The following is a 69,607-nucleotide window of genomic DNA, read 5'->3' on the forward strand; positions in this document are numbered from 1 at the left end:
GCAACTGTTCTATTGGGAGTTGGTGCTGGAAGCAGCAGAATGAGCAGCAGGAATATTCAATAGGCATTCAGTGCTGGAAGCAGCGAAAGGAGCAAAGCGAATCATCACTGGGGTCTCATCACTGGAAGCAGGAAAAGGAGCAGAGCTATTCTTCAACGGGGAATCGTGGCTAGAAGTAGGAAAGGGAGCAGAGCGGGCCTTAGAAGGGGACTCGGGGCTGGAAGCAGCAAAAGGAGCAAAGCGACTCTTCAATGGGGACATGGGGCTGGAAGCAGCAAAAGGAGCAGAGCTACTCTTCAGTGTTGACTGGGGGCTGGAAGCAGCAAAAGGAGCAAAGCAACTCTTCATTGGAGACTCGGGACTGAAAGCAGCAAAAGGAGCAGAGCTACTCTTCAGTGGGGTCTAGGGGCTGGACTCAGCAAAAGGAGCAGAGCGACTCTTCAATGGAGACATGGGGCTGGAAGCAGCAAAACGAGCAGCGCAACTCTTCAATGTGGAGAAGGGGCTGGAAGCAGCAAAAGGAGCGGACCGAATCTTCAATGGGGACTTGGGGCTGGATGCAGCAAAAGGAGCAGACCGACTCTTCAATGGGTATTAGGGGCTGGAAGCAGCAAAAGGAGCAAAGCGACTCTTCAATGGAGACTGGGTCTGTAAGCAGCGAAAGGAGAAGAGTGACTCTTCAATTGGGATTAGGGGCTGGAAGCAGGATAAGGAGCAGAGCGAATGTTCAGTTGAGACACGGGGCTGAAAGCAGCAAAAGGAGCAGAGCAAATCTTCAGTCGAGACACGGGGCTGAAAGCAGCAAAAGGGGCAAAGCGACTCTTCAAAGGGAATTCGGGTCTTTAGCAGCTAAAGGTGCAGAGCGTGTCTTCAATTGGGACTTGGAGCTTGAAGCAGCAAAAAGAGCAGAGAGACTCTTCAATAGGAACTCGGGGCTTGAAGCAGCAAAAGCAGCAGAGCAACTGTTCTATTGGGAGTTGGTGCTGGAAGCAGCAGAATGAGCAGCAGGAATATTCAATAGGCATTCAGTGCTGGAAGCAGCGAAAGGAGCAAAGCGAATCATCACTGGGGTCTCATCACTGGAAGCAGGAAAAGGAGCAGAGCTATTCTTCAACGGGGAATCGTGGCTAGAAGTAGGAAAGGGAGCAGAGCGGGCCTTAGAAGGGGACTCGGGGCTGGAAGCAGCAAAAGGAGCAAAGCGACTCTTCAATGGGGACATGGGGCTGGAAGCAGCAAAAGGAGCAGAGCTACTCTTCAGTGTTGACTGGGGGCTGGAAGCAGCAAAAGGAGCAAAGCAACTCTTCATTGGAGACTCGGGACTGAAAGCAGCAAAAGGAGCAGAGCTACTCTTCAGTGGGGTCTAGGGGCTGGACTCAGCAAAAGGAGCAGAGCGACTCTTCAATGGAGACACGGGGCTGGAAGCAGCAAAACGAGCAGCGCAACTCTTCAATGTGGAGAAGGGGCTGGAAGCAGCAAAAGGAGCGGACCGAATCTTCAATGGGGACTTGGGGCTGGATGCAGCAAAAGGAGCAGACCGACTCTTCAATGGGTATTAGGGGCTGGAAGCAGCAAAAGGAGCAAAGCGACTCTTCAATGGAGACTGGGTCTGTAAGCAGCGAAAGGAGAAGAGTGACTCTTCAATTGGGATTAGGGGCTGGAAGCAGGATAAGGAGCAGAGCGAATGTTCAGTTGAGACACGGGGCTGAAAGCAGCAAAAGGAGCAGAGCAAATCTTCAGTCGAGACACGGGGCTGAAAGCAGCAAAAGGGGCAAAGCGACTCTTCAATGGGAATTCGGGTCTTTAGCAGCTAAAGGTGCAGAGCGTGTCTTCAATTGGGACTTGGAGCTTGAAGCAGCAAAAAGAGCAGAGAGACTCTTCAATAGGAACTCGGGGCTTGAAGCAGCAAAAGCAGCAGAGCGACTGTTCTATTGGGAGTTGGTGCTGGAAGGTGCAGAATGAGCAGCGGGAATATTCAATAGGCATTCAGTGCTGGAAGCAGCGAAAGGAGCAAAGAGAATCATCACTGGGGTCTCATCACTGGAAGCAGGAAAAGGAGCAGAGCAGGTCTTATATGGAACTCGGGGCTGGAAGCAGCAAAAGGAGCAGAGCTATTCTTCAACGGGGAATCGTGGCTAGAAGTAAAAAAGGGAGCAGAGCGGGCCTTAGAAGGGGACTCGGGGCTGGAAGCAGCAAAAGGAGCAAAGCGACTCTTCAAAGGGGACATTGGGCTGGAAGCAGCAAAAGGAGCAGAGCTACTCTTCATTGTTGACTGGGGGCTGGAAGCAGCAAAAGGAGCAAAGCAACTCTTCATTGGAGACTGGGGACTGAAAGCAGCAAAAGGAGCAGAGCTACTCTTCAGTGGGGTCTAGGGGCTGGATTCAGCAAAAGGAGCAGAGCGACTCTTCAATGGAGACACGGGGCTGGAAGCAGCAAAACGAGCAGCGCAACTCTTCAATGTGGAGAAGGGGCTGGAAGCAGCAAAAGGAGCGGACCGAATCTTCAATGGGGACTTGGGGCTGGATGCAGCAAAAGGAGCAGACCGACTCTTCAATGGGTATTAGGGGCTGGAAGCAGCAAAAGGAGCAAAGCGACTCTTCAATGGAGACTGGGTCTGTAAGCAGCGAAAGGAGAAGAGTGACTCTTCAATTGGGATTAGGGGCTGGAAGCAGGATAAGGAGCAGAGCGAATGTTCAGTTGAGACACGGGGCTGAAAGCAGCAAAAGGAGCAGAGCAAATCTTCAGTCGAGACACGGGGCTGAAAGCAGCAAAAGGGGCAAAGCGACTCTTCAATGGGAATTCGGGTCTTTAGCAGCTAAAGGTGCAGAGCGTGTCTTCAATTGGGACTTGGAGCTTGAAGCAGCAAAAAGAGCAGAGAGACTCTTCAATAGGAACTCGGGGCTTGAAGCAGCAAAAGCAGCAGAGCAACTGTTCTATTGGGAGTTGGTGCTGGAAGCAGCAGAATGAGCAGCAGGAATATTCAATAGGCATTCAGTGCTGGAAGCAGCGAAAGGAGCAAAGCGAATGATCACTGGGGTCTCATCACTGGAAGCAGGAAAAGGAGCAGAGCTATTCTTCAACGGGGAATCGTGGCTAGAAGTAGGAAAGGGAGCAGAGCGGGCCTTAAAAGGGGACTCGGGGCTGGAAGCAGCAAAAGGAGCAAAGCGACTCTTCAATGGGGACACGGGGCTGGAAGCAGCAAAAGGAGCAGAGCTACTCTTCAGTGGGGACTGGGGGCTGGCAGCAGCAAAAGGAGCAGAGCTAGTCTTTAATGGGGACGCGGGGCTGGAAATAGGAAAAGGAGCAGAACGGGTCTTCAATGGGGACTCGGGGCTGGAAGCAGCAAAAGGAGCAGAACTATTCTTCAACGGGGAATTGTGGCCGGTAGTAGGAAAAGGACCAGTGCGGGTCTTCATTGGGCATGGGGGCTAGAAGCAGCAAAAGGAGTCGTGCGACTGTTCAATGGAGATACGGAGCTGGAAGAAGCTAAAGGAGCAGAACTGCTCTTCAATGGGGAGTCGGGGCTGGAAGCAGCAAAACGCAAAGTGTTAATCTTCAATGGAGACATGGGGCTGGAAGCAGCAAAAGGTACAGAGCGGCTCTTCAATGGGGACTCGCGGCTGGAAGCAGCAAAGGGAGCAAATCGAGTTTTCTGTTGTCAGTCGGGGATGGAAACAGCAAAAGGCGCAGAGTGACTCTTCAATGGGAACTCGGAGCTGGAAGCAGCAAAAGGAGCAGAGGGACTCTTCAATATGGACTCGTGTCTGTAAGCAGCGAAAGGAGCAGACTGATTCTTCAAAGGCGATGCGGGACTAAAAGCAGCAAAAGGCGCACAGCGACTCTTCAATGGGGACTCGGGGCTGGAAGTAGGATAAGTAGCAGAGCGAGTCTTCATTGGGGAAACGGGATAGGAAGCAGCCAAATGAGCAGAGTGACTCTTCATTTGGGACGCGGGGCTGGAAGTAGGAAAAGGAGAAGAGTGGGTCTTCAATGGGGACTCAGGGCTAGAAGCACCAAAAGGAGCAGAACTATTCTTCAACGGGGACTCGTGGCCAGAAGTAGGAAAAGGATCAGTGCTGGTGTTCACTGGGGACCGTGGCAAGAAGCAGCAAAACGAGCCGTGCGACTGTTCAATGGGGACACGGGGCTGGGAGCAGCAAAAGGAGCAGAGCTGCTCTTCACCCGGGACTCATAACTGGAAGTAGGAAAAGGAGCGGAGCGGACCTTCAATGGGGCGCAGGGCTGGAAGAAGCAAAAGGAAAAGAGAAACTCTACAACGGGGAGTCGGGGATGGAAACAGCAAAACGCACAGAATTATTCTTCAATGGGGACACGGGGCTGGAAGCAGCAAAAGGTGCAGAGCGACTCTTCAATGGGGACACGTGGCTGGAAGCAGCAACGGGAGCAAATCGACTCTTCTGTGGGCAGTTGGGGCTGGAAACCGCAAAAGGAGCAGAGCGATTCTTTAAAGTGGACTCGTGCCTGTTAGCAGCAAAGCGAGCTTGCCACTGTTCAATATGGACTTGGGGCTGGAAGCAGCAAAAGCAGCAGAGGGTCTCTTCAATATGGAACCGGGGTTGGAAGCAGCAAAAGTAGCAAAGCGGCTCTCCAATGGGGACTCGGGACGGCCAGCAGTAAAAGGAGCAGAGCGAGTGTTCAATGGGGACTCGGATCTGGAAGAAGCAAAAGGAGCAGCGCGACTCTTCAATGTGGAGAAGATGCTGGAAGCAGCAAAAGGAGCGGAGCGAATCTTCAGTGGTGACTGGGGCTGGAAGCAACAAAAGCAGCAGACCGACTCTTCAATGGGTATTACGGGCTGGAAGCAGCAAAAGGAGCAAAGCCACTGTTCAATTGGTATTAGGGGCTGGAAGAAGCAAAAGGAGCAGAGCGAATCTTCAATTGAGACACGGGGCTGAAAGCAGCAAAAGGAGCAGCGCTACTCTTCAGTGGAGACACGGGGCTGAAAGCAGCTAAAGATGCAGAGTGTGTCTTCAATGGGGACTTGGAGCTTGAAGCAGCAAAAAGAGCAGAGAGACTGTTCAATAGGAACTCGGGGCTAGAAGCAGCAAAAGGAGAGGAGCGAATCTTCAATGGGGACTTGGGGCTGGAAGAAGCAAAAGCAGCAGACCGACTCTTCAATTGGTATTACGGGCTGGAAGCAGCAAAAGGAGCAAAGCGACACTTCAATGGCAACTCGGGGCTGGAAGCAGCAATAGCAGCAGGCCGACTGTTCACTTGGTATCAGCGGCTGGAAGCAGCAAAAGGAGCAGAGCGAATTTTCAGTTGAGGCACGGGGCTGAAAGCAGCAAAAGGGGCAAAGCAACGCTTCAATGGGAATTCGGGTCTTTAAGCAGCAAAAGGTGCAGAGCGTGTCTTCAAAGGGAACTTCGAGCTTGAAGCAGCAAAAGGAGCAGAGCTATGCTTCAATAGGGACTCTGGGCTGGAAGGAGCAGAAGGAGCAGAGCAGCTCTTCAATGTGGACTCGGGGATGGAAGCCGCAAAAGGAGCAGAGCGAATCTTCAAAGGGTATTACGGGCTGGAAGCAGCAAAAGGAGCAGAGAAACTCTCCAATATGGATGGGGGACTGAAAGCAGCAAAAGGAGCAGAGCGACTCTTCAATGGGAACTCATGTCTGGAAGCAGCAAAAGGAGCAGTGCGACTGTTGAATGGGAACTCAGGACTGGGAGCAACAAAAGGAGCAGAGCGACTGTTCATTTGGGAGTCGGGGCTGGAAGCAGGAAAAGGAGCAGAGCGACTGTTCAATGTGGAGAAGGGGTTGGACGCAGGAAAAGGAGCAAAGCGACTCTTCAATGTGGTGAAGGGGTTGGAAGCAGCGAAAGGAGCAAAGCGACTCTTCAATGGGGACACGGGTCTGTAAGCAGCGAAAGGAGCAGAGTGACCCTTCAATGGGGATCCGGGACTAAAAGCAGCAAAAGGAGCACAGCGACTCTTCAATGGGGGCTCGGGGCTGGAATTAGGAAAAGTAGCAGAGCGAGTCTTCAATTGGGACTAGGGGCTGGAAGTAGGAAAAGAAGCAGAGCGGGACTTCAGAGTGGTCTAGGGGCTGGAAGCAGCAAAAGGAGCAGAGCGACTCTTCAACGGGGACTCGTGGCCCGAAGTAGGAAAAGGAGCAGTGCGGGTCTTCAAAGGGGACTGGGGCTAGAAGCAGCAAAAGGAGCCGTGTGACTGTTCAATGGGGACACGGGGCTGGGAGCAGCAAAAGGAGCAGAGCTGCTCTTCAACGGGGACTCGTGGCTGGAAGTAGGAAAAGGAGCGGAGCGGGCCTTCAATAGGGCGCAGGGCTGGAAGAAGCAAAAGGAGCAGAGAAACACTTCAATGGGGACTCAGGTCTGTAAGCAGCAAAACAAGTAAGATTGAGTCTTCAATGGGGAATTGGAGCTTGAAGCAGCAAAAAGAGCGGACCGAATCTTCAATGGGGACTTGGGGCTGGATGCAGCAAAAGGAGCAGACCGACTCTTCAATGGGTATTAGGGGCTGGAAGCAGCAAAAGGAGCAAAGCGACTCTTCAATGGGGATTGGGTCTGTAAGCAGTGAAAGGAGAAGAGTGACTCTTCAATTGGGATTAGGGGCTGGAAGCAGGAAAAGGAGCTGAGCGAATCTTCAATTGAGACACGGGGCTGAAAGCAGCAAAAGGAGCAGAGCAACTCTTCAGTCGAGACACGGGGCTGAAAGCAGCAAAAGGGGCAAAGCGACTCTTCAATGGGAATTCGGGTCTTTAGCAGCTAAAGGTGCAGAGCGTGTCTTCAATTGGGACTTGGAGCTTGAAGCAGCAAAAAGAGCAGAGAGACTCTTCAATAGGAACTCGGGGCTTGAAGCAGCAAAAGCAGGAGAGCGACTGTTCTATTGGGAGTTGGGGCAGGAAGCAGCAGAATGAGCAGCGGGACTATTCAATAGGCATTCAGTGCTGGAAGCAGCGAAAGGAGCAAAGCGAATCATCACTGGGGTCTCATCACTGGAAGCAGGAAAAGGAGCAGAGCAGGTCTTCAATGGGGACTTGGGGCTGGAAGTAGGAAAGGGAGCAGAGCGGGCCTTAAAAGGGGACTCGGGGCTGGAAGCAGCAAAAGGAGCAAAGCGACTCTTCAATGGGGACACGGGGCTGGAAGCAGCAAAAGGAGCAGAGCTACTCTTCAATGGGGACTCGGGGCTGGAAGTAGGAAATGTAGCAGAGCGAGTCTTCATTGGGGAAACGGGACAGGAAGCAGCCAAATGAGCAGAGCAACTCTTCAATTGGGACGCGGGGCTGGAAATAGGAAAAGGAGCAGAGCGCGTCTTCAATGGGGACTCGGGGCTGGAAGCAGCAAAAGGAGCAGAACTATTGTTCAACGGGGAATCGTGGCCGGTAATAGGAAAAGGACCAATGCGAGTCTTCATTGGAGATGGGGGCTAGAAGCAGCAAAAGGAGTCGTGCGGCTGTTCAATGGGGATACGGAGCTGGAAGAAGCAAAAGGAGCAGAGCTGCTCTTCAATGGGGAGTCGGGGCTGGAAGCAGCAAAACGCAAAGTGTTAATCTTCAATAGGGACACGGGGCTGGAAGGAGCAAAAGGTACAGAGCGACTCTTCAATGGGGACTCGCGGCTGGAAGCAGCAAAGGGAGCAAATCGAGTTTTCTGTTGTCAGTCGGGGATGGAAACAGCAAAAGGGGCAGACCGAATCTTCAATGGGAACTCGGAGCTGGAAGCCGCAAAAGGGGCAGAGGGACTCTTCAATATGGACTCGTGTCTGTAAGCAGCGAAAGGAGCAGACTGATTCTTCAAAGGCGATGCGGGACTAAAAGCAGCAAAAGGCGCACAGCGACTCTTCAATGGGGACTCGGGGCTGGAAGTAGGATAAGTAGCAGGCGAGTCTTCATTGGGTAAACGGGACAGGAAGCAGCCAAATGAGCAGAGTGACTCTTCATTTGGAACGCGGGGCTGGAAATAGGAAAAGGAGCAGAGCGGGTCTTCAATGGTGTCTCGGGGCTAGAAGCAGCAAAAGGAGCAGAACTATTCTTCAACGGGGACTCTTGGCCAGAAGTATGAAAAGGATCTCTGCTGGTCTTCACTGGGGACCGTGGCAAGAAGCAGCAAAACGAGCCGTGCGACTGTTCAATGGGGACACGGGGCTGGGAGCAGCAAAAGGAGCAGAGCTGCTCTTCACCCGGGACTCATAGCTGGAAGTAGGAAAAGGAGCGGTGCGGACCTTCAATGGGGCGCAGGGCTGAAAGAAGCAAAAGGAAAAGAGAAACTCTACAACGGGGAGTCGGGGCTGGAAACAGCAAAACGCACAGAATTATTCTTCAATGTGGACTTGGAGCTTGAAGCAGCAAAAAGAGCAGAGAGACTCTTCAATAGGAACTCGGGGCTAGAAGCAGCAAAAGGAGTGGAGCGAATCTTCAATGGGGACTTGGGGCTGGAAGAAGCAAAAGCAGCAGACCGACTCTTCAATGGGTATTACGGGCTGGAAGCAGCAAAAGGAGCAAAGCAACTCTTCAATGGCGACTCGGGGCTGGAAGCAGCAATAGCAGCAGAGCGACTGTTCACTTGGTATTAGCGGCTGGAAGCAGCAAAAGGAGCAGAGCGAATTTTCAGTTGAGGCACGGGGCTGAAAGCAGCAAAAGGGGCAAAGCAACGCTTCAATGGGAATTCGGGTCTTTAAGCAGCAAAAGGTGCAGAGCGTGTGTTCAAAGGGAACTTCGAGCTTGAAGCAGCAAAAGGAGCAGAGCTATGCTTCAATAGAGACTGTGGGTTGGAAGTAGCAGAAGGAGCAGTGCAATGTGGACTCGGGGATGGAAGCCGCAAAAGGAGCAGAGCGAATCTTCAAAGGGTATTACGGGCTGGAAGCAGCAAAAGGAGCAGAAAAACTCTCCAATATGGATGGGGGACTGAAAGCAGCAAAAGGAGCAGAGCGACTCTTCAATGGGAACCCGTGTCTGGAAGCAGCAAAAGGAGCAGTGCGACTGTTGAATGGGAACTCAGGACTGGGGGCAACAAAAGGAGCAGAGCGACTGTTCATTTGGGAGTCGGGGCTGGAAGCAGGAAAAGGAGCAGAGCGACTGTTCAATGTGGAGAAGGTTTTGGATGCAGCAAAAGGAGCAAAGCGACTCTTCAATGTGGTGAAGAGGTTGGAAGCAGCAAAAGGAGCAGAGCGACTATTCAATGGAGATACGGGGCTGGAAGCAGCAAAAGGAGCAGCGCGACTCTTCAATGTGGAGAAGGGGCTGGAAGCAGCAAAAGGAGCGGAGCGAATCTTCAATGGGGTCTTGGGGCTGGAAGCAGCAAAAGGGGCAAAGCGACTCTTCAATGGGAATTCGGGTCTTTAAGCAGCTAAAGGTGCAGAGCGTGACTTCAGTGGGGACTTGGAGCTTGAAGCAGCTAAAAGAGCAGAGAGAATCTTCAATAGGAACTCGGGGCTAGAAGCAGCAAAAGCAGCAGAGCGACTATTCTATTGGGAGTTGGTGCTGGAAGCAGCAGAATGAGCAGCACGACTATTCAATAGGCATTCAGTGCTGGAAGCAGCGAAAGGAGCAAAGCCACTCATCACTGAGGTCTCATCACTGGAAGTTGGAAAAGGAGCAGAGCAGGTCTTCAATGGGGACTCGGGGCTGGAAGCAGCAAAAGGAGCAGAGCTATTCTTCAACGGGGACTCGTGGCTAGAAGTAGGAAAAGGAGCCGAGCAGGGCTTTAATGGGGACTCGGGGCTAGAGCAGCAAAAGGAGCAGCACGACTCTTCAATTTGGAGAAGGGGCTGGAAGCACAAAAAGGTGCGGAGCGAATCCTCTATGGGGACTTGGGGCTGGAAGCAGCTCTAGCAGCAGACCGACTCTTCAATGGGTTTTAAGGACTGGAAGGAGCAAAAGGAGCAAAGCGACTCTTCAATTGGGACACGGGGCTAGAAGCAGCAAAAGGAGCCGTGCGATTGTTCAATGGGGACTCGGGGCTGGGAGCAGCAAAAGGAGCAAAGCGACTCTTCAATGGGGACTCGGGGTTGAATTCAGCAAAAGGAGCAGAGCGACTCTTCAATGGAGACACAGGGTTGGAAGCAGAAAATGGAGCAAAGCGACTCTTCAATTGGGACACGGGTCTGTAAGCAGCAAAAGGAGCAGAGCGACTCTTCAACGGGGAATCGTGGCCGGAAGTAGGAAAAGGAACAGTGCTGGTCTTCATTGAGGACGCGGGCTAGAGGAGGCAAAAGGAGCTGTGCGACTGTTCAATGGGGACACGGGGCTTGGAGCAGCAAAAGGAGCAGAGCTGCTCTTCTATGGGGACTCGTGGCCTGAATTAGGAAAAGGAGTGGAGCGGACCTTCAATGGGGACGCGGGGCTGGAAGTAGGAAAAGGAGTGTAGCGGACCTTCAATGGGGTGCAGGGCTGGAAGAAGCAAAAGGAACAGAGAAAATCTTCAAAGGGGACTTGGGGATGGAAGCAGCAAAAGGTGCAGAGTGATTCTTCAACGGGGACTCGCGGCTGGAAGCAGCAATAGGTGCAGAGCGACTCTTCCATGGGGACTCGTGGCTGGAAGCAGCAAAGGGAGCAAATTGACTCTTCTTTGGTCAGTCGGAGCTGGAAACAGCAAAAGGAGGATAGCGACTCTTCAATGGGAACTCAGAGCTGGTAGAAGCAAATGGAGCAGAGCGACTCTTCAATGTGGAATCGTGCCTGTAAGCAGCAAAGCGAGCTTGCCACTGTTCAATATGGACTAGTGGCTGGAAGCAGCAAACTGAGCAGAGCGACACTTCAATGGGGACTCGGGGCTGCAAGCAGCAAAAGGAGCTTAGCGACTCCTCAATCCGGACTCCAGGCTGGCAGCAGCAAAAGAAGCAGAGCGGCTGTTCAATAGGAACTTGGGTCTGGAAGCGCAAAAGGAGCAGAGCGACTCTTCAATGGGGACATGTGGCTGAAAGTAGGAAAAGGAGCAGAGCGACTCTTCAATGGGGACTCGGGTCTGGAAGCAGCAAAAGGAGCAGAGCGACTCTTCAATGGGGACTCAGGTCTGGAAGCAGCAAAAGGAGCAGAGTGACTCTTCAATGGGTATTCTGTGCTGCAAGCAGAAAAAGGAGCAAAGCTAATCTTCAATGGGGAATCGGGTCTGTAAGCAGCGAAAGGAGCAGACTGACTCTTCAAAGGGGATGCGTGACTAAAAGCAGCAAAAGGCACACAGCGACTCTTCAATGGGGACTCGGGGATGGAACTGGAAAAGTAGTAGAGCGAGTCTTCATTGGGGAAACGGGACAGGAAGCAGCCAAATATGCAGAGCGACTTTTCAATTGGGACGCGGGGCTGGAAAAATGAAAAGGAGCAGAGCGGGTCTTCAGTGGGGACGCGGGTCTGGAAGCAGCAAATGGAGCAGAGCGATTCTTCAACGGGGACTCGCGGCTGGAAGTAGCAAAGGGAGCAAATCGACTCTTCTGTGGGCACTCGGGGCTGGAAACAGCAAAAGGAGCAGAGCGACTCTTCAATGATAACTCGGAGCTGGTAGCAGCAAAAGGAGCAGAGCGACTCTTCAATGTGGACTCTTGCCTGTAAGCAGCAAAGCGAGCTTGCCACTGTTCAATATGGACTCGGGACTGGAAGCAGCAAAAGGAGCAGATGGACTCTTCAATAGGGACTTGGGGCTGGAAGCAGCAAAAGGAGCAGAGGGTCTCTTCAATATGTACTCGGGTCTGGAAGCAGAAAAAGGAACAGAGCGAGTCTTCATTGGCGACTCGGTGCTGGAAGCAGCAAAACGTGCAGAGCGACTCTTCAATGTGGAGAAGGGGCTGGAAGCAGCAAAAGGAGCAGAGCAAATCTTCAATGGGGACTTGGGGCAGGAAGCAGCAAAAGCAGCAGACCGACTCTTCAATGGGGACTCGGGACTGGAAGCAGCAATAGCAGCAGAGCAACTGTTCAATTGGTATTAGGGGATGGAAGCAGCAAAAGGAGCAGAGCGAATCTTCAATTGAGACACGGGGCTGAAAGGAGCAAAAGTAGCAGAGCAACTCTTCAGTGGAGAGACGGGGCTGGAAGCAGCAAAAGGGGCAAAGTGACTCTTCAATGGGAATTCGGGTCTTTAAGCAGCTAAAGGTGCAGAGCGTGTCTTCAATGGGGACTTGGAGCTTGAAGCAGCAAAAAGAACAGAGAGACTCTTCAATAGGAACTCGGGGCTAGAAGCAGCAAAAGCAGCAGAGCGAGTCTTCATTGGGGACAGGGGGCAGGAATCAGCAAAAAGAAAAAACGATTCATCAATTAGGGACTCGGGGTTGGAAGCAACAAAAGGAGCAGAGCGACTCTTAAATGCGGACAAGGGGCTGGAATCAGCAAACAGAGAAAACGATTCTTCAATTAGGGACTCGGGGCAGGAAGCAGCAAATGGAGCAGAGCTATCCTTCAATAGGAACTCTGGGCTGGAAGCAGCAGAAGGAGCAGAGCAGCTCTTCAATGTGGACTCGGGGATGGAACCGCAAAAGGGGCAGACCGAATCTTCAAAGGGTATTATGGGCTGCAAGCAGCAAAAGGAGCAGAGCGACTCTTCAATGTGGAGAAGGGGTTGGAAGCAGCAAAAGGAGCAAAGCGACTCTTCAATGGGGACTCAGGTCTGTAAGCAGCGAAAGTAGCAGAGTGACTCTTCAATGGGGATGCGGGACTAAAAGCGGCAAAAGGAGCACAGCGACTCTTCAATGGGGGCTTGGGGTTGGAAGTAGTAAAAGTAGCAGAGCGAGTCTTCAATTGGGACGCGGGGCTGGAAGTAGGAAGAGAAGCAGAGCGGGTCTTCAGTGGGGACTAGGGGCTGGAAGCATCAAAAGGAGCAGAGCGATTCTTCAACGGGGACTCGTGGCCCGAAGTAGGAAAAGGAGAAGTGCAAGTCTTCAATGGGGACGGGGGATAGAAGCAGCAAAAGGAGCCGTGCGATTGTTCAATGGGGACTCGGGGCTGGGAGCAGCAAAAGGAGCAAAGCGACTCTTCAATGGGGACACGGTGCTGGAAGCAGCAAAAGGAGCAGAGCGACTCTTCAATGGAGACACAGGGTTGGAAGCAGAAAATGGAGCAAAGCGACTCTTCAATGGGGACACGGGTCTGTAAGCAGCAAAAGGAGCAGACCGAATCTTCAATGGGAGCTCGGGATTGGAACAGCAAAAGGACCAGAGCGACTCTTCAGTGGGAACTCAGGACAGGAAGCAGCAAAAGGAGCAGAACGACTGTTCAATTGGGAGTCGGAAATGGAAGCAGCAAAAGGAGCAGAGCGACTCTTCAATCCGGACTCCGGGCAGGAATCAGCAAAAGCAGCAGAGCGGCTCTTCAATAGGAACTCGGGCCTGGAAGCAGCAAAAGGAGCAGCGCGGCTCTTCAATAGGAACTCGGGTCTGGAAGCAGCAAAAGGAGCTGAGCGACTCTTCAATAGGGACTCGGGCCTAGAAACAGCCAAAGGAGCAGAGCGACTGTTCAATCGGGAGTCGGGTCTGGAAGCAGCAGAAGGAGCAGAGCGACTCTTCAGTGGGGACTCGGGTCTGGAAGCAGAAAAAGGAGCAGAGCGACTCTTCAAAGCGTATTATGGGCTGGAAGCAGAAAAAGGAGCAGAGAAACTCTCCAATATGGACGCGGGACTGAAAGCAAAAAAAGGAGCAGAGTGACTCTTCAATGGTGACTCGGGGCTGGAAGTTGGAAAAGTAGCAGAGCGAGTCTTCATTGAGGAAACGGGACGGGAAGCAGCCAATTGAGCAGAGCGACTCTTCAATTGGGACACGGGGCTGGAAATAGGAAAAGGAGCAGAGGGTGCCTTCAATGGGGAATCGTGGCTGGAAGCAGCAAAAGGACCAGTGCGGGTCTTCATTGGGGACGGGGGCTAGAAGCAGCAAAAGGAGCCTTGCGACTGTTCAATGGGGAGTCGGGGCTGGAAGCAGCAAATCGCACAGAGTTAATCTTCAATGGGGACACGGGGCTGGAAGCAGCAAAAGGTGCAGAGCGAATCTTCAACGTGGACTCGCAGCTGGAAGCAGCATAGGGAGCAAATCGACTCTTCTGTGGTCAGTCGGGGCTGGAACCAGCAAAAGGAGCAGAGCGACTCTTCAATGGGAAATCGGAGCTGGTAGAAGCAAAAGGAGCAGAGCGACTCTTCAATGTGGACTCGTGCCTGTAAGCAGCAAAGCGAGCTTGGCACTGTTCAATATGGACTCGGGACTGGAAGCAGCAAAAGGAGCAGATGGAGTCTTCATTAGGGACTTGGGGCTGGAAGCAGCAAGAGGAGAAGAGGGTCTCTTCAATAGGAACTCGTGTCTGGAAGCAGCAAAATGAGCAGAGCGACTCTTCATTAGGGACTTGGGTCTGGAAGCAGCAAAAGGAGCAGAGCGACTCTTCAAAGGGTATTCTGTGCTGGAAGCAGAAAAAGGAAAAAGCGACTCTTCAATGGGGAATCGGGTCTGTAAGCAGCAAAAGGAGAAGAGTGACTCTTCAATGGGGATGCGGGACTAAAAGCAGCAAAAGGCGCACAGCGACTCTTCAAAGGGGGCTCGGGGCTGGAAGTCGGAAAAGTAGCAGAGCGAGTCTTCATTGAGGAAACGGGATGAGAAGCAGCCAATTGAGTAGAGCGACTCTTCAATTGGGTCGCGGGGCTGGAAATAGGAAAAGGAGCAGATGGTGTCTTCAATGGGGAATCGTGGCTGGAAGCAGCAAAAGGAGCAGATCTATTCTTCAACGGGGAATCGTGGCCGGAAGTAGGAAAAGGACCAGTGCGGGTCTTCATTGGGGACTGGGGCTAGAAGCAGCAAAAGGAGCTTTGCGAATGTTCAATGGGGAGTCGGGGCTGGAAGCAGCAAAACGCACAGAGTTAATCTTCAATGGGGACACGGGGCTGGAAGCAGCAAAAGGTGCAGAGCGACTCTTCATCGTGGACTCGCAGCTGGTAGCAGCATAGGGAGTAAATCGACTATTCTGTGGTCAGTCGGGGCTGGAAGCAGCAAAAGGAGCAGAGCGACTCTTCAATGGGAACTCGGAGCTGGTAGAAGCAAAAGGAGCAGAGCGACTCTTCAATGTGGACTCGTGCCTGTAAGCAGCATAGCGAGCTTGCAGCTGTTCAATATGGACCCGGAACTGGAAGCAGCAAAAGGAGCAGATGGACTCTTCAATAGGGATTTGGGGCTGGAAGCAGCAAAAGGAGCAGAGGGTCTCTTCAATAGGAACTCGCGTCTGGAAGCAGCAAAATGAGCAGAGCGACTCTTCATTAGGGCCTTCGGTCTGGAAGCAGCAAAAGGAGCAGAGCGACACTTCAAGGGGTATTCTGTGCAGGTAGCAGAAAAAGGAGCAAAGCCAATCGTCAATGGGGAATCGGGTCTGTAAGCAGTGAAAGGAGCAGACTGATACTTCAAAGGCGATGCGGGACTAAGAGCAGCAAAAGGCGCACAGCGACTCTTCAATTGGGACTCGGGGCTGGAAGTAGGAAAAGTAGTAGAGCGAGTCTTCAATGTGGAGAAGGGGTTGGAAGCAGCAAAAGGAGAAAAGCGACTCTACAGTGGGGACGTGGGTCTGTAAGCAGCGAAAGGAGCAGAGCTATTCTTCAATGGGGAATTTTGGCCTGAGGTAGGAAAGGGAGCAGAGCAGGGCTTCACTTGGGACTCGGGCTGGAAGCAACAAAAGGAGCAAAGCGACTGTTCAGTGGGAACTCGGGGCTAGAAGCAGCAAAAGGAGCAGAGCGACTCTTCAATGGAGACTCGGGGCTGAAAGCAGCAAAAGGAGCAGAGCTACTCTTCAGTGGGGACTCGGGGCTGGAAGCAGCAGAAGGAGCAGAGCAGCTCTTCAAAGTGGACTCGGGGATGGAAGCCGCAAAAGGAGCAGACCGAATCTTCAAAGCGTATTATGGGCTGGAAGCACCAAAAGGAGCAGAAAAACTCTCCAAAATGGAAACGGGACTGAAAGCAGCAAAAGAAGCTGAGCGACTGGTCAATGTAGAGCAACTCTTCAATGGGAACTCAGGACTGGAACAGCAAAAGGAGCAGAGAAACTCTCCAATGTGGACGCGGGACTGAAAGCAGCAAAACAAGCAGAGCGACTCTTCAATGTGGAGAAGGGGTTGGAAGCAGCAAAAGGAGCAAAGCGACTCTTCAGTGGGGACTCGGGTCTGTAAGCAGCCAAAGTAGCAGAGTGACTCTTCAAGGGCGATGCGGGACTAAAAGCAGCAAAAGGCGCACAGCGACTCTTCAATGGGGGCTTGGGGTTGGAAGTAGGAAAAGAATAAGAGCGGGTCTTCTTTGGGGACTAGGGGCTGGAAGCATCAAAAGAAGCAGAGCAACTCTTCAAAGGGGACTCGTGGCCCGAAGTAGGAAAAGGAGCACTGCGGGTCTTCAATGGGGATGGGGGATAGAAGCAGCAAAGGGAGCCGTGCGATTGTTCAATGGGGTCTCGGGGCTGGAAGCAGCAAAAGGAGCAAAGCGACTCTTCAATGGGGACACGGGCTGGAAGCAGCAAAAGGAGCAGACCGAATCTTCAATGGGAGATCGGGACTGGAACAGCAAAAGGACCAGAGCAACTCTTCAGTGGGAACTCAGGACAGGAAGCAGCAAAAGGAGCCGAGCGACTGTTCAATTGGGAGTCGGAACTGGAAGCAGCAAAAGGAGCAGAGCGACTCTTCCATCTGGACTCCGGGCTGCAATCAGCAAAAGCAGCAGAGCGGCTCTTCAATAGGAACTCGGGTCTGGAAGCAACAAAAGGAGCAGAGCGGCTCATCAATGGGGACTCGGGCCTAGAAACAGCAAAAGGAGCAGAGCGAATTTTCAATGGGTATTCTGGGCTGGAAGCAGAAAAAGGAGCAGAGAAACTCTCCAATATGGACGCGGGACTGAAAGCAAAAGAAGGAGCAGAGCGACTCTTCAATGGTGACTCGGGACTGGAACAGCACAAGGAGCAGAGCGAATCATCAATAGGAATTCGCGTCTGGAAGCAGCAAAATAGGCATAGCAACTCTTCAGTGGGGACTCGGGTCTGGAAGCAGCAAAAGGAGCAGAGCGACTCTTCAATGGAGACTCGGGGCTGAAAGCAGCAAAAGGAGCAGAGCTACTCTTCAGTGGGGACTCGGGGCTGGAAGCAGCAAAAGGAGCAGAAGAGCTCTTCAAAGTGGACTCGTGTAAGGAAGCCGCAAAAGGAGCAGACCGAATCTTCAAAGGGTATTATGGGCTGGAAGTAGCAAAAGGAGCAGAGAAACTCTCCAAAATGGAAACGGGACTGAAAGCAGCAAAAGAAGCTGAGCGACTGGTCAATGTAGAGCAACTCTTCAATGCGAACTCAGGACTGGAACAGCAAAAGGAGCAGAGAAACTCTCCAATATGGACGCGGGACTGAAAGCAGCAAAACGAGCAGAGCGACTCTTCAATGTGGAGAAGGGGTTGGATGCAGCAAAAGGAGCAAAGCGACTCTTCAATGCGGACTCGGTTCTGTAAGCAGCCAAAGCAGCAGAGTGACTCTTCAATGGCGATGCGGGACTAAAAGCAGCAAAAGGCGCACAGCGACTCTTCAATGGGAGCTTGGGGTTGCAACTAGGAAAAGAAGCAGAGCTGCTCTCCTTTGGAGACTAGGGGCTGGAAGCATCAAAAGGAGCAGAGCGACTTTTCAAAGGGGACTCGTGGCCCGAAGTAGGAAAAGGAGCAGTGCAGTTCTTCAATGGGGATGGGGGATAGAAGCAGCAAAAGGAGCCGTGCGATTGTTCAATGGGGACTCGTGGCTGGAAGCAGCAAAAGGAGCAAAGCGACTCTTCAATGGGGACACGGGGCTGGAAGTAGCAAAGGAGCAGAGCGACTCTTCAGTGGGGACTCGGGGCTGGAAGCAGCAGAAGGAGCAGAGCAGCTCTTCAAAGTGGACTCGGGGATGGAAGCAGCAAAAGGAGCAGACCAAATCTTCAATGGAAGCTTTGACTGGAACAGCAAAAGGACCAGAGCGACTCTTCAGTGGGAACTCAGGACAGGAAGCAGCAAAAGGAGCAGAGCAAGTGTTCAATTGGGATTCGGAACTGGAAGCAGCCAAAGGAGCAGAGCGACTCTTCAATCCGGACTCCGGGCTGGAATCAGCAAAAGCAGCAGAGCGGCTCTTCAATAGGAACTCGGGTCTGGAAGCAGCAAAAGGAGCAGAGCGGCTCTTCAATGGGGACTCGGGCCTAGGAACAGCAAAAGGAGCAGAACGACTCATCAATAGGAACTCACGTCTGGAAGCAGCAGAATGAGCAGAGCGACTCTTCAGTGGGGACTCGGGGCTGGAAGCAGCAAAAGGATCAGAGCGAATCTTCAATGGGTATTTTGTGCTGGAAGCAGAAAAAGGAGCAAAGTGACTCTTCAATGGGGATGCGGGACTAAAAGCAGCAAAAGGAACACAGCGAATCTTCAATGGGGGTTCGGGGCTGGAAGTCGGAAAAATAGCATAGCGAGTCTTCATTGAGGAAACGGGACGGGAGGCAGCCAGCAGAGCGACTCTTCAATTGGGACACGGGGCTGGAAATAGGAAAAGGAGCAGAGGGTGTCTTCAATGGGGAATCGTGGCTGGAAGCAGCAAAAGGAGCAGATCTATTCTTCAACGGGGAATCGTGGCCGGAAGTAGGAAAAGGACCAGTGCGGGTATTCATTGGGGACGGGGGATAGAAGCAGCAAAAGGAGCCTTGCGACTGTTCAATGGGCACAAGGGGCTGGAAGCAGCAAAAGGAGCAGAGCTGCTCTTCAATGGGGAGTCGGGGCTGGAAGCAGAAAAACGCACAGTGTTAATCTTCAATGGGGACACGGGGCTGGAAGCAGCAATAGGTGCAGAGCGACTCTTCAACGTGGACTCGCAGGTGGAAGCAGCATAGGGAGCAAATCGACTCTTCTGTGGTCAGTCGGGGCTGGAAGCAGCAAAAGGACCAGAGTAACTCTTCAATGGGAACTCGGAGCTGGTAGCAGCAAAAGGAGCAGAGCGGCTCTTCAATGTGGACTCGTGCCTGTAAGCAGCAAAGCGAGCTTGGCACTGTTCAATATGGACTCGGGACTGGAAGCAGCAAAAGGAGCAGATGGACGCTTCAATAGGGACTTGGGGCTGGAAGCAGCAAAAGGAGCAGAGGGTCTCTTCAATAGGATCTCGTGTCTGGAAGCAGCAAAATGAGAAGAGCGATTCTTCATTAGGGACTTGGGTCTGGAAGCAGCAGAAGGAGCAGAGCGACACTTCAATGGGTATTCTGTGCTGGTAGCAGAAAAAGGAGCAAAACCAATCTTCAATGGGGAATCGGGTCTGTAAGCAGCGAAAGGAGCAGACTGATTCTTCAAAGGCGATGCGGGACTAAAAGCAACAAAAGGCGCACAGCGACTCTTCAATGGGTACTCGGGGCTGGAAGTAGAAAATGTAGTAGAGTGAGTCTTCAATGTGGAGAAGGGGTTGGAAGCAGCAAAAGGAGCAAAGCGACTCTACAATGGGGACTCGGGTCTGTAAGCAGCGAAAGGAGCAGAGCTATTCTTCAATGGGGAATTTTGGCCTGAGGTAGGAAAGGGAGTAGAGCGGGGCTTCACTTGGGACTCGGGGCTGGAAGCAACAAAAGGAGCAAAGCGACTGTTCAGTGGGGACTCGGGGCTGGAAGCAGCAAAAGGAGAAGAGCGACTCTTCAATGGAGACTCGGGGCTGAAAGCAGCAAGAAGGAGCAGAGCTACTCTTCAGTGCGGACTCGGGGCTGGAAGCAGCAGAAGGAGCAGAAGAGCTCTTCAAAGTGGACTCGGGGATGGAAGCCGCAAAAGGAGCAGACCGAATCTTCAAAGGGTATTATGGGCTGGAAGCAGCAAAAGGAGCAGAAAAACTCTCCAAAATGGAAACGGGACTGAAAGCAGCAAAAGAAGCTGAGCGACTGGTCAATGTAGAACAACTCTTCAATGCGAACTCAGGACTGGAACAGCAATAGGAGCAGAGAAACTCTCCAATATGGACGCGGGACTGAAAGCAGCAAAACGAGCAGAGCGACTCTTCAATGTGGAGAAGGGGTTGGAAGCAGCAAAAGGAGCAAAGTGACTCTTCAATGGGGACTCGGGTCTGTAAGCAGCCAAAGTAGCAGCGTGACTCTTCAATGGCGATGCGGGACTAAAAGCAGCAAAAGGCGCACAGCGACTCTTCAATGGGGGCTTGGGGTTGGAAGTAGGAAAAGAAGCAGAGCGGGTCTTCTTTGGGGACTAGGGGCTGGAAGCATCAAAAGGAGCAGAGCGACTCTTCAAAGGGGACTCGCGCCCGAAGTAGGAAAAGGAGCAGCACGGGTCTTCAATGGGGACAGTGGATAGAAGCAGCAAAATGATCCATGCGATTGTTCAATGGGGACTCGGGGCTGGAAGCAGCAAAAGGAGCAAAGCGACTCTTCAATGGGGACTCGGTGCTGGAAGCAGCAGAAGGACCAGAGCAGCTCTTCAAAGTGGACTCGGGGATGGAAGCAGCAAAAGGAGCAGACCGAATCTTCAATGGGAGCTCGGGATTGGAACAGCAAAAGGACCAGACGACTCTTCAGTGGGAACTCAGGACAGGAAGCAGCAAAAGGAGCAGAGCGAGTGTTCAATTGGGATTCGGAACTGGAAGCAGCAAAAGGAGCAGAGCGACTCTTCAATCCGGACTCCGGGCTGGAATCAGCAAAAGGAGCAGAGCGGCTCTTCAATGGGGACTCAGGCTTAGAAACAGCCAAAGGAGCAGAGCGACTGTTCAATTGGGAGTCGGGTCTGGAAGCAGCAGAAGGAGCAGAGTGACTCTTCAGTGGGGACTCGGGTCTGGAAGCAGCAAAAGGAGCAGAGCGATTCTTCAATGGGTATTCTGTGCTGGAAGCAGAAAAAGGAGCATCGAAACTCTCCAATATGGACGCTGGACTGAAAGCAAAAGAAGCAGCAGAGCGACTCTGCAATGGTGACTCGGGACTGGAACAGCACAAGGAGCAGAGCGACTCATCAATAGGAACTCGCATCTGGAAGCAGCAAAATGAGCAGAGCAACTCTTCAGTGGGGACTCGGGGCTGGAAGCAGCAAAAGGCACAGAGCGACTCTTCAATGGAGACTCGGGGCTGAAAGCAGCAAGAAGGAGCAGAGCTACTCCTCAGTGGGGACTCGGGGCTGGAAGCAGCAGAAGGAGCAGAAGCGCTCTTCAAAGTGGACTCGGGGATGGAAGCCGCAAAAGGAGCAGACCGAATCTTCAAAGGGTATTATGGGCTGGAAGCAGCAAAAGGAGCAGAGAAACTCTCCAAAATGGAAACGGGACTGAAAGCAGAAAAAGAAGCTGAGCGACTGGTCAATGTAGAGCAACTCTTCAATGCGAACTCAGGACTGGAACAGCAAAAGGAGCAGAGAAACTCTCCAATATGGATGCAGGTCTGAAAGCAGTAAAACGAGCAGAGCGACTCTTCAATGTGGAGAAGGGGTTGGAAGCAGCAAAAGGAGCAGAGCGACTCTTCAATGTGGAGAAGGGGTTGGAAGCAGCAAAAGGAGCAGAGCGACTCTTCAATGGGGACTGGGGTTGGAAGTTGGATAAGAAGCAGAGCGGGTCTTCTTTGGGGACTAGGGGCTGGAAGCATCAAAAGGAGCAGAGCGACTCTGCAAAGGGACTCGTGGCCCGAAGTAGGAAAAGGAGCAGTATGGGTCTTCAATGGGGACGGGGGATAGAAGCAGCAAAAGGAGCCGTGCGATTGTTCAATCGGGACTCGGGGCTGGAAGCAGCAAAAGGAGCAAAGCGACTCTTCAATGGGGACACGTGGCTGGAAGCAGCAAAAGTAGCAGAGCGACTCTTCAGTGGGGACTCGGGGCTGGAAGCAGAAGAAGGAGCAGAGCAGCTCTTCAAAGTGGACTCGGGGATGGAAGCAGCAAAAGGAGCAGACCGAATCTTCAATGGGAGCTCGGGACTGGAACAGCAAAAGGACCAGAGCGACTCTTCAGTGGGAACTCAGGACAGGAAGCAGCAAAAGGAGCAGAGCGACTGTTCAATTTGGAGTCGGAACTGGAAGCAGCAAAAGGAGAAGAGCGACACTTCAATCCGCACTCCGGGCTGGAATCAGCAAAAGCAGCAGAGCGGCTCTTCAATAGGAACTCGGGTCTGGAAGCAGCAAAAGGAGCAGAGCGGCTCTTCAAAGGGGACTTGGGCCTAGAAACAGCAAAAGGAGCAGAGCGACTGTTCAATTGGGAGTCGGGTCTGGAAACAGCAGAACGAGCAGAGCGACTCTTCAGTGGGGACTCGGGTCTGGAAGCAGCAAAAGGAGCAGAGCGACTCTTCAATGGAGACTCGGGGCTGGAAGCAGCAGAAGGAGCAGAGCAGCTCTTCAAAGTGGACTCGGGTCTGGAAGCAGCAAAAGGAGCAGAGCGACTCTTCAATGGAGACTCAGGGCTGGAACAGCAAAAGGAGCAGAGCGAATCTTCAATGGGTATTCTGTGCTGGAAGCAGAAAAAGGAGCAAAGTGACTCTTCAATTAAAAAAAATCGGTTCTTTAAGCAGCGAAAGGAGCAGAGTGACTCTTCAATGGGGATGCGGGACTAAAAGCTGCAAAAGGCGCACAGCGACTCTTCAATGGGGGCTCGGGGCTGGAAGTCGGAAAAGTAGCAGAGCGAGTCTTCATTGTGGAAACGGGACTGGAAGCAGCCAATTGAGCAGAGCGACTCTTCAATTGGGACGCGGGGCTGGAAATAGGAAAAGGAGCAGAGGGTGTCTTCAATGGGGAATCGTGGCTGGATGCAGCAAAAGGAGCAGATCTATTCTTCAACGGGGAATCGTGGCCGGAAGTAGGAAAAGAACCAGTGCGGGTATTCATTGGGGACGGGGCTAGAAGCAGCAAAAGGAGCCTTGTGACTGTTCAATGGGGACACGGGGCTGGAAGCAGCAAAAGGAGCAGAGCTGCTCTTCAATGTGGGGTCGGGGCTGGAAGCAGCAAAACGCACAGAGTTAATCTTCAATGGGGACACGGGGCTGGAAGCAGGAAAAGGTGCAGAGCGACTCTTCATCGTGGACTCGCAGCTGGTAGCAGCATAGGGAGTAAATCGACGCTTCTGTGGTCAGTCGGGGCTGGAAGCAGCTAAAGGAGCAGAGCGACTCTTCAATGGGAACTCGGAGCTGGTAGAAGCAAAAGGAGCAGAGCGACTCTTCAATGTGGACTCGTGCCTGTAAGCAGCAAAGCGTGCTTGGCACTGTTCAATATGGACTCGGGACTGGAAGCAGCAAAACGAGCAGATGGACTCTTCAATAGGGACTTGGGGCGGGAAGCAGCAAAAGGAGCAGAGGGTCTCTTCAATAGGAACTCGCGTCTGGAAGCAGTAAAATGAGCAGAGTGACTCTTCATTAGGGCCTTCGGTCTGGAAGCAGCAAAAGGAGCAGAGCGACACTTCAATGGGTATTCTGTGCTGGTAGCAGAAAAAGGAGCAAAGCCAATCTTCAATTGGGGAATCGGGTCTGTAAGCAGTGAAAGGAGCAGACTGATACTTCAAAGGCGATGCGGGACTAAAAGCAGCAAAAGGCGCACAGCGACTCTTCAATGGGTACTTGGGGCTGGAAGTAGGAAAAGTAGTAGAGCGAGTCTTCAATGTGGAGAAGGGATTGGAAGCAGCAAAAGGAGCAAAGCGACTCTACAATGGGGACTCGGGTCTGTAAGCAGCGAAAGGAGCAGAGCTATTCTTCAACGGGGAATCTTGGCCTGAGGTAGGAAAGGGAGCAGAGCGGGGCTTCACTTGGGTCTCGGGGCTGGAAGCAACAACAGGAGTAAAGCGACTGTTCAGTGGGGACTCGGGGCTGAAAGCAGCAGAAGGAGCAGAAGAGCTCTTCAAAGTGGACTCGGGGATGGAAGCCGCAAAAGGAGCAGACCGAATCTTCAAAGGGTATTATGGGCTGGAAGCAGCAAAAGGAGCAGAAAAACTCTCCAAAATGGAAATGGGACTGAAAGCAGCAAAAGAAGGTGAGCGACTGGTCAATGTAGAGCAACTTTTCAATGGGAACTCAGGACTGGAACAGCAAAAGGAGCAGAGAAACTCTCCAATATGGATGCGGGACTGAAAGCAGCAAAACGAGCAGAGCGACTCCTCAATGTGGAGAAGGGGTTGGAAGCAGCAAAAGGAGCAAAGCAACTCTTCAATGGGGACTCGGGTCTGTAAGCAGCCAAAATAGCAGAGTGACTCTTCAATGGCGATGCAGGACTAAAAGCAGCAAAAGGCGCACAGCGACTCTTCATTGGGGGCTTGGCGTTGAAATTAGGAAAAGAAGCAGAGCGGGTCTTCTTTGGGGACTAGGGGCTGGAAGCATCAAAAGGAGCAGAGCGACTCTTCAAAGGGGACTCGTGGCCCGAAGTAGGAAAAGGAGCAGTGCAGGTCTTCATTGGGGATGGGGGATAGAAGCAGCAAAAGGAGACGTGCGATTGTTCACTGGGGACTCGGGGCTGGAAGCAGCAAAAGGAGCAAAGCGACTCTTCAATGGGGACACGTGGCTGGAAGCAGCAAAAGGAGCAGAGCGACTCTTCAGTGGGGACTCGGGGCTGGAAGCAGCAGAAGGAGCAGAGCAGCTCTTCAAAGTGGACTCGGGGATGGAAGTAGCAAAAGGAGCAGACCGAATCTTCAATGGGAGCTCGGGACTGGAACAGCAAAAGGACCAGAGCGACTCTTCAGTGGGAACTCAGGACAGGAAGCAGCAAAAGGAGCAGAGCGACTGTTCAATTGGGAGTCGGAACTGGAAGCAGCAAAAGGAGCAGAGCGACTCTTCAATTGGGGCTCAGGGCTGGAAGTCGGAAAAGTAGCAGAGCGAGTTTTCATTGAGGAAACGGGACGGGAAGCAGCCAATTGAGCAGAGCGACTCTTCAGTTTGGACGCGGGGCTGGAAATAGGAAAAGGAGCAGAGGGGAATCGTGGCTGGAAGCAGCAAAAGGATCAGTTCTATTCTTCAACGGGGAATCGTGGCCGGAAGTAGGAAAAGGACCAGTGCGGGTCTTCATTGGGGACAGGGGCTAGAAGCAGCAAAAGGAGCCTTGCGACTGTTCAATGGGGACACGGGGCTGGAGGCAGCAAAAGGAGCAGAGCTGCTGTTCAATGGGGAGTCGGGGCTGGAAGCAGCAAAACGCACAGAGTTAATCTTCGATGGGGACACGGGGCTGGAAGCAGCAAAAGGTGCAGAGTGACTAATTAACGGGGACTCGCAGCTGGAAGCAGCTTAGGGAGCAAATCGATGCTTCTGTGGTCAGTCGGGGCTGGAAGCAGCAAAAGGAGCAGAGTGACTCTTCAATGGGAACTCGGAGCTGGTAGAAGCAAAAGGAGCAGAGCGACTCTTCAATGTGGACTCATGCCTGTAAGCAGCAAAGCGAGCTTCCCACTGTTCAATATGGACTCGGGACTGGAAGCAGCAAAAGGAGCAGAGGGCCTCTTCAATAGGGACTTGGGGCTGGATGCAGCAAAAGGAGCAGAGGGTCTCTTCAATAGGAACTCGCGTCTGGAAGCAGCAAAATGAGCAGAGCGACACTTCAATGGGTATTCAGTGCTGGTAGCAGAAAAAGGAGCAAAGCGAATCTTCAATGGGGAATCGGGTCTGTAAGCAGCGAAAGGAGAAGACTGATTCTTCAAATGCGATGTGGGACTAAAAGCAGCAAAAGGTGCACAGCGACTCTTCAATGGGGACTCGGGGCTGGAAGTAGGGAAAGTAGCAGAGCGAGTCTTCAATGTGGATAAGGGGTTGGAAGCAGCAAAAGGAGCAAAGCGACTCTTCAATGGGGACTCGGGTCTGTAAGCAGCGAAAAGAACAGAGCTATTCTTCAACGGGTAATCGTGGACGGAAGTAGGAAAGGGAGCAGAGCAGGGCTTCACTGGGGACTCGGCCCTGGAAGCAGCAAAAGGAGCAAAGCGACTGTTCAATGGGGACTCGTGGCTGGAAGCAGCAAAAGGAGCAGAGCGACTCTTCAATGGAGATTCGGGGCTGAAAGCAGCAAAAGGAGCAGAGCTACTCTTCAGTGGGGACTCGGTTCTGGAAGCAGCAGAAGGAGCAGAGCAGCTCTTCAAAGTGGACTCGGGGATGGAAGCCGCAAAAGGAGCAGACCGAATCTTCAAAGGGTATTATGGGCTGGAAGCAGCAAAAGGAGCAGAGAAACTCTCCAAAATGGAAACGGGACTGAAAGCAGCAAAAGAAGCTGAGCGACTGGTCAATGTAGAGCAACTCTTCAATGGGAACTCAGGAGTGGAACAGCAAAAGGAGCAGAGAAACTCTCCAATATGGACGCGGGACTGAAAGCAGCAAAACGAGCAGAGCGACTCTTCAGTGGGGACACGGGACTGGAACAGCAAAAGGAGCAGAGCGACACTTCAATCCAGACGCCGGGTTGGAAGCAGCAAAAGGAGCAGAGTAACTCTTCAATTGAGACACGGGGCTGAAAGCAGCAAAAGGAGCAGAGCAACTCTTCAGTGGAGACACGGGGCTGGAAGCAGCAAAAGGTGCAAAGCGACTCTTCAATGGGGAATCAGGTCTGTAAGCAGCTAAAGGTGCAGAGCACGTCTTCAATGGGGACTTGGAGCTTGAAGCAGCAAAAAGAGCAGAGAGACTCTTCAAAAGGAACTTGGGGCTAGCAGCAGCAAAAGGAGCATAGCGACTCTTAAACACGGACTCGTGGCCCGATGTAGGAAAAGGAGCAGTGCGGCTGTTCAATGGGGACACGGGGCTGGGAGCAGCAAAAGGAGCAGAGATGCTCTTTAACGGGGACTCGTGGCTGGAAGTAGGAAAAGGAGCGGAGCGGACCTTCAATGGGGCGCAGGGCTGGAAGAAGCAAAAGGAGCAGAGAAACTCTTCAATGGGGACTCGGGGCTGGAAGCAGCAGAAGGAGCAGAGCAGCTGTTCAAAGTGGACTCGGGGATGGAAGCAGCAAAAGGAGCAGACCGAATCTTCAATGGGAGCTCGGGACTGGAACAGCAAAAGGACCAGAGCGACTCTTCAATCCGGACTCCGGGCTGGAAGCAGCAAAAGCAGCAGAGTGGCTCTTCAATAGGAACTCGGGTCTGGAAGCAGCAAAAGGAGCAGAGCGACTGTTCAATTGGGAATCGGAACTGGAAGCAGCAAAAGGAGCAGAGCGCCTCTTCAATCCGTCTCTGGGCTGGAGGCAGCAAAAGCAGCAGAGTGGCTCTTCAATAGGAACTCGGGTCTGGAAGCAGCAAAAGGAGCAGAGCGGCTCGTCAATGGGGACTCGGGCCTAGAAACAGCAAAAGGAGCAGAGCGGCTGTTCAATTGGGAGTCGGGTCTGGAAGCAGCCGAAGGAGCAGAGCGACTCTTCAGTGGGGATTCGGGTCTGGAAGCAGCAAAAGGAGCAGAGCGACTCTTCCATCCGGACTCCGGGCTGGAATCAGCAAAAGCAGCAGAGCGGCTCTTCAATAGGAACTCGGGTATGGAAGCAGCAAAAGGAGCAGAGCGGCTCTTCAATGGGGACTCGGGCCTAGAAACAGCAAAGGGAGCAGAGGGACTCTTCAATGGAGATTCGGGGCTGAAAGCAGAAAAAGGAGCAGAGCTACTCTTCAGCGGGGAATCGGGGCTGGAAGCAGCAGAAGGAGCAGAGCAGCTCTTCAAAGTGGACTCAGGGATGGAAGCCGCAAAAGGAGCAGACCGTATCTTCAAAGGGTATTATGGGCTGGAAGCAGCAAAAGGAGCAGAGAAACTCACCAATATGGATGAGGGACTGAAAGCAGCAAAAGAAGCTGAGCGACTGGTCAATGTAGAGCGACCCTTCAATGGGAACTCGGGACTGTAACAGCAAAAGAAGCATAGCGACTCTTCAATATGGACTCGGGACTGGAAACAGCAAAACGAGCAGAGCCACACTTCAATCCAGACGCCGGGTTGGAAGCAGCAAAAGGAGCAGATCAACTCTTCAGTGGGGAAACGGGGCTGGAAGCAGCAAAAGGGGCAAAGAGACTCTTCAATGTGGAATCAGTTTTATAAGCACCTGAAGGTGCAGAGCGTGTCATCAATGGGGACTTGGAGCTTGAAGCAGCAAAAAGAGCAGAGAGACTCCTCAATGGTGAATCAGGTCTGTAAGCAGATAAAGAAGCAGAGCGGGTCTTCAGTGGGGACTAGGGGCTGGAAGCAGCAAAAGCAGCAGAGCGACTGTTCTATTGGGAGTTGGTGCTGGAAGCAGCAGAATGAGCAGCGTGACTATTCAATAGGTATTCAGTGCTGGAAGCAGTGAAAGGAGCAAAGCGACTCTTCAATGGGGAAACGGGGCTGGAAGGAGCAAAAGGAGCAGAGCGACTCTTCAAAGGGTATTATGGGCAGGAAGCAGAAAAAGGAGAAGAGAAACTCTCCAATATGGACGCGGGACTGAAATCAGCAAAAGGAGCAGAGCGACTCTTCAATGGGGACTCGGGACTGGAACAGCAAAAGGAGCAGAGCGACTCATCAATAGGAACTCACATCTGGAAGCAGCAAAATGAGCAGAGCGACTCTTCAGTGGGGACTCGGGTCTGGAAGCAGCAAAAGGAGCAGAGCGACTCTTCAATGGGTATTCTGTGCTGAAAGCAGAAAAAGGAGCAAAGCAACTCTTCAATGGGGAATCGGGTCTGTAAGCAGCGAAAGGAGCAGCGTGACTCTTCAATCGGGATGCGGGACTAAAAGCAGCAAAAGGCGCACAGCGACTCTTCAATGGGGGCTCTGGGCTGGAAGTCGGAAATGTAGCAGAGCGAGTCTTCATTGGGGAAACGGGACAGGAAGCAGCCAAATGAGCTGAGCGACTCTTCAAGTGGGACGCGGGGCTGGAAATAGGAAAAGGAGCAGATGGGGTCTTCAATGGGGAATCGTGGCTGGAAGCAGCAGAAGGAGCAGAACTATTCTTCAAAGGGGAATCGTGGCCGGAAGTAGGAAAAGGACCAGTGCGGGTCTTCATTGGGGACAGGGGCTAGAAGCAGCGAAAGGAGTCTTGCGACTGTTCAATGGTTACACGGGGCTGGAAGCAGCAAAAGGAGCAGAGCTGCTCATCAATGGGGATTCGGGGAAGGAAGCAGAAAAACGCACAGATTTAATCATCAATGGGGACACGGAGCTGGAAGCAGCAAAAGGTGCAGAGCGACTCTTCAACGGGGACTCGCAGCTGGAAGCAGCATAGGGAGCAAATCAACTCTTCTGTGGTCAGTCGGGGCTGGAAACAGCAAAAGGAATGGAAACTCGGAGCTGGTAGAAGCAAAAGGAGCAAAGCGACTGTTCAATGTGGACTCGGGGCTGGAAGCAGCAAAAGGAGCAGAGCTGCTCTTCAGTGGGGACTCGAGACTGGAAGCAGCAAAACGAACAGAGGGTCTCTTCAATAGGAACTCGCGTCTGGAAGCAGCAAAATGAGCAGAGCGACACTTCAATCCAGACGCCGGGTTGGAAGCAGCAAAAGGAGCAGAGTGACTCTTCAATTGAGACACGGGGCTGAAAGCAGCAAAAGGAGCAGAGCAACTCTTCAGTGGAGAGACAGGGCTGGAAGCAGCAGAAGGAGCAAAGCGACTCTTCAATGGGGAATCAGGTCTTTAAGCAGCTAAAGGTGCAGAGCGTGTCTTCAATGGGGACTTGGAGCTTGACGCAGCAAAAAGAGCAGAGAGACTCTTCAATGGTGAATCAGGTCTGTAAGCAGATAAAGAAGCAGAGCGGGTCTTCAGTGGGGACTAGGGGCTGGAAGCATCAAAAGTAGCAGAGCCACTCTTCAACGGGCACTCGTGGCCCGAAGTAGGAAAAGGAGCAGTGCGGGTCTTCAATGGGGACGGGGGATAGATGCAGCAAAAAGAGCCGTGCGATTGTTCAATGGGGACACGGGGCTGGGAGCAGCAAAAGGAGCAGAGCTGCTCTTCAACGGAGACTCGTGGCTGGAAGTAGGAAAAGGAGCGGAGTGGAAATTCAATGGGGCTTAGGGCAGGAAGAAGCAAAAGGAGCAGAGAAACTGTTCAATTGGGACTCAGGTCTGTAAGCAGCAAAACAAGTAAGATTGAGTCTTCAATGGGGAATTGGAGCATGAAGCAGCAAAAGGAACAGAGACAGTCTTCAATTGGAACTCAGGACTGGAAGCAGCAAAAGCAGCAGAGCGACTGTTCTAATGGGAGTTGGTGCTGGAAGCAGCAGAATGAGCAGCGTGACTATTCAATAGGTATTCAGTGCTGGAAGCAGCGAAAGGAGCAAAGCGACTCATCACTGGGGTCTCATCACTGGAAGTAGGAAAAGGAGCAGAGCAGGTCTTCAATGGGGACTCGGGGCTGGAAGTAGCAAAAGGAGCAGAGGTATTCTTCAACGGGGAATCGTGGCTAGAAGTAGGAAAGGGAGAAGAGCGTGGCTTCAATGGGGATTCGGGGCTGGAGTCAGCAAAAGGAGCAAAGCGACTCTTCAATGGGGACATAGGGCTGGAAGCAGCTAAAGGAGTAGTGCGACTCTTCAATGGAGACTCGAGGCTGAAAGCAGCAAAAGGAGCAGAGCTGCTCTTCAGTGGGGACTCGGGTCTGGAAGCAGCAAAAGGAGCAGAGCGACACTTCAATGGGTATTCTGTGCTGGTAGCAGAAACTGGAGCAAAGCGAATCTTCAATGTGGAATCGGGTCTGTAAGCAGCGAAAGAAGCAGACTGATTCTTCAAAGGCGATGCGGGACTAAAAGCAGCAAAAGGCGCACAGCGACTCTTCAATGGGGACTCGGGGCTGGAAGTAGGAAAAGTAGCAGAGCGAGTCTTCAAAGTGGAGAAGGTGTTGGAAGCAGCAAAAGGAGCAAAGCGACTCTTCATTGGGGACTCGGGTCGGTAAGCAGCGAAAGGAGCAGAGTGACTCTTCAATGGGGATGCGGGACTAAAAGCAGCAAAAGGCGCACAGCGACACTTCAATGGGGAATCGGGCCTGGAAGTAGGAAAATTAGCAGAGCGACTATTCATTGGGGAAACGGGACAGGAAGCAGACAAATGAGCATAGCGACTCTTCAATTGGGATGCGGTGCTGGAAATAGGAAAAGGAGCAGAGGGGGACTTCAATGGGAACTCGGGGCTGGAAACAGCAAAAGGAACAGAGCTATTCTTCAACGAGGAATCGTGGCCGGAAGTAGGAAAGGGAGCAGAGAGGGGCTTCACTGGGGACTCGGGGCTGGAAGCAGCAAAAGGAGCAAAGCGACTGTTCAATGGGGACTCAGGGCTGGAAGCAGCAAAAGGAGCAGAGAGACTGTTCAATGGAGACTTGGGGCTGATAGCAGCAAAATGAGCAGAGCTACTCTTCAGCGGGGACTTGGGGCTGGAAGCAGCAGAAGGAGCAGAGCAGCTCTTCAAAGTGGACTCAGGGATGTAAGCCGCAAAAGGAGCAGACCAAATCCTCAAAGGGTATTATGGGCTGGAAGCAGCAAAAGGAGCAGAGAAACTCACCAATATGGATGAGGGACTGAAAGCAGCAAAAGAAGCTGAGCGACTGGTCAATGTAGAGCGACCCTTCAATGGGAACTCAGGACTGGAACAGCAAAAGGAGCAGAGGAACTCTCCAATATGGACGCGGGACTGAAAACAGAAAAACGAGCAGAGCAACTCGTAAATGGGGACTTGGGACTGGAACAGCAAAAGAAGCAAAGCGACTCTTCAATATGGACTCGGGACTGGAAACAGCAAAAGGAGCAGAGCGACTGTTCAATTGGGAGTCGGGGCTGGAAGCAGCAAAAGGAGCAGAGCGACACTTCAATCCAGACGCCGGGTTGGAAGCAGCAAAAGGAGCAGAGTGACTCTTCAATTGAGACACGGGGCTGAAAGCAGCAAAAGGAGCAGAGCAACTCTTCAGTGGAGAGACGGGGCTGGAAGCAGCAGAAGGGGCAAAGCGACTCTTCAATAGGGAATCAGGTCTTTAAGCAGCTAAAGGTGCAGAGCGTGTCTTCAATGGGGACTTGGAGCTTGACGCAGCAAAAAGAGCAGAGAGACTCTTCAATGGTGAATCAGGTCTGTAAGCAGATAAAGAAGCAGAGCGGGTCTTCAGTGGAGACTAGGGGCTGGAAGCAGCAAAAGGAGCAGAGCTATTCTTCAACGGGGTATCGTGGCTAGAAGTAGGAAAGGGAGAAGAGCGTGGCTTCAATGGGGACTCGGGGCTGGAAGCAGCAAAAGGAGCAAAGCGACTCTTCAATCGGGACACAGGGCTGGAAGCAGCTAAGGGAGTAGGGCGACTCTTCAATGGAGACTCCAGGCTGAAAGCAGCAAAAGGAGCAGAGCTGCTCTTCAGTGGGGACTCGAGCTGGATTCAGCAAAAGGAGCAGAGCGACTCTTCAATGGTGACACGGGGCTGGAAGCAGCAAAACGAGCAGCGTGACTCTTCAATGTGGAGAAGGTGCTGTAAGCAGCAAAAGGAGTGGAGCGAATCTTCAATGGGGACTTGGGGCTGGAAGCAGCAAAAGGAGCAGTCCGACTCTTCAAAGGTTATTATGGGCTGGAAGCAGCAAAAGGAGAAAAGCGACTCTTCAATGGCGACTAGGGGCTGGAAGCAGCAATAGCAGCAGATTGACTGTTCAATTGGTATCAGGGGCTGGAAGCAGCAAAAGGAGCAGAGCGAATCTTCAATTGAGACACGGGGCTCAAAGCAGCAACAGGGGCATAGCGACTCTTCAATGGGAATTCGGGTCTTTAAGCAGCTAAAAGTGCAGAGCTTGTCTTCAATGGAGACTTGGAGCTTGAAGCAGCAAAATGAGCAGTGGGACTCTTCAATAGGAACTCGGGGCTAGAAGCAGCAAAAGCAGCAGAGCGACTCTTCTATTTGGAGGTGGTGCTGGAAACATCAGAATGAGCAGCGCGACTATTCAATAGGTATTCAGTGCTGGAAGCACCGAACGGAGCAAAGCGACTCATCACTGGGGTCTCATTACTGGAAGTAGGAAAAGGAGCAGAGCAGGTCTTCAATGGGGACTCGGGGCTGGAAGCAACAAAAGGAGCAGAGCTATTCTTCAACGGGGAATCCTGGCTAGAAGTAGGAAAGGGAGCAGAGCGGAGCTTCAATGGGGACATGTGGCTGAAAGCAGCATAAGGGGCATAGCGACTCTTCAATGGGAATTCGGGTCTTTAAGCAGCTAAAAGTGCAGAGCTTGTCTTCAAAGGGGACTTGGAGCTTGAAGCAGCAAAATGAGCAGAGGGACTCTTCAATAGGAACTCGGGACCAGAAGCAGCAAAAGCAGCAGAGTGACTCTTCTATTGGGATTTGGTGCTGGAAGCATCAGAATGAGCAGCGCGACTATTCAATAGGTATTCAGTGCTGGAAGCAGCGAACGGAGCAAAGCGACTTATCACTGGGGTCTCATTACTGGAAGTTGGAAAAGGAGCAGAGCAGTTCTTCAATGGGGATTCGGGGCTGGAAGCAACAAAAGGAGCAGAGCTATACTTCAATGGGGAATCGTGGCTAGAAGTAGGAAAAGGAGCAGAGCGGAGCTTCAATGGGGACTCGGGGCTGGAAGCAGCAAAAGGAGCAAAGCGACTCTTCAATGGGGACACGGGGCTGGAAGCAGCAAAAGGACCAGTGTGAGTGTTCAATAGAGACTCGGGGCTGAAAGCAGCAATAGGAGCAGAGCTACTCTTCAGTGGGGACTCGGGGACGGAAACAGCAGAAGGAGAAGAGCAGCTCTTCAAAGTGGACTCGTGGCTGGAAGAAGGAAAAGGAGCAGAGAGACTCTTAATTGAGGACTCCAGGCAGGAAGCAGCAAAAGGAGCAGAGCTATCCTTCAATAGGGACTCGGGGCTGGAGGCAGCAGAGGGAGCAGAGCAGCTCTTCAAAGTGGACACGGGGATGGAAGCTGCAAAAGGAGAAGACCGAATCTTCAAAGGGTATTACAGACTGGAAGCAGCAAAAGGAGCAGAGAAACACTCCAAAATGGATGCAGGACTGAAAGCAGCAAAAGAAGTAGAGCGACTCTTCAATGGGAAATTGGGACTGGAACAGCAAAAGGAGCAGAGCGACTGTTCAATTGGGAGTCGAGGTTGGAAGCAGCAAAAGGAGTGGAGCAACTGTTTAATGCAGATTCCGGGCTGGAAGCAGCAAAAGAAGCACGGCGGATCTTCAATAGGGACTCGGGACTGGAAGCAGCAAAAGGAGCAGAACGATTCTTCAATGGGGACACGGGTCTGGAAGCAGCAAAAGGTGCAGAGCGACTCTTCAATGTGTATTCTGTGCTGGATGCAGAAAAAGGAGCAAAGCGACTCTTCAAAGGGGAATCGGGTCTGTAAGCAGCGAAAGGAGCAGAGTGAATATTCAATGGCTATGCGGGACTAAAAGCAGCAAAAGGCGCACAGCGACTCTTCAAAGAGGACGCGGGCCTGGAAGTAGGAAAAGTAGAAGAGTGACTCTTTATTGGGTTCACGGGACTGGAAGCAGCAAAATGAGCAGAGCGTCTCTTCAATTGGGACGCGGGGCTGGAAGTAGGAAAAGGAGCAGTGCGGGTATTCAATGGGGACTCGGGGCTGGAAGCAGCAAAAGTAGCATAGAAACTCTTCATTGGGGAATCAGGGCTGTAAGCAGCTAAAGGAGCAGAGCGAGTCTTCTTTGGGGACTTGGAGCTTGAAGCAACAAATGGAGCAGAGAGACTCTTCAATAGGTACTCGGGTCTAGAAGCAGCAAAAGGAGCAGAGCGACTGTTCTATTGGGAGTCGGTGCTGGAAGCAGCAGAATGAGCAGAGTGACTATTCAATAGGTATTGAGTGCTGGAAGTGGTGGAAGTAGCAAAGCGTCTCATCACTGGGGTCTTGGCAATGGAAGTAGGAAAGGGAGAAGAGCAGGTCTTCAATGGGGACTCGGGGTTGGAAGCAGCAAAATGAGCAGAGCTATTTTTCAACGGGGACTCATGGCTGGATGTAGGAAAAGGAGCAGAGCGACTCTTCAATGGGCCTCGGGGCTGGAAGCAGCAAAGGAGCAAAGCGACTGTTCAATGGGGACTCAGGGCTGGAAGCAGCAAAAGGAGCAGAGGGACTCTTCAATGGAGACTCGGGGCTGAAAGCCGCAAAAGGAGCAGAGCTACTCTTCAGCGGGGACTTGGGGCTGGAAGCAGCAGAAGGAGCAGAGAAGCTCATCAAAAGGGACTCAGGGATGGAAGCCGCAAAAGGAGCAGACCGAATCTTTCCAGGGTATTATGGGCTGGTAGCAGCAAAAGGAGCAGAGAAACTCTCAAATATGGATGCGGGACTGAAAACAGCAAAACGAGCAGAGTGACTCTTCAATGGGGACTCGGGATTGGAACAGCAAAAGGAGCAGAGCGACTCTTCAACATGGACTCGGGACTGGAAACAGCAAAAGGAGGAGAGCGACTCGTCAATGGGGCCACGGGGCTGGAAGCAGCAAAAGGAGTAGTGCGACTCTTCAATGGAGACTCGAGGCTGAAAGCAGCAAAAGGAGCGGAGCTGCTCTTCAGTGGGGACTCGGGGCTGGATTCAGCAAAAGGGGCAGAGCGACTCTTCAATGGTGACACGGGGCTGGAAGCAGCAAAACGAGCAGAGTGACTCTTCAAAGTGGAGAAGGTGCTGTAAGCAGCAAAAGGAGTGGAGCGAATCTTAAATGGAAACTTGGGGCTGGAAGCAGCAAAAGGAGCAGACCGACTCTTCAATGGGTATTACGGGCTGGAAGCAGCAAAAGGAGCAAAGTGACTCTTCAATGGCGACTCGGGGCTGGAAGCAGCAATAGCAGCAGATTGACTCTTCAATTGGTATTAGGGGCTGGAAGCAGCAAAAGGAGCAGTGCGAATCTTCAATTGAGACACGGGGCTGAAAGCAGCAAAAGGGGCAAAGCGACTCTTCAATGGGAATTTGGGTCTTTAAGCAAATAAAAGTGCAGAGCTTGTCTTCAATGGGGACTTGGAGTTAGAAGCAGCAAAATGAGCAGAGGGACTCTTCAATAGGAACTCGGGACTAGAAGCAGCAAAAGCAGCAGAGTGACTCTTCTCTTGGGAGTTGGTGCTGGAAACATCAGAATGAGCAGCGCGACTATTCAGTAGGTATTCAGTGCTGGAAACAGTGAACGGAGCAAAGCGACTCATCACTGGGGTCTCATTACTGGAAGTAGGAAAAGGAGCAGAGCAGGTCTTCAGTGGGGACTCGGGGCTGGAAGCAACAAAAGGAGCAGAGCTATTCTTCAACGGGGAATCGTGGCTAGAAGTAGGAAAGGGAGCAGAGCGGAGCTTCTATGGGGACACGGGGCTGGAAGCAGCAAAAGGGGCAAAGCGACTCTTCAATGGGGACACGGGTCTGGAAGCAGCAAAAGGACCAGTGTGACTGTTCAATGGAGATTCGGGGCTGAAAGCAGCAATAGGAGCAGAGCTACTCTTCAGTGGGGACTCGGGGCTGGAAACAGCAGAAGGAGAAGAGCAGCTCTTCAAAGTGGACTCGGGGCTGGAAGAAGCAAAAGGAGCAGAGAGACTCTTAAATGAGGACTCCAGGCAGGAAGCAGCAAAAGGAGCAGAGCTATCCTTCAATAGGGACTCGGGGCTGGAGGCAGCAGAGGGAGCAGAGCAGCTCTTCAATGTGGACACGGGGATGGAAGCTGCAAAAGGAGAAGACCGAATCTTCAAAGTCTATTACGGACTGGAAGCAGCAAAAGGAGCAGAGAAACACTCCAATATGGTTGCAGGACTGAAAGCAGCAAAAGAAGTAGAGCGACTCTTCAATGGGAAATTGGGACTGGAACAGCAAAAGGAGCAGAACGATTCTTCAATGTGGACACGGGTCTGGAAGCAGCAAAAGGTGCAGAGCGACTCTTCAATGTGTATTCTGTGCTGGAAGCAGAAAAAAGAGCAAAGCGAATCTTCAAAGGGGAATCGGGTCTGTAAGCAGCCAAAGGAGCAGAGTGACTATTAAATGGCTATGCGGGACTAAAAGCAGCAAAAGGCGCACAGCGACTCTTCAATGGGGACGCGGGCCTGGAAGTAGGGAAAGTAGCAGAGCGAGTCTTCATTGGGTTCACGGGACTGGAAGCAGCAAAATGAGCAGAGCGTCTCTTCAATTGGGACGCGGGGCTGGAAGTAGGAAAAGGAGCAGTGCGGGTATTCAATGGGGACTCGGGGCTGGAAGCAGCAAAAGGAGCACAGAAACTCTTCATTGGGGAATCAGGGCTGTAAGCAGCTAAAGGAGCAGAGCGAGTCTTCTTTGGGGACTTGGAGCTTGAAGCAACAAATGGAGCAGAGAGACTCTTCATTAGGTACTCGGGTCTAGAAGCAGCAAAAGGAGCAGAGCGACTGTTCTATTGGGATTCAGTGCTGGAAGCAGCAGAATGAGCAGAGTGACTATTCAATAGGTATTGAGTGCTGGAAGTGGTGGAAGTAGCAAAGCGTCTCATCACTGGGGTCTTGGCAATGGAATTAGGAAAGAGAGAAGAGCAGGTCTTCAATGGGGACTCGGGGTTGGAAGCAGCAAAATGAGCAGAGCTATTCTTCAACGGGGACTCATGGCTGGATGTAGGAAAAGGAGCAGAGCGACTCTTCAATGGGGACTCGGGGCTGGAAGCAGCAAAGGAGCAAAGCGACTGTTCAATGGGGACTCAGGGCTGGAAGCAGCAAAAGGAGCAGAGGGACTCTTCAATGGAGACTCGGGACTGAAAACAGCAAAACGAGCAGAGCGACTCATCAATGGGGACTCGGGACTGGAACAGTAAAAGGAGCAAAGTGACTCTTCAATATGGACTCGGGACTGGAAACAGCAAAAGGAGCAGAGCGACTGTTCAATTGGGAGTCGGGGCTGGAAGCAGCAAAAGGAGCAGAGTGACACTTCAATCCAGACGCCGGGTTGGAAGCAGCAAAAGGAGCAGAGTGACTGTTCAGTTGAGACAAGGGGCTGAAAGCAGCAAAAGGAGCAGAGCAACTCTTCAGAGGAGAGACGGGGCAGGAAGCAGCAGAAGGGGCAAAGCGACTCTTCAATGGGGACACGGGTCTGGAAGCAGCAAAAGGACCAGTGTGACTGTTCAATGGAGATTCGGGGCTGAAAGCAGCAATAGGAGCAGAGCTACTCTTCAGTGGGGACTCGGGGCTGGAAACAGCAGAAGGAGAAGAGCAGCTCTTCAAAGTGGACTCGGGGCTGGAAGAAGCAAAAGGAGCAGAGAGACTCTTAAATGAGGACTCCAGGCAGGAAGCAGCAAAAGGAGCAGAGCTATCCTTCAATAGGGACTCGGGGCTGGAGGCAGCAGAGGGAGCAGAGCAGCTCTTCAATGTGGACACGGGGATGGAAGCTGCAAAAGGAGAAGACCGAATCTTCAAAGTCTATTACGGACTGGAAGCAGCAAAAGGAGCAGAGAAACACTCCAATATGGTTGCAGGACTGAAAGCAGCAAAAGAAGTAGAGCGACTCTTCAATGGGAAATTGGGACTGGAACAGCAAAAGGAGCAGAACGATTCTTCAATGTGGACACGGGTCTGGAAGCAGCAAAAGGTGCAGAGCGACTCTTCAATGTGTATTCTGTGCTGGAAGCAGAAAAAAGAGCAAAGCGACTCTTCAAAGGGGAATCGGGTCTGTAAGCAGCCAAAGGAGCAGAGTGACTATTAAATGGCTATGCGGGACTAAAAGCAGCAAAAGGCGCACAGCGACTCTTCAATGGGGACGCGGGCCTGGAAGTAGGGAAAGTAGCAGAGCGAGTCTTCATTGGGTTCACGGGACTGGAAGCAGCAAAATGAGCAGAGCGTCTCTTCAATTGGGACGCGGGGCTGGAAGTAGGAAAAGGAGCAGTGCGGGTATTCAATGGGGACTCGGGGCTGGAAGCAGCAAAAGGAGCACAGAAACTCTTCATTGGGGAATCAGGGCTGTAAGCAGCTAAAGGAGCAGAGCGAGTCTTCTTTGGGGACTTGGAGCTTGAAGCAACAAATGGAGCAGAGAGACTCTTCATTAGGTACTCGGGTCTAGAAGCAGCAAAAGGAGCAGAGCGACTGTTCTATTGGGATTCAGTGCTGGAAGCAGCAGAATGAGCAGAGTGACTATTCAATAGGTATTGAGTGCTGGAAGTGGTGGAAGTAGCAAAGCGTCTCATCACTGGGGTCTTGGCAATGGAATTAGGAAAGAGAGAAGAGCAGGTCTTCAATGGGGACTCGGGGTTGGAAGCAGCAAAATGAGCAGAGCTATTCTTCAACGGGGACTCATGGCTGGATGTAGGAAAAGGAGCAGAGCGACTCTTCAATGGGGACTCGGGGCTGGAAGCAGCAAAGGAGCAAAGCGACTGTTCAATGGGGACTCAGGGCTGGAAGCAGCAAAAGGAGCAGAGGGACTCTTCAATGGAGACTCGGGACTGAAAACAGCAAAACGAGCAGAGCGACTCATCAATGGGGACTCGGGACTGGAACAGTAAAAGGAGCAAAGTGACTCTTCAATATGGACTCGGGACTGGAAACAGCAAAAGGAGCAGAGCGACTGTTCAATTGGGAGTCGGGGCTGGAAGCAGCAAAAGGAGCAGAGTGACACTTCAATCCAGACGCCGGGTTGGAAGCAGCAAAAGGAGCAGAGTGACTGTTCAGTTGAGACAAGGGGCTGAAAGCAGCAAAAGGAGCAGAGCAACTCTTCAGAGGAGAGACGGGGCAGGAAGCAGCAGAAGGGGCAAAGCGACTCTTCAAAGGGGAATCAGGTCTTTAAGCAGCTAAAGGTGCAGCGCATGTCTTCAATGGGGACTTGGAGCTTGAAGCAGCAAAAAGAGCAGAGAGACTCTTCAATGGTGAATCAGGTCTTTAAGCAGATAAAGAAGCAGAGCGGGTCTTCAGTGGGGACTAGGGGCTGGAACCATCAAAAGTAGCAGAGCGACTCTTCAACGGGCACACGTGGCCCGAAGTAGGAAAAGGAGCAGTGCGGGTCTTCAATGGGGACGGGGGATAGATGCAGCAAAAAGAGCCGTGCGATATTTCAATGGGGACACGGGGCTGGGAGCAGCAAAAGGAGCAGAGCTGCTCTTCAACGGAGACTCGTGGCTGGAAGTAGGAAAAGGAGCGTAGTAAACATTCAATGGGGTGCAGGGCTGGAAGAACCAAAAGGAGCAGAGAAACTGTTCAATTGGGACTCAGGTCCGTAAGCAGCAAAACAAGTAAGATTGAGTCTTCAATGGGGAATTGGAGCATGAAGCAGCAAAAGGAGCAGAGACAGTCTTCAATTGGAACTCAGGACTGGAAGCAGCAAAAGCAGCAGAGCGACTGTTCTATTGGGAGTTGGAGCTGGAAGCAGCAGAATGAGCAGCGCTACTATTCAATAGGTATTCAGTGCTGGAAGCAGCGAAAGGAGCAAAGCGACTCATCACTGGGGTCTCATCACTGGAAGTAGGAAAAGGAGCAGAGCAGGTCTTCAATGGGGACTCGGGGCTGGAAGCAGCAAAAGGAGCAGAGCTATTCTTCAACGGGGAATCGTGGCTAGAAGTAGGAAAGGGAGAAGAGCGTGTCTTCAATGGGGACTCGGGGTTGGAAGCAGCAAAAGGAGCAAAGCGACTCTTCAATGGGGACACGGGGCTGGAAGCAGCTAAAGGAGTAGGGCGACTCATCAATGGAGACTCGAGGCTGAAAGCAGCAAAAGGAGCAGAGCTGCTCTTCAGTGGGGACTCGGGGCTGGATTCAGCAAAAGGAGCAGAGCGACTCTTCAATGGTGACACGGGGCTGGACGCAGCAAAACGAGCAGCGTGACTCTTCAATGTGGAGAAGGTGCTGTAAGCAGCAAAAGGAGTGGAGCGAATCTTCAATGGGGACTTGGGGCTGGAGGCAGCAAAAGGAGCAGAACGACTCTTCAATGGGTATTACGGGCTGGAAGCAGCAAAAGGAGCAAAGCGACTCTTCAATGGTGACTCGGGGCTGGAAGAAGCAATAGCAGCGGATTGACTGTTCAATTGGTATTAGGGGCTAGAAGCAACAAAAGGAGCAGAGCGAATCTTCAATTGAGGCACGGGGCTGAAAGCAGCAAAAGGGGCATAGCGACTCTTCAATGGGAATTCGGGTCTTTAAACAGCTAAAAGTGCAGAGCTTGTCTTCAATGGGGACTTGGAGCTTGAAGCAGCAAAATGAGCAGATGGACTCTTCAATAGGAACTCGGGGCTAGAAGCAGCAAAAGCAGCAGAGCGACTCTTCAATTTGGAGTGGGTGCTGGAAACATCAGAATGAGCAGCACGACTATTCAATAGGTATTCAGTGCTGGAAGCAGCTAATGGAGCAAAGCGACTCATCACTGGGGTCTCTTTACTGGAAGTTGGAAAAGGAGCAGAGCAGGACTTCAATGGGGACTCGGGGCTGGAAGCAACAAAATGAGCAGAGCTATTCTTCAACGGGGAATCGTGGCTAGAAGTAGGAAAGGGAGCAGAACGGAGCTTCAATGGGGACACGGGGCTGAAAGCAGCATAAGGGACAAAGAGACTCTTCAATGGGAATTTGGGTCTTAAGCAGCTAAAGTTGCAGAGCATCTCGTCAATGGGGACTTGGAGCTTGAAGCAGCAAAATGAGCAGAGGACTCTTCAATAGGAACTCGGGACTAGAAGCAGCAAAAGTAGCAGAGTGACTCTTCTATTGGGATTTGGTGCTGGAAGCATCAGAATGAGCAGCGCGACTATTCAATAGGTATTCATTGCTGGAAGCAGCGAACGGAGCAAAGCGACTCATCACTGGGGTCTCATACTGGAAGTTGGAAAAAAAGCAGAGCAGGTCTTCAATGGGGACTCGGGGCTGGAAGTAACAAAAGGAGCAGAGCTATTCTTCAACGGGGATTCGTGGCTAGAAGTAGGAAAGGGAGAAGAGCGGAGCTTCAATGGGGACTCGGGGCTGGAAGCAGCAAAAGGAGCAAAGCGACTCTTCAATGGGGACACGAGGCTGGAAGGAGCAAAAGGACCAGTGTGACTGTTCAATGGAGACTCGGGGCTGGAAGCAGCAAAAGGAGCAGAGCTACTCTTCAGTGGGGACTCGGGGCTGGAAGCAGCAGAAGGACAAGAGCAGCTCTTCAAAGTGGACTCGGGGCTGGAAGAAGCAAAAGGTGCAGAGCGACTCTTCAAAGTGTATTCTGTTTTGGAAGCAGAAAAAGGGTCAAAGCGACTCCTCAAAGGGGAATCGGGTCTGTAAGCAGCGAAAGGAGCAGATTGACTCTTCAATGGCTATGCAGGACTAAAAGCAGCAAAAGGCGCACAGCGACTCTTCAATGGGGACTCGGGCCTGGAAGTAGGAAAAGTAGCAGAGTGAGTCTTCATTGGGTTCACGGGACTGGAAGCAGCAAAATGAGCAGAGCGACTCTTCAATTGGAATGCGGGGCTGGAAGTAGGAAAAGGAGCAGTGCGTGTATTCAATGGGGAATCGGGGCTGGAAGCAGCAAAAGGAGCATAGAAACTCTTCATTGGGGAATCAGGGCTGTAAGCAGCTACAGGAGCAGAGCGAGTCTTCTTTGGGGACTTGGAGCTTGAAGCAACAAAAGGAGCAGAGAGAGTCTTCAATAGGTACTCGGGTCTAGAAGCAGCAAAAGGAGCAGAGCGACTGTTCTATTGGGAGTCGGTGCTGGAAGCAGCAGAATGAGCAGAGTGACTATTCAACAGGTATTGAGAGCTGGAAGTGGTGGAAGGAGCAAAGCGACTCATCACTGGGGTCTTGGTAATGGAAGTAGGAAAGGGAGAAGAGCAGGTCTTCAATGGGGACTCGGGGTTGGAAGCAGCAGAATGAGCAGAGCTATCTTCAGCGGGGACTCATGGCTGGATGTAGGAAAAGGAGCAGAGCGACTCTTCGATGGGGACTCGGGGCTGGAAGCAGCAAAGGAGCAAAGCAACTGTTCAATGGGGACTCAGGGCTGGAAGCAGCAAAAGGAGCAGAGGGACTCTTCAATGGAGACTCGGGGCTGAAAGCAGCAAAATGAGCAGAGCTACTCTTCAGCGGGGACTTGGGGCTGGAAGCAGCAGAAGGAGCAGAGCAGCTCTTCAAAGTGGACTCAGGGATGGCAGCCGCAAAAGGAGCAGACCGACTCTTCAAAGGGTATTATGGGCTGGAAGCAGCAAAAGGAGCAGAGAAACTCACCAATATGGATGAGGGACTGAAAGCAGCAAAAGAAGCTGAGCGACTGGTCAATTTAGAGCGACCCTTCAATGGGAACTCAGGACTGGAACAGCAAAAGGAGCAGAGAAACTCTCCAATATGGATGCGGGACTGAAAACAGCAAAACGAGCAGAGTGACTCTTCAATGGGGACTCGGGATTTGAACTGCAAAAGGAGCAGAGCGACTCTTCAACATGGACTCGGGACTGGAAACAGCAAAAGGAGCAGAGCGACTCTTCAAAGGGGACACGGGGCTGGAAGCAGCAAAAGGAGTAGGGCGACTCTACAATGGAGACTCGAGGCTGAAAGCAGCAAAAGGAGCAGAGCTGCTCTTCAATGGGAATTCGGGTCTTTAAGCAGCTAAAGGTGCAGAGCTTGTCTTCAGTGGGGACTTGGAGTTTGAAGCAGCAAAATGAGCAGAGGGACTTTTCAATAGGAACTCGGGGCTAGAAGCAGCAAAAGCAGCAGAGCGACTCTTCTATTGGGAGTTGGTGCTGGAAACACCAGAATGAGCAGCGCGACTATTCAATAGGTATTAAGTGCTGGAAGCAGTGAACAGAGCAATGCGACTCATCACTGGGGTCTCATTACTGGAAGTAGGAAAAGGAGCAGAGCAGGTCTTCAATGGGGACTCGGGGCTGGAAGCAACAAAAGGAGCAGAGCTATTCTTCAACGGGGAATCGTGGCTAGAAGTAGGAAAGGGAGCAGAGCGGAGCTTCAATGGGGACACGGGGCTGGAGGCAGCAAAAGGGGCAAAGCGATTCTTCAATGGGAATTTGAGTCTTTAAGCAGCTAAAGGTGCAGAGCTTGTCTTCAATGGGGACTTGGAGCTTGAAGCAGCAAAATGAGCAGAGGGACTCTTCAATAGGAACTCGGGACCAGAAGCAGCAAAAGCAGCAGAGTGACTCTTCTATTGGGATTTGGTGCTGGAAGCATCAGAATGAGCAGCGCGACTATTCAATAGGTATTCAGTGCTGGAAGCAGCAAACGGAGCAAAGCGACTCATCACTGTGGTCTCATCACTGGAAGTAGGAAAAGGAGCAGAGCAGGTTTTCAATGGGGACTCGGGCTGGAAGCAACAAAAGGAGCAGAGCTATTCTTCAACGGGGAATCGTGGCTAGAAGTAGGAAAGGGAGAAGAGCGTGTCTTCAATGGGGACTCGGGGTTGGAAGCAGCAAAAGGAGCAAAGCGACTCTTCAATGGGGACACGGGGCTGGAAGGAGCAAAAGGACCAGTGTGACTGTTCAATGGAGTCTCGGGGCTGAAAGCAGCAAAAGGAGCAGAGCTACTCTTCAATGGGGACTCCGGGCTGGAAGCAGCAGAAGGACAAGAGCAGCTCTTCAAAGTGGACTCGGGGCTGGAAGAAGCAAAAGGAGCAGCGTGACTCTTAATTTTGGACTCCAGGCAGGAAGCAGCAAAAGGAGCACGGCGGATCTTCAATAGGGACGCGGGTCTGGAAGCAGCAAAAGGAGCAGAACGATTCTTCAATGGGGACACGGGGCTGGAAGCAGCAAAAGGAGCATAGAAGCTCTTCATTGGGGAATCAGGGCTGTAAGCAGCTACAGGAGCAGAGCGTGTCTTCTTTGGGGACTTGGAGCTTGAAGCAACAAAAGGAGCAGAGAGACTCTTCAATAGGTACTCGGGTCTAGAAGCAGCAAAAGGAGCCGAGCGACTGTTCTATTGGGATTCGGTGCTGGAAGCAGCAGAATGAGCAGAGTGACTATTCAACAGGTATTGAGTGGTGGAAGTGGTGGAAGGAGCAAAGCGACTCATCACTGGGGTCTTGGTAATGGAAGTAGGAAAGGGAGAAGAGCAGGTCTTCAATGGGGACTCGGGGTTGGAAGCAGCAGAATGAGCAGAGCTATCTTCAACGGGGACTCATGGCTGGATGTAGGAAAAGGAGCAGAGCGACTCTTCAATGGGGACTCGGGGCTGGAAGCAGCAAAGGAGCAAAGCGACTGTTCAATGGGGACTCAGGGTTGGAAGCAGCAAAAGGAGCAGAGGGACTCTTCAATGGAGACTCGGGGCTGAAAGCAGCAAAAGGAGCAGAGCTACTCTTCAGCGGGGACTTGGGGCTGGAAGCAGCAGAAGGAGCAGAGCAGCTCTTCAAAGTGGACTCAGGGATGGCGGCCGCAAAAGGAGCAGACCGACTCTTCAAAGGGTATTATGGGCTGGAAGCAGCAAAAGGAGCAGAGAAACTCACCAATATGGATGAGGGACTGAAAGCAGCAAAAGAAGCTGAGCGACTGGTCAATTTAGAGCGACCCTTCAATGGGAACTCAGGACTGGAACAGCAAAAGGAGCAGAGAAACTCTCCAATATGGATGCGGGACTGAAAACAGCAAAACGAGCAGAGTGACTCTTCAATGGGGACTCGGGATTTGAACAGCAAAAGGAGCAGAGCGACTCTTCAACATGGACTCGGGACTGGATCAGCAAAAGGAGCAGAGCGACTCTTCAAAGGGGACACGGGGCTGGAAGCAGCAAAAGGAGTAGGGCGACTCTACAATGGAGACTCGAGGCTGAAAGAAGCAAAAGGAGCAGAGCTGCTCTTCAGTGGGGACTCGGGGCTGGATTCAGCAAAAGGAGCAGAGCGACTCTTCAATGGTGACACGGGGCTGGAAGCAGCAAAACGAGCAGCGTGACTCTTCAAAGCGGAGAAGGTGCTCTAAGCAGCAAAAGGATTGGAGCGAATCTTCAATGGTGACTTCGGGCTGGAAGCAGCAAAAGGAGCAGACCGACTCTTCAATGGGTATTATGGGCTGGGAGCAGCAAAAGGAGCAAAGCGACTCTTCAATGGCGACTCGGGGCTGGAAGCAACAATAGCAGCAGATTGACTGTTCAATTGGTATTAGCGGCTGGAAGCAGCAAAAGGAGCAGCGCGAATCTTCAATTGAGACACGGGGCGGAAAGCAGCAAAAGGGGCAAAGCAACTCTTCAATGGGAATTCGGGTCTTTAAGCAGCTAAAGGTGCAGAGCTCGTCTTCAGTGGGGACTTGGAGTTTGAAGCAGCAAAATGAGCAGAGGGACTCTTCAATAGGAACTCGGGGCTAGAAGCAGCAAAAGCAGCAGAGCGACTCTTCTATTGGGAGTTGGTGCTGGAATCACCAGAATGAGCAGCGCGACTATTCAATAGGTATTCAGTGCTGGAAGCAGTGAACGGAGCAATGCGACTCATTACTGGGGTCTCATTACTGGAAGTAGGAAAAGGAGCAAAGCAGGTCTTCAATGGGGACTCGGGGCTGGAAGCAACAAAAGGAGCAGAGCTATTCTTCAACGGGGAATCGTGGCTAGAAGTAGGAAAGGGAGCAGAGCGGAGCTTCAATGGGGACACGGGGTTGAAAGCAGCAAAAGGGGCAAAGCGATTCTTCAATGGGAATTTGAGTCTTTAAGCAGCTAAAGGTGCAGAGCTTGTCTTCAATGGGGACTTGGAGCTTGAAGCAGCAAAATGAGCAGAGGGACTCTTCAATAGGAACTCGGGACCAGAAGCAGCAAAAGCAGCAGAGTGACTCTTCTATTGGGATTTGGTGCTGGAAGCATCAGAATGAGCAGCGCGACTATTCAATAGGTATTCAGTGCTGGAAGCAGCGAACGGAGCAAAGCGACTCATCACTGGGGTCTCATTACTGGAATTTGGAAAAGGAGCAGAGCAGGACTTCAATGGGGACTCGGGGCTGGAAGCAACAAAAGGAACAGAGCTATTCTTCAACGGGGAATCATGGCTAGAAGTAGGAAAGGGAGCAGAGCGGCGCTTCAATGGGGACTCGGGGCTGGAAGCAGCAAAAGGAGCAAAGCGACTCTTCAATTGGGACACGGGGCTGGAATGAGCATAAGGAGCAGTGTGACTGTTCAATGGAGAGTCGGGGCTGAAAGCAGCAAAAGGAGCAGAGCTACTCTTCAATGGGGCCTCGGGGCTGGAAGTAGCAGAAGGACAAGAGCAGCTCTTCAAAGTGGACTCGGGGCTGGAAGAAGCAAAAGGAGCAGAGAGACTCTTAGATGAGGACTCCAGGCAGGAAGCAGCAAAAGGAGCAGAGCTATTCTTCAATAGGGACTCGAGGCTGGAGGCAACAGAGGGAGCAGAGCAGCTCTTCAAAGTGGACACGGGGATGGAAGCTGCAAAAGGAGAAGACCGAATCTTCAAAGGGTATTACGGACTGGAAGCAGCAAAAGCAGCAGAGAAACACTCCAATATGGATGCAGGACTGAAAGCAGCAAAAGAAGTAGAGCGACTCTTCAATGGGAAATTGGGATTGGAACAGCAAAAGGAGCAGAGCGACTGTTCAATTGGGAGTCGGGGTTGGAAGCAGCAAAAGGAGCAGAGCGACTGTTTAATGCAGACTCCGGGCTGGAAGCAGCAAAAGAAGCATGGCGGATCTTCAATAGGGACTCGGGTCTGGAAGCAGCAAAAGGAGCAGAACGATTCTTCAATGGGGACACGGGTCTGGAAGCAGCAAAAGGTGCAGAGCGACTCTTCAAAGTGTATTCTGTTTTGGAAGCAGAAAAAGGGTCAAAGCGACTCCTCAAAGGGGAATCGGGTTGGTAAGCAGCGAAAGGAGCAGATTGACTCTTCAATGGCTATGCGGGACTAAAAGCAGCAAAATGCACACAGCGACTCTTCAATGGGGACTCGGGCCTGGAAGTAGGAAAAGTAGCAGAGTGAGTCTTCATTGGGTTCACGGGACTGGAAGCAGCAAAATGAGCAGAGCGACTCTTCAATTGGAATGCGGGGCTGGAAGTAGGAAAAGGAGCAGTGCGTGTATTCAATGGGGAATCGGGGCTGGAAGCAGCAAATGGAGCATAGAAACTCTTCATTGGGGAATCAGGGCTGTAAGCAGCTACTGGTGCAGAGCGAGTCTTCTTTGGGGACTTGGAGCTTGAAGCAACAAAAGGAGCAGAGCGACTGTTTTATTGGGATTCGGTGCTGGAAGCAGCAGAATGAGCAGAGTCACTATTCAATAGGTATTGAGTGCTGGAAGTGGTGGAAGGAGCAAAGCGACTCATCACTGGGGTCTTGGTAATGGAAGTAGGAAAGGGAGAAGAGCAGGTCTTCAATGGGGACTCGGGGTTGGAAGTAGCAGAATGAGCAGAGCTATCTTCAACGGGGACTCATGGCTGGATGTAGGAAAAGGAGCAGAGCGACTCTTCAATGGGGACTCGGGGCTGGAAGCAGCAAAGGAGCAAAGCGACTGTTCAATGGGGACTCAGGGCTGGAAGCAGCAAAAGGAGCAGAGGGACACTTCAATGGAGACTCGGGGCTGAAAGCAGCAAAAGGAGCAGAGCTACTCTTCAGCGGGGACTTGGGGCTGGAAGCAGCAGAAGGAGCAGAGCAGCTCTTCAAAGTGGACTCAGGGATGGCAGCCGCAAAAGGAGCAGACCGACTCTTCAAAGGGTATTATGGGCTGGAAGCAGCAAAAGGAGCAGAGAAACTCACCAATATGGATGAGGGACTGAAAGCAGCAAAAGAAGCTGAGCGACTGGTCAATGTAGAGCGACCCTTCAATGGGAACTCAGGACTGGAACAGCAAAAGGAGCAGAGAAACTCTCCCATATGGATGCGGGACTGAAAACAGCAAAACGAGCAGAGCGACTCTTCAATGGGGACTCGGGATTGGAACAGCAAAAGGAGCAGAGCGACTCTTCAACTTGGACTCGGGACTGGAAACAGCAAAAGGAGCAGAGCGACTCTTCAATGGGGACACGGGGCTGGAAGCAACAAAAGGGGCAAAGCGATTCTTCAACGGGAATTTGAGTCTTTAAGCAGCTAAAGGTGCAGAGCTTGTCTTCAATGGGGACTTGGAGCTTGAAGCAGCAAAATGAGCAGAGGGACTCTTCAATAGGAACTCGGGACCAGAAGCAGCAAAAGCAGCAGAGTGACTCTTCAATTGGGATTTGGTGCTGGAAGCATCAGAATGAGCAGCGCGACTATTCAATAGGTATTCAGTGCTGGAAGCAGCGAAAGGAGAAGAGCGACTCATCACTGGGGTCTCATTACTGGAAGTTGGAAAGGAGCAGAGCAGGTCTTCAATGGGGACTCGGGGCTGGAAGCAACAAAAGGAGCAGAGCTATTCTTCAACGGGGAATCGTGGCTAGAAGTAGGAAAGGGAGCAGAGCGGAGCTTCAATGGGGACTCGGGGCTGGAAGCAGCAAAAGGAGCAAAGCGACTCTTCAATGGGGACACGGGGCTGGAAGGAGCAAAAGGACCAGTGTGACTGTTCAATGGAGACTCGGGGCTGAAAGCAGCAAAAGGACCAGAGCTACTCTTCAGTGGGGACTCGGGGCTGGAAGCAGCAGAAGGACAAGAGCAGCTCTTCAAAGTGGACTCGGGGCTGGAAGAAGCAAAAGGAGCAGAGAGACTCTTAGATGAGGACTCCAGGCAGGAAGCAGCAAAAGGAGCAGAGCTATCCTTCAATAGGGACTCGGGGCTGGAGGCAGCAGAGGGAGCAGAGCAGCTCTTCAAAGTGGACACGGGGATGGAAGCTGCAAAAGGAGAAGACCGAATCTTCAAAGGGTATTACGGACTGGAAGCAGCAAAAGCAGCAGAGAAACACTCCAATATGGATGCAGGACTGAAAGCAGCAAAAGAAGTAGAGCGACTCTTCAATGGGAAATTGGGATTGGAACAGCAAAAGGAGCAGAGCGACTGTTCAATTGGGAGTCGGGGTTGGAAGCAGCAAAAGGAGCGGAGCGACTGTTTAATGCAGAGTCCGGGCTGGAAGCAGCAAAAGAAGCACGGCGGATCTTCAATAGGGACTCGGGTCTGGAAGCAGCAAAAGGAGCAGAACGATTCTTCAATGGGGACACGGGTCTGGAAGCAGCAAAAGGTGCAGAGCGACTCTTCAATGTGTATTCTGTGGTGGAAGCAGAAAAAGAAGTAAAGCGACTCTTCAAAGGGAAATCGGGTCTGTAAGTAGCGAAAGGAGCAGAGTGACTCTTCAATAGCTATGCGGGACTAAAAGCAGCAAAAAGCGCACAGCGATTCTTCAATGGGGACTCGGGCCTGGAAGTAGGAAAAGTAGCAGAGTGAGGCTTCATTGGGTTCACGTCACTGGAAGCAGCAAATTGAGCAGAGCGACTCTTCAATTGGGAGGCGGGGCTGGAAGTAGGAAAATGAGAAGTGCGGGTATTCAATGGGGACTCGGGGCTGGAAGCAGCAAAAGGAGCAGAGAAACTCTTCATTGGGGAATCAGGGCTGTAAGCAGCTAAAGGAGCAGAGCGAGTCTTCAATGGGGACTTGGAGCTTTAAGCAACAAAAGGAGCAGAGAGACTCTTCAATAGGAACTCCCGGCTAGAAGCAGCAAAAGGAGCAGAGCGACTGTTCTATTGGGAGTCGGTGCTGGAAACAGCAGCATGAGCAGCGTGATTATTCAATAGGTATTGAGTGATGGAAGTGGCGGAAGGAAAAAGCGCCAGATCACTGGGGTCTCGGCAATTGAAGTAGGAAAGGGAGAAGAGCGGGTCTTCAAAGGGGACTCGGGGTTGGAAGCCGCAAAATGAACAGAGCTATTCTTCAACGGGGACTCATGGCTGGAAGTAGGAAAAGGAGCAGAGCGACTGTTCAATGGGGACTCGGGGCTGGAAGCAGCGAAAGGAGCAGAGCGACTCTTTAATGGGGAATCGGGTTTGGAAGCAGCAAAAGGAGCAGAGTGACTCTTCAATGGAGACACGGGGCTGGAAGCAGCAAAAAGAGAAAACAATTCTTCAATGGGGTTCGGGTCTGGAAGCAGTGAAAGGAGCAGAGCGACTCTTCAATGGGGATTCGGGTCTGGAAGCAGTGAAAGGAGCAGAGCGACTCTTCAATGAGTATTCTGTGCTGGAAGCAGAAAAAGGAGCAAAGCAACTCTTCAATGGGGCCTCGGGGCTGGAAGAAGCAAAAATAGCAGAGTGAATCTTCCTTGGGGACACGGGACTGGAAGCAGCAAAATGAGCAGAGCAACTCTTCAATTGGGACGCGGGGCTGGAAGTAGGAAAAGGAGCAGAGCGCGTCTTCAGTGGGGACTAGGGGCTGGAAGCAGCAAAAAGACAAGAACTATTCTTCAATGGATAATTGTGGCCGGAAGTAGGAAAAGAAGCAGTGTGGGTCTTCAAGGGGGACGGGGGCTAGAAGCAGCAAAAGGAGCAGAGCTGCTCTTCAATGGGGACTCATGGCTGGAAGTAGGAAACGGAGACTAGCGGACCTTCAATGGGGCGCAGGGCTGGAAGAACCAAAAGGAGCAGAGAAATTCTTCAATGTGGACTTGGGGCTGGAAGCAGCAAAACGCACAGAGCCAATCTTCAATGGGGACACGTGGCTGGAAGCAGCAAAAGGAGCAGAGCAACTCTTCAATGGAGTCTCGGGGCTGAAAGCAGCAAAACGAGTGGAGCGATTCTTCAGTGGGGACTCGGTGCTGGAAGCAGCAAAAGAGCACAGCGATTCTTCAGTGGGGCCTCGGTGCTGGAAGCAGCAAAAGGAGCAAAGCGACTCTTCCAGTCCCGTGTCCCCAAGGAAGACTCACTCTGCTACTTTTGCTACTTCCAGCCCCGAGGCCCCATTGAAGAGTCGCTTTGCTCCTTTTTCTGCTTCCAGCACAGAATACTCATTGAAGAGTCGCTCTGCTCCTTTCACTGCTTCCAGACCCGAATCCCCATTGAAGAATTGTTTTCTCTTTTTGCTGCTTCCAGCCCCGTGTCTCCATTGAAGAGTCGCTCTGCTCCTTTTGAGGGGCATAGCGACTCTTCAATGGGAATTCGGTCTTTAAGCAGCTAAAGGTGCAGAGCTTGTCTTCAATGTGGACTTGGAGTTTGAAGCAGCAAAATGAGCAGAGGGACTCTTCAATAGGAACTCGGGACCAGAAGCAGCAAAAGCAGCAGAGCGACTCTTCTATTGGGAGTTGGTGCTGGAAACATCAGAATGAGCAGCACGACTATTCAATAGGTATTCAGTGCTGGAAGCAGTGAACGGATCAAAGCGAATCATCACTGGGGTCTCATTACTGGAAGTAGGAAAAGGAGCAGAGCAGGTCTTCAATGGGGACTCGGGGCTGGAAGCAACCAAAGGAGCAGAGCTATTCTTCAACGGGGAATCGTGGCTAGAAGTAGGAAAGGGACCAGAGCGGAGCTTCAATAGGGACACGGGGCTGAAAGCAGCAAAAGGGGCAAAGCGACTCTTCAATGGGAATTTGAGTCTTTTAGCAGCTAAAGGTGCAGAGCTTGTCTTCAATGGGGACTTGGAGCTTGAAGCAGCAAAATGAGCAGTGGGACTCTTCAATAGGAACTCGGGACTAGAAGCAGCAAAAGGAGCAGAGTGACTCTTCTATTGGGAGTTGGTGCTGGAAGCATCAGAATGAGCAGCGCGACTATTCAATAGGTATTCAGTGCTGGAAGCAGCGAACGGAGCAAAGCGACGCATCACTGGGGTCTCATTACTGGAAGTTGGAAAAGGAGCAGAGCAGGTCTTCAATGGGGACTCGGGGCTGGAAGCAACAAAAGGAGCAGAGCTATTCTTCAATGGGGAATCGTGGCTAGAAGTAGGAAAGGGAGCAGAGCGGAGCTTCAATGGGGACTCGGGGCTGGAAGCAGCAAAAGGAGCAAAGCGACTCTTCAATGGGGACACGGTGCTGGAAGCAGCAAAAGGACCAGAGCGACTGTTCAATGGAGACTCGGGGCTGAAAGCAGCAAAAGGAGCAGAGCTACTCTTCAGAGGGGACTCGGGGCTTGAAGCAGCAGAAGGAGAAGAGCAGCTCTTCAAAGTGGACTCGGGGCTGGAAGCAGCAAAAGGAGCAGAGCTATCCTTCAATAGGGACTCGGGGCTGGAGGCAGCAGAGGGAGCAGAGCAGCTCTTCAATTTGGACACGGGGATGGAAGCTGCAAAAGGAGAAGACCGAATCTTCAAAGGGTATTACGGACTGGAAGCAGCAAAAGCAGCAGAGAAACACTCCAATATGGATGCAGGACTGAAAGCAGCAAAAGAAGTAGAGCGACTCTTCAATGGGAAATTGGGACTGCAACAGCAAAAGGAGCAGAGCGACTGTTCAATTGGGAGTCGGGGTTGGAAGCAGCAAAAGGAGCAGAGCGACTGTTTAATACAGACTCCGGGCTGGAAGCAGCAAAAGAAGCACGGCGGATCTGCAATAGGGACTCGGGTCTGGGAGCAGCAAAAGGAGCAGAACGATTCTTCATTGGGGACACGGGTCTGGATGCAACAAAAGGTGCAGAGCGACTCTTCAATGTGTATTCTGTGCTGGAAGCAGAAAAAGAAGCAAAGCGAGTCTTCAAAGGGGAATCGGGTGTGTAAGCAGCGAAAGGAGCAGAGTGACTCTTCAATGGCTATGCGGGACAAAAAGCAGCAAAAGGTGCACAGCGATTCTTCAATGGGGACTCGGGCCTGGAAGTAGGAAAAGTAGCAGAGTGAGTCTTCATTGGGTTCACGTCACTGGAAGCAGCAAAATGAGCAGAGCGACTCTTCAATTGGGAGATGGGGCTTGAAGTAGGAAAAGGAGCAGTGCGGGTATTCAATGGGGACTCGGGGCTGGAAGCAGCAAAAGGAGCAGAGAAACTCTTCATTGGGGAATCAGGGCTGTAAGCAGCTAAAGGAGCAGAGCGAGTCTTCAATGGGGACTTGGAGCTTGAAGCAACAAAAGGAGCAGAGAGACTCTTCAATAGGAACTCCCGGCTAGAAACAGCAAAAGGAGCAGAGCGACTGTTCTATTGGGAGTCGGTGCCGGAAGCAGCAGCATGAGCAGCATGACTATTCAATAGGTATTGAGTGATGGAAGTGGCGGAAGGAAAAAGCGCCTGATCACTGGGGTCTCGGCAATGGAAGTAGGAAAGGGAGAAGTGCAGGTCTTCAATGGGGACTCGGGGTTGGAAGCAGCAAAATGAGCAGAGCTATTCTTCAACGGGGACTCATGGCTGGAAGTAGGAAAAGGAGCAGAGCGACTCTTCAATCGGGACTCGGGGCTGGAAGCAGCAAAGGAGCAAAGCGACTGTTCAATGGGGACTCGGGGCTGGAAGCAGCAAAAGGAGCAGATGGACTCTTTAAAGGGGAATCGAGTTTGGAAGCAGCAAAAGGAGCAGAGCGACTCTTCAAAGGAGACTTGGGGCTGAAAGCAGCAAAAGGAGCAGAGCTACTCTTCAGTGAGGACTCGGGGCTGGATTCAGCAAAAGGAGCAGAGCGACTCTTCAATGGAGACACGGGGCTGGAAGCAGCAAAAAGAGAAAACAATTCTTCAATGGGGATTCGGGTCTGGAAGCAGTGAAAGGAGCAGAGCGACTCTTCAATGAGTATTCTGTGCTGGAAGCAGAAAAAGGAGCAAAGCGACTCTTCAATGGGGCCTCGGGGCTGGAAGTAGCAAAAGTAGAAGAGTGAGTCTTCCTTGGGGACACGGGACTGGAAGCAGCAAAATGAGCAGAGCGACTCTTCAGTTGGGACGCAGGGCTGGAAGTAGGAAAAGGAGCAGTGCGGGTCTTCAAGGGGGACGGGGGCTAGAAGCAGCATAAGGAGCAGAGCTGCTCTTCAATGGGGACTCGTGGCTGGAAGTAGGAAACGGAGACTAGCGGACCTTCAATGGGGCACAGGGCTGGAAGAACCAAAAGGAGCAGAGAAACTCTTCAATGTGGACTTGGGGCTGGAAGCAGCAAAACGCACAGAGCCAATCTTCAATGGGGACACGTGGCTGGAAGCAGCTAAAGGAGCAGAGCAGCTCTTCAATGGAGTCTCGGGGCTGGAAGCAGCAAAACGAGTGGAGCGATTCTTCAGTGGGGACTCGGTGCTGGAAGCAGCAAAAGAGCAGAGCGATTCTTCAGTGGGGCCTCGCTGCTGGAAGCAGCAAACGGAGCAAAGCGACTCTTCTGTGGGCATTCGGGGCTGGAAATAGCAAAAGGAGCAGAGCGACACTTCAATGGGGATTAGGAGCTGGTAGCAGCAAAAGGAGCAGAGCGACTGTTCAATGTGGAGTCTTTCTTGTAAGCAGCAAAACGAGCATTGCCACTGTTCAATATGGACTCGGGGCTGGAAGCAGCAAAAGGAGCAGAGGGACTCCTCAATAGGGACTCGGGGCTGGAAGCAGCAAAAGGAGCAGAGAGACTCTTAAATGAGGACTCCAGGCAGGAAGGAGCAAAAGGAGCAGAGCTGTGCTTCAATAGGGACTCGGGGCTGGAAGCAGCAAAAGGAGTGGAGCGAATCTTCAGTGGTGACTTTGGGCTGGAAGCAGCAAAAGGAGCAGGCCGACTTTTCAATGGTTATTACGGGCTGGAAGCAGCAAAAGGAGCAAAGCGACTCTTCAATGGCGACTCGGGGCTGGAAGCAGCAATAGCAGCAGATTGACTGTTCAATTGGTATTAGGGGCTGGAAGCACCAAAAGGAGCAGAGCGAATCTTCAATTGAGACACGGGGCTGAAAGCAGCAAAAGGGGCATAGCGACTCTTCAATGGGAATTCGGGTCTTTAAGCAGCTAAAGGTGCAGAGCTTGTCTTCAATGGGGACTTGGAGCTTGAAGCAGCAAATGAGCAGAGGGACTCTTCAATAGGAACTCGGGGCTAGAAGCAGCAAAAGCAGCAGAGCGACTCTTCTATTGGGAGTTGGTGCTGGAAACATCAGAATGAGCAGTGCGACTATTCAATAGGTATTCAGTGCTGGAAGCAGTGAATGGATCAAAGCGACTCATCACTGGGGTCTCATTACTGGAAGTAGGAAAAGGAGCAGAGCAGGTCTTCAATGGGGACTCGGGGCTGGAAGCAACAAAAGGAGCAGAGCTATTCTTCAACGGGGAATCGTGGCTAGAAGTAGGAAAGGGAGCAGAGCGGAGCTTCAATGGGGACACGGGGCTGAAAGCAGCAAAAGGGGCAAAGCGACTCTTCAATGGGAATTTGAGTCTTTTAGCAGCTAAAGGTGCAGAGCTTGTCTTCAATGGGGACTTGGAGCTTGAAGTAGCAAATTGAGCAGAGGGACTCTTCAATAGGGACTCGGTGCTGGAAGCAGCAAAAGGAGCAGAGAGACTCCTAAATGAGGACTCCAGGCAGGAAGCAGCAAAAGAAGCAGAGCGGCTCTTCAATGGGAACTCAGGACTGGAAGTAGCAAAAGGAGCAGAGTGACTCTTCAATGGGAACTCGGATCTGGAAGCTGCAAAAGGAGCAGAGCGACTCTTCAATAGGAACTCGTGTCTGGAAGCAGCAAAAGGAGCAGAGCGACTGTTCATTGGGGACTTGGGTCTGGAAGCAGCAAAAGGAGCAGTGCTGCTCTTCAATGGGTATTCTGTGCTGGAAGCAGTGAATGAATCAAAGCGACTCATCACTGGGGTCTCATTACTGGAAGTAGGAAAAGGAGCAGAGCAGGTCTTCAATGGGGACTCGGGGCTGGAAGCAACAAAAGGAGCAGAGCTATTCTTCAACGGGGAATCGTGGCTAGAAGTAGGAAAGGGAGCAGAGCGGAGCTTCAATGGGGACACGGGGCTGAAAGCAGCAAAAGGGGCAAAGCGACTCTTCAATGGGAATTTGAGTCTTTTAGCAGCTAAAGGTGCAGAGCTTGTCTTCAATGGGGACTTGGAGCTTGAAGTAGCAAATTGAGCAGAGGGACTCTTCAATAGGGACTCGGTGCTGGAAGCAGCAAAAGGAGCAGAGAGACTCTTAAATGAGGACTCCAGGCAGGAAGCAGCAAAAGAAGCAGAGCGGCTCTTCAATGGGAACTCAGGACTGGAAGTAGCAAAAGGAGCAGAGTGACTCTTCAATGGGAACTCGGATCTGGAAGCTGCAAAAGGAGCAGAGCGACTCTTCAATAGGAACTCGTGTCTGGAAGCAGCAAAAGGAGCAGAGCGACTGTTCATTGGGGACTTGGGTCTGGAAGCAGCAAAAGGAGCAGTGCTGCTCTTCAATGGGTATTCTGTGCTGGAAGCAGAAAAAGGAGCAAAGCAACTCTTCAATGGGGAATCGGGTATGTAAGCAGCGAAAGAAGCAGAGTGACTCTTCAATGGGGATGCGGAACTAAAAACAGCCAAAGGCGCACAGCGACTCTTCAATGGGGACTCGGGGCTGGAAGCAGCAAAAGTAGCAGAGTGACTCTTCAAAGGGGATGGGGTACTAAAAGCAAAAAAAGGCGTTCAGCGACTCTTCAATGGGGAGTCGGGGCTGGAAGAGGGAAAAATAGCAGTGCGAGTCTTCATTGGGGACACGAGACTGGAAGCAGCAAAATGAGCAGAGCGAATCTTCAATTGGGAAATTGATCTGGAAGTAGGGAAAGGAGCAGTGCAGGTCTTCAATGGGGACTCGGGGCTGGAAGCAGCAAAAGGAGCAGAGCGACTCTTCTTTGGAACTCAGGCCTGGAAGCAGCTAAAGGAGCAGAGCGAGTCTTCAATGGGGTCTTGGAGAATAAAGCAGCAAAAAGAGCAGAGGGACTCTTCCATAGGAACTCTGGGATACTAGCAGCAAAAGGAGCAGAGCGACTGTTCTATTGGGTGTCGGTGCTGGAAGCAGCAGAATGAGCAGAGCGAATATTCAATAGGTATTGAGTGCTGGAAGTGGCGGAAGGAGCAAAGCAACTCATCACTGGGGTCTCTGCAATGGAAGTAGGAAAAGGAGCAAGCAGGTCTTCAATGGGGACTCGGGGTTGGAAGCAGCAAAATGAGCAGAGCTATTCTTCAACGGGGACTCGTGGCTTGAAGTAGGAAAAGGAGCAGAGCGACTCTTCAATGGGGACTCGGGGCTGGAAGCAGCAAAAGGAGCAGAGCAACTCAGCAATGGGGACTCTGGTTTTGAAGCAGCAAAAGGAGCAGAGCGACTCAGCAATGGGGACTCGCGTTTGGATGCAGCAAAAGGAGCAGAGCGACTCTTCAAAGGAGACTTGGGGCTGAAAGCAGCAAAAGGTGCAGAGCGACTCTTCAATGGAGACACGGGGCTGGAAGCAGCAAAAAGCGAACACGATTCTTCAAAGGTGATTCGGGTCTGGGAGCAGCAAAAGGAGTAGAGCAATTCTTCAATGAGTATTCTGTGCTGGAAGCAGAAAACTGAGCAAAGCGACTCTTCAATGGGGAATCGGGTCTGTAAGCAGCGAAAGGAGTAGAGTGACTCTTCAATAGGGATGCAGGACTAAAAGCAGCAAAAGGCACACAGCGACTCTTCAATGGAGACTCGGGGCTCGAAGTAGGAAAAGTAGCAGAGCGAGTCTTCATTGGGGACAGGGGAGTGGAAGCAGCAAAATGAGCAGAGCGACTCTTCTGTGGGCACTCGGGGCTGGACACAGCAAAAGGAGCAGAGCGACTCTTCTATGGGGATTCACAGCTGGTTGCAGCAAAAGGAGCAGAGCGACTGTTCAATGTGGACTCGCGCCTGTAAGCAGCAAAACGAGCATTGCCACTGTCCAATATGGACTCAGGGCTGGAAGCAGCAAAAGTAGCAGAGGGACTCTTCAATGGGGACTCGGGGCTGGAAGCAGCAAATGTAGCAGAGCGACTCTTCAATGCGGACATGTAGCTGGAAGCAGCAAAAGGAGCAGAGCGGTTCTTCAATAGGAACTCGGGTCTGGAAGCTGCAAAAGGAGCAGAGCGACTCTTCAAAGGGAACTCGGGGCTGGAAGTAGGAAAAGTAGCAGAGCGAGTCTTCATTGGGGACAAGGGACTGCAAGCAACAAAATGAGCAGTGCGACTCTTCAGTTGGGACGCGGGGTTGGAAGTAGCAAAAGGAGCAATGCGGGTCTTCAATGGGGACGGGGGTTAGAAGCAGCAAAATGAGCAGAGCGACTCTTCAATTGGGACACGGGGCTGGAACTAGGAAAAGGAGCAGTGCGGGTCTTCAAAGGGGATGGGGGCTAGAAGCAGCAAAAGGAGCCGAGCGACTTTTCAATGGGGACACGCGGCTGGGAGCAACAAAAGGAGCAGAGCTGCACTTCAACGGTGAGTCGTGGGTCGAAGTAGGAAAAGGAACGGAGCGGAACCTAAATGGGGACTCGGGGCTGGAAGAAGCAAAAGGAGCAGAGAAACTCTTCAAAGGGGAATACGGGCTGGAAGCAACAAAATGAGGAGAGCGACTCTTCAATGGGGACACTGGGCTGCATGTAGGAAAAGGAGCAGAGCGGGTCTTCAATGGGGACTCGGGGCTGGAAGCAGCAAAAGGAGCAGAGCAGCTCTTCAAAGTGGACTCGGGGATGGAAGCTGCAAAAGAAGCAGACCGAATCTTCAAAGGGTATTATGGGCTGGAAGCAGCAAAATGAGCAGAGAAACTCTCCATTATGGACGCGGGACTGAAAGAAGCAAAAGGAGCAGAGCGACTCTTCAATGGAAACTCGGGACTGGAACAGCAAAAGGAGCTGAGCGACTCTTCAATGGGAACTCAGGACTCGAAACAGCAAAAGGAGCAGAGCGACTGTTCAATTGGGAGTCGGGACTGGAAACAGCAAAAGGAGCAGAGCGACTGTTCAATTGGGAGCCGGGACTGGAAACAGCAAAAGGAGCAGAGCGACTGTTCAATTGGGAGTCGGGACTGGAAGCAGCAAAAGGAGCAGAGCGACTGTTCAATGCACACTCCGGGCTGCAAGCAGCAAAAGAAGCACGGTGGATCTTCAATAGGAACTCTGGCAGGAAGCAGCAAATGGAGCAGAGCTATCCATCAATGGGGACTCGGGTCTGGAAGCAGCAAAAGGAGCAGAGAGACTATTCAAAGGGTATTCTGTGATGGAAGCAGAAAAAGGAGCAAAGCAACTCTTCAATGGGGAATCGGGTATGTAAGCAGCGAAAGGAGCAGAGTGACTCTTCAATGGGGATGCGGGACTAAAAGCAGCAAAAGGCGCACAGCGACTCTTCAATGGGGACTCGGGGCTGGAAGCAGAAAAAGTAGCAGAGTGACTCTTGAATGGATATTCTGTGCTTGAAGAAGAAAAAGGAGCAAAGCGACTCTTCAATGGGGAATCGGGTCTGTAAGCAGCGAAAGGAGAAGAGTGACTCTTCAAAGGGGATGCGGACTAAAAGCAAAAAAGGCGTTCAGCGACTCTTCAATGGGGAGTCGGGGCTGGAAGTGGGAAAAGTAGCACTGCGAGTCTTCATTGGGGACACTGGACTGGAAGCAGCAAAATGAGCAGAGCGAATCTTCAATTGGGAAATGGTTCTGGAAGTAGGAAAAGGAGCAGTGCGGGTCTTCAATGGGGACTCGGGGCTGGAAGCAGCAAAAGGAGCAGAGCGACTCTGCTTTGGAACTCAGGCCTGGAAGCAGCTAAAGGAGCAGAGCGAGTCTTCAATGGGGACTTGGAGCTTGAAGCAGCAAAAAGAGCAGAGAGACTCTAGGAACTCGGGGATACTAGCACCAAAAGGAGCAGAGCGACTGTTCTATTGGTTGTCGGTGCTGGAAGCAGCAGAATGAGCAGTGCGAATATTCAATAGGTATTGATTGCTGGAAGTGGCAGAAGGAGCAAAGCGACTCATCACTGGGGTCTCAGCAATGGAAGTAGGAAAAAGAGCAGAGCAGATCTTCAATGGGGACTCGGGGTTGGAAGCAGCAAAATGAGCAGAGCGACTCTTCAAAAGGGACTAGGGGCTGCAAGTAGGAAAAGTAGCAGAGCGGGTCTTCAATGGGGACTTGGGGCTGGAAGCCGCAAAAGGAGCAGAGCAGCTCTTCAAAGTGGTCTCGGGGATGGAAGCTGCAAAAGGAGCAGTCCGAATCTTCAAAGGGTATTACGGGCTGGAAGCAGCAAAAAGAGCAGAGAAACTCTCCAATATGGACGCGGGACTGAAAGCAGCAAAAGGAGCAGAGCGACTGTTCAGTGGGAACTCGGGACTGGAACAGCAAAAGGAGCAGAGCGACTGTTCAATTGGGAGTCAGGACTGGAAGCGGCAAAAGGAGCAGTGCGACTGGTCAATTGGGAGTCGGGTCTGGAAGCAGCAAAAGGAGCAGAGCGACTCTTCAATGCAGACTCCGGGCTGCAAGCAGCAAAAGAAGCACGGCAGATCTTTAATAGGGACTCGGGTCTGGAAGCAGCAAAAGGAGCAGAGCGACTCTTCAATGGGTATTCTGTGCTGTAAACAGAAAATGGAGCAACGCGAATCTTCAATGGGGAATCGGATCTGTAAGCAGCGAAAGGAGCAGAGTGACTCTTCAATGGGGATGCGGGACTAAAAGCAGCAAAAGGCGCACAGCGACTCTTCAATGTGGACTCGGGGCGGGAAGTAGGAAAAGTAGCAGAGCGAGTCTTCATTGGGCACACGGGACTGGAAGCAGCAAAAGAAGCAGATCTTTTCTTCAACAGCGACTCGTGACCGGAAGTAGGAAAAGGAGAAGTGCGGGTCTTCAATGGGGACGGTGGCTTGAAGCAGCAAAAGGAGCCGTGCGACTGTTCAATTGGGAGTAGGGGTTGGAAGCCACAAAAGGAGCAGAGTGACTCTTCACTGCGGACTCAGGGCTGGAAGCAGCCAAAGGAGCAGAGCGACTGTTCAATAGGAACTCAGATCCAGAAGCATCAAAAGGAGAAGATCGACTCTTCAATGGGGAATCAGTCTGTAAGCAGCTAAATGAGCTGAGCGAGTCTTCAATGGGGACTTGGAGCTTGAAGCAGCAAAAGGAGCAGAGAGACTCTTCAATAGGAACTCGGGGATAGAAGCAGCAAAAGGAGCAGAGCGACTGTTCTATTGGGAGTCAGTGCTGGAAGCAGCAGAATGAGCAGCGCGACTATGCAATAGGTATTGAGTGCTGGAAGTGGCGGAAGGAGCAAAGCGACTCATCGCTGGGGTCTCGGCAATGGAAGTAGGAAAAGGAGCAGAGCAGGTCTTCAATGGGGACTCGGGGTTGGAAGCAGCAAAATGAGCAGAGCTATTCTTCAACGGAGACTCGTGGCTGGAAGTAGGAAAATGAGCAGAGCGACTCTTCAATAGGGACTCGGGGCTGGAAGCAGCAAAGGAGCAAAGCGACTCTTCAATGGGGACTCGGGGCTGGAAGCAGCAAAAGGAGCAGAGCGACTCAGCAATGGGGACTCGGGTTTGGAAGCAGCAAACGGAGCAGAGCGACTCTTCAAAGGAGACTTGGGGCTGAAAGCACCAAAAGGAGCAGAGCTACTCTTCAGTGAGGACTCAGGGCTGGATTCAGCAAAAGGAGCAGAGCGACTCTTCAATGGAGACACGGGGCAAAAAGCAGCAACAAGAGAAAACGATTCTTCAATGGGGTTTCGGGTCTGGAAGTAGTGAAAGGAGCAGAGCGACTCTTCAATGGGGATCGGGACTGTAAGCAGCGAAAGGAGCAGAGTGACTCTTCCCTGGGGATGCGGGACTAAAAGCAGCAAAAGGCGCACAGCGACACTTCAACGAGGACCCGGGACTGGACGCAGCAAATGTAGCAGAGCGACTCTTCAATGCGTACACGGGGCTGGAAGCAGCAAAAGGAGCAGAGCAGCTCTTCAATAGGAACTCGGGTCTGGAAGCTGCAAAAGGAGCAGAGCGACTCTTCAATAGGGACTCAAAGCTGGAAGTAGGAAAAGTAGCAGAGCGAGTCTTCATTGGGGACACGAGACTGGAAGCATCAAAATGAGCAGAGCGACTCTTCAATTGGGACGCGGGGCTGGAAGTAGGAATTGGAGGAGAGCGGATCTTCAATGGGGACTCGGTGCTGGAAGCTGCAAAAGGAGCAGATCTATTCTTCAACAGGGACTCGTGACCGGAAGTAGGAAAAGGAGCAGTGCGGGTCTTCAATGGGGACGGGGGCTAGAAGCAGCAAAAGGAGCCGTGCGGGAGCGGAGCGGAACTTCAATGGGGACTAGGGGCTGGAAGAAGCAAAAGGAGCAGGGAAACTCTTCAATGGGGAATACGGGCTGGAAGTAGCAAAATGAGAAGGACGACTCTTCAATGGGGACACGGGGCTGCCTGTAGGAAAAGGAGCAGAGCGGGTCTTAAATGGGGACTTGGAGCTGAAAGCAGCAAAATGAGAAGAGCGACTCTTCAAAGGGGACTAGGGGCTGCAAGTAGGAAAAGGAGCAGAGCGGGTCTTCAAAGGGGACTCGGGGCTGGAAGCAGCAAAATGAGCAGAGCAGCTCTTCAAAGTGGACTCGGGGATGGAAGCTGCAAAAGGAGCAGTCCGAATCTTCAAAGGGTATTACGGGCTGGAAGCAGCAAAAGGAGCAGAGGAACTCTCCAATATGGACACGGGACTGAAAGCAGCAAAAGGAGCAGAGCGACTGTTCAGTGGGAACTTGGGACTGGAACAGCAAAAGGAGCAGAACGACTGTTCAATTGGGAGGCGCGACTGGAAGCCGCAAAAGGAGCAGTGCGACTGTTCAATTGGGAGTCGGGTCTGGAAGCAGCAAAAGGAGCAGAGCGACTGTTCAATGCAGACTCCGGGCTGCAAGCAGCAAAAGAAGCACGGCAGATCTTTAATAGGGACTCGGGTCTGGAAGCAGCAAAAGGAGCAGAGTGACTCTTCAATGGGTATTCTGTGCTGTAAGCATAAAATGGAGCAATGCGAATCTTCAATGGGGAATCGGATCTGTAAGCAGCGAAAGGAGCAGAGTGACTCTTCAATGGGGATGCGGGACTAAAAGCAGCAAAAGGCGCACAGCGGCTCTTCAATGGGGACTCGGGCGGGAAGTAGGAAAAGTAGCAGAGGGAGTCTTCATTGGGCACACGGGACTGGAAGCAGCAAAAGAAGCAGATCTTTTCTTCAACAGGGACTCGTGACCGGAAGTAGGAAAAGGAGAAGTGCGGGTCTTCAATGGGGATGGTGGCTTGAAGCAGCAAAAGGAGCTGTGCGACTGTTCAATGGGGACACGCGGCTGGGAGCAGCAAAAGGAGCAGAGCTGCACTTCAACGGGGCCTCGTGGCTGGAAGTAGGATAAGGAGCGGAGCAGAACTACAATGGGGACTCGGGGATGGAAGAAGCAAAAGGAACAGAGAAACGCTTCAATGGGGAATACGGGCTGGAAGCAGCAAAACTCACAGACCGAGTCTTCAGAGGGGGCCCGGGGCTGGAAGCAGCAAAACGAGCAGAGCGACTCTTCATTGGAGACATGGGGCTGGAAGCACCAAAAGGAGCAGAGTGACTCTTCAATGTGGAAAAGGGGCTGGAATCAGCAAAAAGAGAAAATGCTTTTTCAATGGGGACTCGGAGCTGGAAGGAGCAAAAGGAGCAGAGAACCTCTTCAATGAGGACTCCAGGCAGCAAGCAGCAAATGGAGCAGAGCTATCCTTCAATAGGGACTCGGGGCTGGAAGCAGCAAATGGAGCAGAGCGGCTCTTCAATAGGAACTCGGGCCTGGAAGCAGCAAAAGGAGAAGAGTGAATCTTCAATGGAGACACGTGGCTGGCAGTAGGAAAAGGAGAAGAGCGGGTCTTCAATGGGCACTCGGGACTGGAAACAGCAAAAGGACCAGAGCGACTCTTCAATGGGGACTCGGGACTGGAAGCAGAAAAAGGAGCAGAGCGACTCTTCAATGGGGACACGTGGCTGGCAGTAGGAAAAGGAGAAGAGCGGGTCTTCAATGGGCACTCAGGACTGGAAGCAGCAAAAGGTACAAAGCGACTGTTCAAAGGGAACCCGGGATTGGAAGCAGCAAAAGGAGCAGAGCGACTGTTCAATTGGGAGTAGGGGCTGGAAGCCACAAAAGGAGCAGAGTGACTCTTCACTGCGGACTCAGGGCTGGAAGCAGCAAAAGGAGCAGAGCCACTCTTCAATGGGGAATCAGGTCTGTAAGCAGCTAAATGAGCTGAGCGATTCATCAATGGGGACTTGGATCTTGAAGCAGCAAAAGAAGCAGAGAGACTCTTCAATAGGAACTCGGGGCTAGAAGCAGCAAAAGGAGCAGAGCGACTGTTCTATTGGGAGTCGGTGCTGGAAGCAGCAGAATGAGCAGAGCGAATATTCAATAGGTATTGAGTGCAGGAAGTGGCGGAAGGAGCAAAGCGACTCATCACTGGGGTCTCATCACTGGAAGTAGGAAAAGGAGCAGATCAGGTCTTCAATGGGGACTCGGGGTTGGAAGCAGCAAAATGAGCAGAGCTATTCTTCAACGGAGATTCGTGGCTGGAAGTAGGAAAAGGAGCAGAGCGACTATTCAATGGGGACTCGGGGCTAGAAGCAGCAAAGGAGCAAAGCGACTCTTCAAAGGGGACTAGGGGCTGCAAGTAGGAAAAGGAGCAGAGCGGGTCTTCAAAGGGGACTCGGGGCTGGAAGCAGCAAAATGAGCAGAGCAGCTCTTCAAAGTGGACTCGGGGATGGAAGCTGCAAAAGGAGCAGTCCGAATCTTCAAAGGGTATTACGGGCTGGAAGCAGCAAAAGGAGCAGAGGAACTCTCCAATATGGACACGGGACTGAAAGCAGCAAAAGGAGCAGAGCGACTGTTCAGTGGGAACTTGGGACTGGAACAGCAAAAGGAGCAGAACGACTGTTCAATTGGGAGGCGCGACTGGAAGCCGCAAAAGGAGCAGTGCGACTGGTCAATTGGGAGTCGGGTCTGGAAGCAGCAAAAGGAGCAGAGCGACTGTTCAATGCAGACTCCGGGCTGCAAGCAGCAAAAGAAGCACGGCAGATCTTTAATAGGGACTCGGGTCTGGAAGCAGCAAAAGGAGCAGAGTGACTCTTCAATGGGTATTCTGTGCTGTAAGCATAAAATGGAGCAATGCGAATCTTCAATGGGGAATCGGATCTGTAAGCAGCGAAAGGAGCAGAGTGACTCTTCAATGGGGATGCGGGACTAAAAGCAGCAAAAGGCGCACAGCGGCTCTTCAATGGGGACTCGGGCGGGAAGTAGGAAAAGTAGCAGAGGGAGTCTTCATTGGGCACACGGGACTGGAAGCAGCAAAAGAAGCAGATCTTTTCTTCAACAGGGACTCGTGACCGGAAGTAGGAAAAGGAGAAGTGCGGGTCTTCAATGGGGATGGTGGCTTGAAGCAGCAAAAGGAGCTGTGCGACTGTTCAATGGGGACACGCGGCTGGGAGCAGCAAAAGGAGCAGAGCTGCACTTCAACGGGGCCTCGTGGCTGGAAGTAGGATAAGGAGCGGAGCAGAACTACAATGGGGACTCGGGGATGGAAGAAGCAAAAGGAACAGAGAAACGCTTCAATGGGGAATACGGGCTGGAAGCAGCAAAACTCACAGACCGAGTCTTCAGAGGGGGCCCGGGGCTGGAAGCAGCAAAACGAGCAGAGCGACTCTTCAGTGGAGACATGGGGCTGGAAGCACCAAAAGGAGCAGAGTGACTCTTCAATGTGGAAAAGGGGCTGGAATCAGCAAAAAGAGAAAATGCTTTTTCAATGGGGACTCGGAGCTGGAAGGAGCAAAAGGAGCAGAGAACCTCTTCAATGAGGACTCCAGGCAGCAAGCAGCAAATGGAGCAGAGCTATCCTTCAATAGGGACTCGGGGCTGGAAGCAGCAAATGGAGCAGAGCGGCTCTTCAATAGGAACTCGGGCCTGGAAGCAGCAAAAGGAGAAGAGTGAATCTTCAATGGAGACACGTGGCTGGCAGTAGGAAAAGGAGAAGAGCGGGTCTTCAATGGGCACTCGGGACTGGAAACAGCAAAAGGACCAGAGCGACTCTTCAATGGGGACTCGGGACTGGAAGCAGAAAAAGGAGCAGAGCGACTCTTCAATGGGGACACGTGGCTGGCAGTAGGAAAAGGAGAAGAGCGGGTCTTCAATGGGCACTCAGGACTGGAAGCAGCAAAAGGTACAAAGCGACTGTTCAAAGGGAACTCGGGATTGGAAGCAGCAAAAGGAGCAGAGCGACTGTTCAATTGGGAGTAGGGGCTGGAAGCCACAAAAGGAGCAGAGTGACTCTTCACTGCGGACTCAGGGCTGGAAGCAGCAAAAGGAGCAGAGCCACTCTTCAATGGGGAATCAGGTCTGTAAGCAGCTAAATGAGCTGAGCGATTCATCAATGGGGACTTGGATCTTGAAGCAGCAAAAGAAGCAGAGAGACTCTTCAATAGGAACTCGGGGCTAGAAGCAGCAAAAGGAGCAGAGCGACTGTTCTATTGGGAGTCGGTGCTGGAAGCAGCAGAATGAGCAGAGCGAATATTCAATAGGTATTGAGTGCAGGAAGTGGCGGAAGGAGCAAAGCGACTCATCACTGGGGTCTCATCACTGGAAGTAGGAAAAGGAGCAGATCAGGTCTTCAATGGGGACTCGGGGTTGGAAGCAGCAAAATGAGCAGAGCTATTCTTCAACGGAGATTCGTGGCTGGAAGTAGGAAAAGGAGCAGAGCGACTATTCAATGGGGACTCGGGGCTAGAAGCAGCAAAGGAGCAAAGCGACTCTTCAATGGGGACTCGGGGCTGGAAGCAGCAAAAGGAGCAGAGCGACTCAGCAATGGGCACTCGGGTTTGGAAGCAGCAAACGGAGCAGAGCGACTCAGCAATGGGGACTCGGGTTTGGAAGCAGCAAACGGAGCAGAGCTACTCTTCAGTGAGGACTCGGGGGTGGATTCAGCAAAAGGAGCAGAGCAACTCTTCAATGGAGACACGGGGCTGAAAGCAGCAAAAAGAGAAAACGATTCTGCAATGGGGATTCCGGTCTGGAAGTAGTGAAAGGAGCAGAGCGACTCTTCAATGAGTACTCTGTGCTGGAAGCAGAAAAAGGAGCAAAGCAACTCTTCAATGGAGACACGGGGCTGGAAGCAGCAAAATGCGAACACGATTCTTCAAAGGTGATTCGGGTCTGGGAGCAGCAAAAGGATTAGAGCAATTCTTCAATGAGTATTCTGTGCTGGAAGCAGAAAAAGGAGCAAAGCGTCTCTTCAATGGGGAATCGGGTCTGTAAGCAGCGAAAGGAGTAGAGTGACTCTTCAATGGGGATGCAGGACTAAAAGCTGCAAAAGGCACACAGCGACTCTTCAATGGGGACTCAGTGCTCGAAGTAGGAAAAGTAGCAGAGCGAGTCTTCATTGGGGACACGGGACTGGATGCAGCAAAATGAGCAGAGCGACTCTTCAATTGGGATGTGGGGCTGGAAGTAGGAAAAGGAGCATAGCGGGTCTTCAGTGGGGACTAGGGGCTGGAAGCAGCAAAAGGAGAAGAACTATTCTTCAACAAAGTCTCTTGGGCAGATGTATGAAAAGAGCAGTGCGGGTCTTCAGTGGGAACGGGGGCTAGATGCAGCAAAAGTAGCCGTGTGACTGTTCAATTGGGACACGGGGCTGGGAGCAGCAAAAGGATCTGAGCTACTCTTCAAAGGGAATCGTGGCTGGAACTAGGAAAAGGAGCCTAGCGGACCTTCAATGGAGGGCAGCGCTGGAAGCAGCAAAAGGAGCAGAGCGATTCTTCACTGCGTACTTGGTGCTGGAAGCAGCAAAAGGATCAGAGCGGCTCTTCAATGGGTTCTCGGGGCTGGAAGCAGCAAAACGCACAGAGCTAATCTTCAATGGGGACACGTGGCTGGAAGCAGCAAAAGGAGCAGAACGAGTCTTCAGTGGGGTCTCGGGGCTGGAAGCAGCAAAAGGAGCAGAGCGATTCTTCAGTGGGGACTTGGTGCTGGAAGCAGCAAAAGAGCAGAGCAATTCTTCAGTGGGGCCTCGGTGCTGGAAGCAGCAAAAGGAGCAAAGCGACTCTTCTGTGGGCACTCGGGGCTGGACACAGCAAAAGGAGCAGAGCGACTCTTCTATGGGGATTCACAGCTGGTTGCAGCAAAAGGAGCAGAGTGACTGTTCAATGTGGACTCGTGCCTGTAAGCAGCAAAACGAGCATTGCCACTGTCCAATATGGACTCAGGGCTGGAAGCAGCAAAAGGAGCAGAGGGACTCTTCAATAGGGACTCAGGGCTGGAAGCAGCAAATGTAGCAGAGCGACTCTTCAATGCGGACATGTAGCTGGAAGCAGCAAAAGGAGCAGAGCGGTTCTTCAATAGGAACTCAGGTCTGGAAACTGCAAAAGGAGCAGAGCCACTCTTCAATGGGAACTCGGGGCTGGAAGTAGGAAAAGTAGCAGAGCGAGTCTTCATTGGGGACACGGGACTGCAAGCAGCAAAATGAGCAGAGCGACTCTTCAATTGGGACGCGGGGTTGGAAGTAGCAAAAGGAGCAGTGCGGGTCTTCAATGGGGACGAGGCCTAGAAGCAGCAAAAGGAGCCGTGTGACTTTTCAATGGGGACACGCGGCTGGGAGCAACAAAAGGAGCAGAGCTGCACTTCAACGGTGAGTCGTGGGTCGAAGTAGGAAAAGGAACGGAGCGGAACCTAAATGGGGACTCGGGACTGAAAGAAGCAAAAGGAGCAGAGCGACTCTTCAATGGGAACTCGGGACTGGAACAGCAAAAGGTGTTGAGCGACTCTTCAATGGGAATTCGGGACTGGAAACAGCAAAAGGAGCAGTCCGAATCTTCAAACGGTATTACGGGCTGGAAGCAGCAAAAGGAGCAGAGAAACTCTCCAATATGGACGCGGGACTGAAAGCAGCAAAAGGAGCAGAGCGACTCTTCAATGGGAACTCGGGACTGGAACAGCAAAAGGAGCAGAGCGACTGTTCAATTGGGAGTCAGGACTGGAAGCCGCAAAAGGAGCAGTGCGACTGGTCAATTGGGAGTCGGGTCTGGAAGCAGCAAAAGGAGCAGAGCGACTCTTCAATGCAGACTCCGGGCTGCAAGCAGCAAAAGAAGCACGGCAGATCTTTAACAGGGACTCGGGTTTGGAAGCAGCAAAAGGAGCAGAGCGACTCTTCAATGGGTATTCTGTGCTGTAAACAGAAAATGGAGCAACGCGAATCTTCAATGGGGAATCGGATCTGTAAGCAGCGAAAGGAGCAGAGTGACTCTTCAATGGGGATGCGGGACTAAAAGCAGCAAAAGGCGCACAGCGACTCTTCAATGTGGACTCGGGGCGGGAAGTAGGAA

The sequence above is a fragment of the Carcharodon carcharias genome, chromosome Y, assembly GCF_017639515.1.
Source record: "Carcharodon carcharias isolate sCarCar2 chromosome Y, sCarCar2.pri, whole genome shotgun sequence".
Lineage (NCBI taxonomy): Eukaryota > Metazoa > Chordata > Chondrichthyes > Lamniformes > Lamnidae > Carcharodon > Carcharodon carcharias.